Here is a 72,089-nt window from a genome sequence, read left to right on the forward strand (position 1 = left end):
CGAACCCGCCCCAAAAAGGAAGACGAGACAAGAGACAATGGGAAGGACCCCCACCTGCCATCCTTCTATCTCACCCTCCCCCCTGCCTTGCTGCAAGCAGCCTCTCAAGGCCAAATGCAGGCTGGTGGGAAAAGGCCAGCCTGCACAGCTACATGCGCCCCCTCCCCCACCCAAAACCCCAAATAAAAATCCCTACCCATTCCTCATTGGGGAGCTAGCAATTTTTGAGGCATGAGCCCTTGCTTTGCTCCCTGTGCCTGGCCTAGTAAAAACCTTTCCTCTTACACTCAAGACTCTGTTCTCCTTATTTGGATTGGCGTCGGGTTCAGAGACTGAACTTTTGGTTACAACGTGGCAAGGAACTGAGATCTCTTGCCACGATTAGTCCTGATGTACCAGTCACGTGAGTGAGTTACCTTTGAAATAAGTTATCTAGCCTAGTCCACCTCTCAAATGACAGCAGTTCCAGCCAAGAGCTTGGCTGCAACCTCTTAAGAGACTCTGAGCTGGGATTACTCAACTAAGCCACTTATGAATTCCTCACCTACAGAATCTGAGATAATAAAATTATTGTTTTATGCCAGTAAGTTTTAAGGTAGTTTATTACAGAGAAAAGAAAACGATAACTAATACAGAGACAGAGGAGCTGAGATATCGTCTTGGATCGCTGAAGCAGAGAACTCTGAAGACTGTTGAGGGGCATGACTGTCAGCTGGACTTGTTTGTAAGGGAGGGAGTTAGTGTTAGTGGTGTATGTGTGTGTGTGTATACAAGGAAGTGTGTACAAACATGTGAAGAAGCAGAGTTCCAGCAATTGTTCTGATGGGAGGATAAACAGTATTGCTGACAATAGGGTGCATTAGTTCAGAAGGCAGTCTTTCTCTGGATTCATTAGCCAGCTCCGTCACTTAAAAGCTAGGGGATCTAGTTATTTAACTTTGGTGAGCCTCAGTTTCCTCTTCTGTGAAGCAGCAATGTCAACAACAACTATTGGATGGAGTTATTGGGGAGATTAAGAACATTAATACAGATAAGATTCTGAGAATGATGCCAGGCATGTGGTCAACCGCAAACGGTTTTGGCCATTCTTATTAAGATTCATATTTGTGAGCTGCAGAAATGATAGAAACAGCCCAATTTGCAACAGATAAGTTTACTGGAGAATCAGATTACTGAATGACTAATTCACTGGGTTTCTGAGAATACTTTCTGACATTTGAGTTCTTTGTCCACCCCAACTTCTGTGATGCTGCACTGTGAGGTGAGGAAGTGAGTTTCCTATTAAGACACTTTACTATTACTTTTCTGGACTTATATCCTGACATCTGCCCCATCCTTGGCTTTGTCCATTTCTTAGGTACACTCTGCTACTCCATTTTATGGGCACACTGAATGCACTTGTGTACTTTCCCTCAAACTCACTTTACTGTTTTCTCTATTTTTGTGGGCTTATGTCTCTTTTTTCTGACAGAGAAATTGCAGTGATGAAATATCCTAGTTCTTAATGTCTTAAAGTTTTGTCAACATACTTATCTTGAATTGATTTCAGCTGATGTGCCAGAAGCAGGCACTGGCTTTAAAGCCAGCTGCTATAGTTGTCAGTCATTCCATGGCCCTAGTCACATTTGCCCAAAGCTTGACCATCCCTGTACCAGTGATTTGCAAGTGGCTTACATCTTTGAACTCGTGACCCTTGTATTACACCATGAGAATTGTACTAATGGTTAATTAATTGGTCTCTTTACAGAGTGGTGTGACCTGTGCACTCTCCATCTTACTAAAATTTGAAGGTAGTTATGCAAAATGAAGATGATTCCTTCATTCAGGCATTCATTCAAAATCACCATCCAATGATAGCACTCTTAGGCCCCAGGAATATAGAAATGAATAAATTGATGTTCCTACCCAGGAGGATCTCATAATTTAATTGGAGAGACAGAAACATAATTATTGTAGAGTCAGTGTGCCCCCAGACACACTTGCTCTGGCCTATGACAGGAGAAGTGATCTGTATTAATTTTCTAGGCCTGCCATACCAGAGCCTAACAGACTTTGTGGCCTAATCAACAGAAATTTATTGTCTAACAATTCTGGAGGCTGAAAGTCCAAAATCAAAGTACCTTCTGGGGGCTCTTTCCTTGGCTAGTAGATGGTTGGCTTCTCCCTGAGTTTTCACATAGCCTTCCCTCTGTACTTGTGTGTGTCCTAATCTCCTCTTTTTATAGGGACTCAGGTCAAATTAGATTAGGACCAACACATATAACCTCATTTAACCTTAATTACCTGTTTTAAAATATTTTACTTTCTGCATTTCAGTAATAGTCACACAACAAATATTTATGATTACTTTTACTACAGTTAATAAAATAGTTTATACTGGACACTTAATACCCTAAACAGCAGTTATCTAAGATAAATGGAAGACTAATTTGCTCCTTTTCTTCATAGCCACATCCACAGGTTATGTCCACAACAGAGTCATATGCACATTTCATGATTTTAAAACTATCGAAAAGGGAAGAACGTGGAAATTCCATCCCCAAATATTCAATGACACATTGGAAATCTTTTAATGCACATAAGTGCATATGCTTTTCTTTTGTTTTTTTTGGATTCTCTTAGAAAGGTCATTTTTAAAAATTTACTAAGTTAACGGGTTTATAACATTATACATATTTCAGATGTACGTCCTTATATTTCAACTTCTGTATAGAATGCATGGTGATCATCACCAGAAGTCTAGTTGCTATCTGTCACCATACACACGTGTGCCTTTACCCTTTCACTCTCCCCTCTTCCCCTATAGTAACCACAAATCTGTTCCCAATATCTATTTGTTTGCTTATCTTCCACATACAAGTAAAATTATACAGTACTTGTCTCTCTACATCTGACTTAATTCACTTGGTCTAATAGTCTGAAGGCCCATATATGTTGCTGCAGATGGTAAGATTTCATTTTTTATGGCTGAGTAGTATTTCACTTTGTATACCATATCTTCTTTATCCATTCATCCCTTGGTGGGCACTTAGATTGCTTCCAAGTCGTGGTTATTGTGAATAATGCTGCACTGAACCCAGTGATGCCTATATCTTCAAATTAGTGTTTTTGTGTTATTTGGATAAATACCACAAAGTGGAATACCTGGATCATATGGTATTTCAATTGTTAATTGTTTGAGGAATCTCCATACTGTTTTCCATAGCTGCTGTACCAATTTACATTTCAACCAGCAGTGTATGAGGGTCCCTTTTTCTCCACACCTCTCTAACGCTTGTTATTTCCTGTCTTTTTAACAATAACCATTCTGACAGTTATGGGATTATAGCTCATTTTAGTTTTGACTTGCATTTCCCTAATTAATGATAATGAACATCTTTTTATATGTCTGTAAGCCATCTTTATATCTTCTTTGGAAAAATGTCTGTTCAGATCCTCTGCCCATTTCTTGATTGGGCAATTTCTTGATTGTATGTGATTTTATTTTCTATAATGATAAATGAAGCTGGAGTTTAGAATGCTGGAGCTCAAACTTCAAACCCAACATTGGCCTCCTAAGGACTGAAGATAATATGTCTATGAAAATAATAGCTGACATGTATTAAGTGCTAATTGCCTGTGCCATGATCTGTGTCCTAAACACTGCACAGACGTCATCTGATTTAATTCTCACTTGAGACAGGGGCTGGCATTATCTCACTAATTTGCAGATTGGGCTTCTGAAGCACTAAGTGCGAAATACAAAGGTACTAAGCAACTTCTTCATGGTCCCACTTATAAGTGTCTGTGTTGGAGGAAGATATCAGATTCCTCTCACTGGGTTGTGCACTCATCTGCTAGTTTCTAGTAGTATTGTCTGTTTATTAACTCACAGCTGCTCCATTCTCTGGAGAATCACTTTTGATCAAACAAAGACACTTTACCTGGGAGTTTGTACTCCTGAGGGTGGGAGGGCCAGTCAATGATTGATGGGCCAAGCTATGCAAAGAGGGTGCCTTGTCTTCATTGTCCCAAAGCCACTAATTTGTCTACACTCAGCCCTGGACCAAGTTTGGGTTCAAACCTCTGGAGCTCCAGCTTCAGACTCCGTATCTCTCAATCACTGTAGGATGTGGCTTCGTATATTAAAATAATACAGGTAGGAGTGATGTCAGCAACAGGGCAGACTGAGCAGTTTTCTTTGTCTCTCCCCCTTTGAATTATAACTAATTGGACAATTCACCATCAACAAAGGATATCCACACCACGTCTCAGGACACCTGAGAGACCCACAGTGCTATACATCGGAAGGTGGACGGACTTCCCTTCCCCCTGGGAGGAGGTGGAGATAGGTGAACACTCTCTGATCCGCTGACAGCCTAGTACCTGCAAGTGACTTTCTACCAGATGACATGCTCATAGCATCACCACAGCACCAAGGGTGGGTGTGCATGTGCATTGGCAGTGCAACGGTGCAAACAGGTGACTGCAGCACTGCCTAAGCCCCCCACAATTGCTCCTTAGCCCAGTGGGAAAATCCACAGTCCCACAGCAGCAACAGGGAAAGCCTCTACTCAGCATTAGCAGAGGCCCCACTCAGCATTCAGAATGCTGGGAAGCCCTGGGGCAAAAGGATCCTGGCCAGCACAGCAACCTGCCATCCACCTCTAACACACAAAGTCTTTCTGTGGACCCGAGAGGGCAAGGGAGACCCAGAGGGACTGTGTGAGTGGGCAGTGGCAAGTTGGATCCCCAGCGAGACTGCTCCATGTTCCAGGGGGAAAATCCATGGTCCCACAGCAGACACAGGGAAAGCCTCTGTGCAGTGTTAGTGGAGAGACCCTGCCTGGCAATCACCAGTCTGGAAGTCCCTGGGGCAGAAGTAGCACAGCTGGGTGAGCTGCGTGAGCTAACCACAGACTGCAGTAGATACCCATAGCTCTGCTGCAGCCCATAGTGGACAAGTGAGATCTTGTGGGCCGTGACAGTGGCAGAGCTGCAAGTCTAGGTGAACCTGCTCCCAGCCACTGTGAAAGCCCATAACACTGCTGCAGACCCTAAGGAGGGAGCGTGTCTAGGCAGTCTGTGACAATAGGCACCAGCAACTTGAGGGCCCCTTGTGATTGTCCCCACAGCTGATGAGAGACCCCACAGGGCCACTGTGATCAAGAGGAAGGGCCCAGATCCAGTCAGCAACAGCTGACAGGGATGATGGTTGGTGCAGATTACACAGCTGTCCCCCCTCCAGTTGAAGCAAGTGGAAGCAGTAACTAAACTCTATCTCTATGTAGAGGCACAAGTCCATGGCATCAAGCAGGATGAAAAAAATATATTAAATCTCCAGAACAGAAGGAAAATGACAACTACACAGAAAACAATCCCGAAGACACTGACATCTATAACCTAAATGACAATGAATTCAAAATAGCCATCATTAAAAAACTCAATGAGTTAAAAGAGAATACAGATAGACAACTCAATGAGTTCAGGAGCTATGTCACAAAAGAGCTTGATACTATAAAGAAGAACCAATCAGAAATGTTGGAGATTAAGAACACAAAGGAGGAGATTAAGAAAAATCTGGACTCTCTGGACAGTTTGGTCAATAATACAGATGACAGAATTAGCAATTTGGAGGATAGGAATATAGAAATTCTGCAGATAGAGGAGGAGAGAAAATTAAGAATAAAAATAAATGAAGAATTTCTCCAAGAAATATCCGACTCAAGTAGGAAATGCTACACAAGGATTACAGGTATCCCAGCATGAGAAGAGAAGGAGAAGGGGCCAGAAAGCCTGTTCAAAGAAATCATGGCTGAGAATGCCCAAACCTGGGGAGAGAGATGGAACTCCATGTGATAGAAGCTAATAGATCTCCAAACTTCATCAATGTAAGACCAACCACAAGGAATATAGTAGTGAAGCTTGCAAAAGTCAATGACAAAGAGAAAATACTAAGGGCAGCAAGGCAGAAGAAAATAACTCACAAAAGAACTCCCATAAGGCTGTTACCAGATTTCTCAGCAGATACCCTACAGGCTAGAAGAGAGTGGAATGATATTTTCAAAACTCTGAAAGACAAAAACTTGCAGCCAAGAATACTCTATCCAGTGAAAATATACTTCAAATATGATGGAGAAATAAAAACTTTCCCAGATAAACAAAAGTTAAGGGAGTTCATCACCACAAAACCTCCCCTACAAGAAATGCTCAGGAAGACCCTCATGCCTGAAAAAACAAAAAAAGGAAAGGGGTTACAAAACCCAGAGCAAAGGAGATAAGTAGAAAGACAAAATCAGAAAGTTGCAGCTCTCCATCAGAACAGGTTAGCATAGGCTAAGTATAACATTAAAGATAAAAGGAAGGGAAACACTAAGAAGAAATATAATCTTGTTATTTTAACCACAAACTCACAACACAAGAAGGAAGAAAAAAAGAAAAAAAAATCTGACAATAACAACCTAGAAGGGGAAAAGGAAAGGGATGTAACAGCTTAATCTAAGAAAATAAGAAGCTATCAGAAAATGGACTATCTCATCTATGAGATGTTTTATACAAACCACGTGGTAACCACTAAACAAATAACAAGAATAAAGACACAAATTAAAAATAAGAAGAAAGCCAATATAGAAAACAACCTACCTGAATTGGTATTCCAAAAATCATGGGACGAGAAACAAAGGTAAGGCAAGAGAACCGGAAAACAAGCAATAAAATGGCAGCATTAGGCCCTCACATTTCAATAATCACTCTAAATGGAAATGGATTGATCTCTCCAATCAAAAAGACATAGAGTTGCAGGATGGATTAAAGAACAAGACCCAACAATATGCTGCCTGAAGGAAACACACCTCAGCCCCAAAGACAAACACAGACTCAGAGTGAAGGGATGGAAGATGATACTCCAAGCTAATAATGAACATAAGAAAGTAGGTGCCACCATACTTATATCAGACAAAGTAAAATTCAAAGCAAAACAGATAAAGAGGGGCAGTTTATAATGATAAAAGGGACACTCCACCAAGAAGACATAACACTTGTAAATATATACACACCCAACACAGGAGCACCAAAGTATGTAAAGCAACTATATATATATATATATATATATACACACACAAACACACACACACAATGGAATACTACTCAGCCATAAAAAAGGATAAAATTGTCCCATTCACCACAACATGGATGGTCCTTGAGAGTATTATGTTAAGTGAAATAAGCCAGATAGTGAAAGACGAACTCTGCATGACTCCACTCATAGGTGGAAGTTAAACATGTAGACAAAGAGAACTGATTGGTGGTTACCAGGGGAAAGGGGGTTGGGGGATGGGCACAAAGGGTGAAGTGGTGCACCTACAACATGACTGACAATAGTGTACAACTGAAATTTCACAAGATTGTAAACTATCATAATCTTAATAAAAAGTAAAAAAACAAAAAATAAAAATAATACAAGTAAGACAATGATGAGAGAGAGGGAGAGCTATATAAGCCAGAGGTAACTCTGTTGCCCTTCCTGTTCTGCAAATAGTCACAAACTTAAAGAAGAGTCTTCAAAGAACTACTTTCCTGAACCATCCAAGAATAAATTGCAGACCCAATATTTCATAAACCCCTGTATTTCCTATAAATGAGGACACCCTCCTACATTACCTGGATAAGACTTCAAAATTCAGGAAGGTAACACAGCTACATTACTGCCACCTAACCCTCAGATGACACTGAATCCCCTCAATTTTCCCAACAATGTCCTTTGGAGCAGAAGGACCCAAACCACGTGTTGTGTTTAGATGTCACCTCTCTTTAGTCTCCTTCAGTCTGGAAGACTTCCTCAGGATTGAGCTTTAATGACCTTGACGTTTTTGAAGATTGCATGCCATTTACAGACTAAGAGTTGAATATTCCTCAGTTTAGATCTGTCTGATTTTTTAGTAATTCTTTCAGGTTTACCTACTAGGCGGGACCATCACAGAGGTGACACCGAGTTCTTCTCACTGCATCCCGTCAGGGATGCTGGATCAGCTCATCCAAATCCTGGTGATATTCTTTATAATCACTTGATTAAAGGGGTGTCCAGCAGGGTTCCCCACTGTGAAGCTACTCTTCCCCTTGTAGTTAATGGTAATTTTGAACAACAAAACTTTTAAACTGTGTAGATATCCTCATCAAATTGCAATTTATCCATTGACTTATATCTATCTGTATGAATTCATGTTCTCCTATTTTATTAAATGGGTTATAATATCCTACTATTGTTCTTTATTACGATGCTCAAATTGTCCCTCATTTTGTCAGTGGAAGCCCCTCAGGATGACTTCTGTGTCCTTTGACATGTTCCCATTGATGTTTAGCATCCTCTTGCTTTCTAGCACAATAAGACGTTCCAGGTTCATCTTCTACTTTCCAAGTCCCAGCCCTGGAATCAGACATTTCTCTGAGGAGCCCTGGTTCTTGTCAGTAGAAAATGATGATTATAAGTCATGATCTGTGCACCATGTGTGCTCATTGATATTAGGGTGCTGCTGATTAAAAACCTTTTCAGTGAAGGGAAGTAAACATGTGTTTTTACATCTACACACACACACACACACACTTTTCTGCCTATCAAAATCTCTGTCTATCTATCTGCCTATCTAACTATATAAAATACATAAATTTATACCAATACATTTAATTCAAATCTTACCCCACAAGGTTCATTGGTTTTATCTCTTTCTGAATCAGTGACGCCCTTCTCCAACAGTGAGAAACCTGGCTTCTGTCGCCCTTAATATATTTACTTATTTGATCAATTCCCCTTTATGTGGCAAATCCCCACTCCATCCCTTTCTACTCACAGATACTCTCTTCACCCTACTTGACTTCTCCACACCCAATTTAGGCTCTAGCTGCTATTGTCATGCCACTCCTCCATGTGGATCCCCGCTCATTGCTTGGTCTCCCAAACCCATGACAGGCAGCTTCTTCATGTGGACACCCTCCCCAGTCTACCACATCTCTGACTTGTAGACACTGTGACTGCCTTCTCTGCCCCCACACATCACTGTGTGAACACCCACCTTGCTTTGCCCAACATCCTGGCTTTAGGACTGAATTATCCAAGAAGGAAAAAGGAGGGAAGAGAAGAAGAGGAAAGGGAAGTGGAGAGAAGGGGCAGAAAATGAAAAGGAAGAACGTGTGCATCTTCTAACAGCAGCTGAATCTGGTGAATAATTTTAGCCTTTCTCTCCAATCAATTGATCTATCAATCACTTTTTACTTGATTTCCATTGTGTTAACACAGTTGGGAGTTGAAAATAGAGTAGAAAGAATTATAAGAAAACATGTTTTGTGCCTTTCAGAAATATCAGGGGAGATAAGATGAAAACATTGAATCAAAGCTAATAATATAATACTAAATGCTCAGCTGAGTGGTACAAAAATATTTGTTCCCCAAAAGGAGCAAGTAAAATATGAATATACTTTTTAAGCAACACTCAAACTCACAGTGGATTAACTTTCAGCTATCTTAATATATTTACTGGGAGCTCTGAAATATTCCAACCCAACCTGTGATTGTGATGGTGAAAAACTTTTAAGTCACTGGCTCTCACTGATTCACTTCTATAGATTCCCCCTAACGTACATGAAGCCATCAAATAATACTTTTGTGAAGAGATGTTTAATGACATGCTCAGTATAATAGTTTATAGAGGATACAAAATGAACACATAAATGTCTCTACTGCAGTTAGCACAATAATTCTCATTTTCATTAAACTTTTTTAAAATAGTTGAGAAACTTTTATTCCTGATCAGTGCTCAGGGAAAGTATGTGGTACTAACTAGGGCTGGGTGTAGATCATCCTGTGAGAACCAGATAAGGTGAGTTCACATATATGGCAATTACTCAGCCTCTTCATTTATATCACACAACAAATAACACTCTACTTAGACACCGAGGAAGCTCAATGAATGTAAGGATACCCAGGCATCCATCAAGGGCAGTAGTAAGCTCATCTTTATACTGGGGTTTATTCACAAAGTAAATTGAGGTCTCTGGTGTTCTGGGACACAGCTTCCTTGAAGAACAAAATGGAAGTCCTTAGGAAAATCAGGGGCCACTCACGGTTCTGTCTCTGAATTCAACCTTTAGAACAATGGGTTTTTGTGGTTCCATTAGCCCTTGATTGCATAATTTCAGGGGGATCTGCAACAGTTAAACAAGCATATGAGAACCTATTATTGAAGCTCCATCAATGACAGAAGCAAAGCAGACAAGATACATTAAGGGCAATAATGATTTACATACATACAAAAATGAGTGTAGCATTATATAACTTTGATTCTTTTTCTTTTTTTAATACCAATTCAATGTCTTTAATAAATATAGGGAGAGTCAAGTTATCTATTCTTTTCTTTGCGTGCATTTTAACCCCCTGCATCTTTCAAGGAATTACTCTCTTTTATTTTGTTCTTAATTATATAAGCATAAAGTTGTTTCCAGTATTCCCTTATTTTACTTTTTAAATAAAAAATTACAGTATGTTGTATATTTCCAATAAATATTTGAGACAAAATTGACATATCACAGTGTGTAAGTTTAAGCTGTACAGCATAATAATTTGGCTTATATATATCATAAAATTATCATAATAAGTTTAGTTAACATTCCTCCCATCATATAGATTAAAAAAAATAAAGAGAAAAAATATTTCTCCATCATGATGAGAACCCTTAGGGTATACTCTCATAACAAAATTCATATACACCATACAGCAGTGTTACTCACAGTTAGCATGCTAGATATTACATCCCCAGTAGTTATTTGTCTTACACCTGGAAGTTTGACCTTCTTGACCATCTTTATCTATTTTCCCTTCCCTCTTTTGATTCCTTGTATTTATTCTATAAGCTGTGTCAACACTGGATAGTGAAAGCATTCGTTCACCCATTAATTGAATACAATATCTATTGAGCACTTATTCTCCACCAGGAAGGAGACAAAGTCACGTTGGGTTGTCTTCCTTGTAGATTTAAATTTTTGGTAAAACATATGAGGTTTTAAAATTTAAACCAAGTTTTTAGACATTATGGCAAACTATTTCAAACAGCTATATATAGTTAATTTTGTCTGTTGAAAATTGCAAGATAATCCTGAGTGGGTATTATACATTTTAATTGTATGAATCATCCTTGACTTCTAGTGTTCAGTCACGACTCCCAGTGGAAGCCATCCAGTTTCATGAAGGGAAGAGGTTTTTGTGAAGCATTATGTTTGTTTTCTACCATATCCTTGCTCCTACATGTAGTTCATATGGTGACCTTCTGAAGACATGTAGTGATTTGACTGATATTTTTAGCCCCATTCTCCCTAGCCACTCATTCTGTGTTGAGGGAGTGAGCAGCAGATTAACCTTCTAGACTCAGTTGACTGATGGACAAGCAAGTTGTGATGGAAGGTGAGAGGCGCCAGCCGGTGGATGACTGGGAGCTTTCAGGGAGGGTCTGTGGATCCCAGGAGTGCCAGAGACCTGCTTTCTCTCAGGGTTGAGTCCCCTGTTTGTACACTAACGGAACTCCCACACAACTTCCCCAAAGCCACAAATAAGATAAAAGCCATCGCTGTCCTCTTCTCCCCTGTGCAGAGCCTGCTAAAGGGGAGTAGCTGCATATTAAATGCATGAGTTCTAGAAATGTCTATTATGGGGCCTGGCTTAATATGAATCAATGGCTACTCTTCTTTAGGTTCTTCAGAGGAGAGAGTCCAGGTCTTCCTATAAATGCAAAATCTTATTTCATAATTTCAAGTGACATGCATATATATATGTATATATACATCCCCTGCAGACACACACACACACACACACACATGATATTAATATACACAAATGTCATTTGCTAAATTATTAAAGTTAAATTTTTTACAATTTGTATCCACAAGCTCTAAATCAAATGCAAATCACTCCATACGCACTTATTGGATGACTGAAAGACACTATTGAGAGTTTAGGAAAGGAATAAATGAGGTGCTAGCATTAAAGACAATCGTAGATACAAAGAAAACGTAGAGAACCAAACTGGATGGTATAACAAGAAAGTATTATTAGGTGGTCTGACAAATTATACCAGCCTACAGTAACCAATAAGAGAGCAGAGGAGAGAATGGTTTCTAGACTATGTGGGGAAGGCTCCATGGAGGGGCTTGGGGACAGAATGAAGGACTTGAAGGATGAGAACAGGAAGAGGATAGCGGAAAGAATATTCATAGATTAATTATTAGGATGTAAAGGGAGCTAAGCCTGACTAAGCAAGTGAAATCAAACAAGCAGGATGGCCCTGGACTGTGGAATGCTTCACATCTGGCAGAAATGCTTGAATCAGTGATTCTCAAACTTGGCTGCACATGAGAATAAAAGCGGTGCAATTTTAAAGCTATACTCTCGGTAAATTATTTTGGAATCTCTAAGAAGTCCCAGGCATGAAGGTTTTTTAAAGCTTCTTGGTGTTTTTATTATACTGAGAATGGTTGAGAACCACTGAGTAATTTCTGGTGAAGAAGAGCATCCTTCAAATGTCATGACATGGTAGTCACTGAACTTCACAACTGTGCACACTTGACCTTCCTTCGAGGACTTAAAACCAAACTTAAAACTTTGCTCAACTTCACAGGACTGGGCATAATTACCACACACTAACTGCATTGACTCTAGATGACCCTTACACTTGGGTCTTTATAAAGCCACAGACTTAGCAGTCCAGACCAAAGGACCCTTAAAGCTCACAATTGCCTCTAAATACATTCTCTGGGCTTTAGAACAAACTATACTTTTTTTTTTTTTGAGGAAGATTAGCCCTGAGCTAAGTATTGTCAGTCCTCCTCTTTTTGCTGAGGAAGCCTGGCCCTGAGCTAACATCCGTGCCCACCTTCCTCTACTTTATATGTGGGACGCCTCCCACAGCATGGTGTGCCAAGCGGTGTCATGTCTGCACCTGGGATCCAAACTGGCGAACCCCGGGCCACTGAGAAGTGGAATGTGCGCACTTAACCGCTGCACCACTGGGCTGGCCCCCAAACTATTATTTTATAAAATATATTTTATTCTATATTCTATGTATATAGATGCCTCAGATTTTAAAAAAAAAACTCCCAATAAAATATTATTTATGCAAAAAGTTAACTGTCTGACCTGTGTTTCTTCACAAGGTTTGAAGGAGAAGTTCTGCAGCAACTTGACAACAGCAAGTTTCATGTTCATGATAGCAAATCTCATGGCAATGCAGTTTCTGGGTCCAGTTCCAAAGGGCAAGTATACATAAGGATTTATTCTGTCCTTGTTCTTCTTACTGAACCTGGATCCACAGCAGTAGATGAAAACAAATTAATGAAACATAAATCCACAAGAGTTACAGTTTTGGGGTTCTCATTGAGACTCCTCAACCAGTAGTACATAGTCATTGAAATCCTGAAATGAGTATTTAGCTGTGAGAATTGTCAGCTACAGATACTTTCCATTACCCTTATCTTCAGGAGCTTTCAGTCTTGTTGGAGATGAGATAGATCTGATTTAAAGAATATATATCTTTAAGCAGGAAAACTGTATTTAGGGTGGTGAGCTGTTCACACTCTGCAAGGCAAGTAAGAAACAAGAGTGATTGAAGGAAAAGTATGTTCCTGATGACACTCATACTTACGTTGGTCATGTGCTCATGGAGGAAGGAAGCAGGAGAAAGGCCTGCCATTATTTAAATTCTTATTTTGCTTTCTTTTCCCTTCCATTCCCTTTCCTTTGCTCCCCCAATCATCTTCTCTCTCTCTCTCCTTCCCTCACACAGAATACCTTATGCAAGATAATTTACATGGGCATATGATGCTACTCCACCATAATCAGGGATTTCCTTGTCTATCTGTTCCTCTAGGCTAAACATTCCTTGAAGATTTGATGTATGTTTTATTCACATTTGATTTCTCAATATTTGATTACATAGAAGAAAAAAATGTAGATTTCAGGAAAGTGATAATATTGTGATTAAGCGTTTTGTTGGGTCCTTATATTTTGGAGAACGTTCTGGAGATTTCCAAATGATGTGCCTTAACATAGTATATGAATCAAGAGGAGAGAAGAAGTGTGTGAGATTGGGACAGATGATATGGACTGATGGCTGTTGGACAAGTGATGGACAGGTAGAGACGCATGAAAAGTATTTCATAGACATGTGTCTGTGGAATATGCTTGTGTATATGGAGATACATAGACACTTGCATATATATCAAACATTGTCCATAATATGCATTTTTTAACATTTGTATTTCTCACTACCTGGTTCACTCCCTGATACATGATAAGAACCTACTCTCTGTTTGATGACTGAGTGAATCAAAGAGAAATTCGGTGAATGGTCTCTTGTTTTATGTTTATGAAGCTACAGGAGAGGGAACTGCTGAGCTTGGAGGAACCACAGAGGTCCTCTGGTCCACAAACAGAAGACTGGGTCAACTCTGACCTCTTCTTTCAACAAGTACTATTTGTAAATGTTATGTCAGCACTAGGAACAGCATGGCTGACAAGAAAAGGCCCTACCATCAGAGAGCTTATAGTCAGGGGCTAGTAAAAGTTTAGATCCCAGCTACTGTTCGAAAAATGTTATTGCCAATTATGCTCACCAATATAATAAACGAGAAAGCATCAACTCTTTCCAGAGTTCAAGTTGGACAGAAAGCCAGACTTTTACTCTGAAATCCCAGAAAAGCCTACTCGAGACCCTCCAAAGACATGTCTCAAATATCTAGAGAGCAGATGACTTCGCTTTGGAAAGGTCATCCAATACTGAGTGTACAAGGGAGCTGGCACAGGATTGCAGCCACAGACAGCGCTGGAGGACCTGTGTTCACTTCCAACCTCAATGAGGCTGCTTAAAACATCAGAGTGGAGGACCTTTCAGCTCATAACCTGCACTCTCACAATGATGCTAGAGGAAACAACAATTTTGAAAACAATGGAATGTGGGAACATTGGTGGTAAATTCAGAGAGGTGAAGAGAACAGCACAAGACAACGTAAAGGAAACAAAAGCCTATATCCCTAAAAAAAATAGTAGCTCAGTAAATTATGGCTAATGCAACAGTCACACACACACACACACACATATAGTATCTTAGGTTGTTGTTTATAGTTTACTGTCAAAAAACTTACGCAGTTCAAAATGAAACAAAATATAATACCACTATTGTTTTTAAAAATATATGTATGCATAGAAAAATGTCCATAAAGATGTACATTACTTTGTCAATGAGGCCCATCTTAAGGTATTTGGGCTGTGGAGAAATATACTTTTCTTTTTTAGAGTATACAGTTCATAAAATTTTAGCAAGAAACAGCGATCATTCTTTTACTAAGAAAAACTTCTCAAAATAAAAAGATGTGTAAATGATTGTACAATCACACGTTTGCCATCTATAATAAGAGACATCAGAATATGCTACAACCCGTCTGATTCGGGGTGGGTTCTCTTTCCAAGGAGCCCTGTACCTTTCAGGATGGAACTCCTCAGGCTCTGGCCAGAACTCCGGGTCTCGGTGAAGGAGAAAGTTTGGCACCATCACCACTGTCCCTTTGGGAATGAACACCCCATTGATCTTCACATTTTTCTTACAGACTCTCTCAAGTCTAACAGCAATTGGGAATAATCTGAGATTTTCATTCAACACCATGTCAAGATAATCCATCTGTAACAGGGCATCATAGGTGGGAGGTGCCTGGAAAGAAACAGATTTTGAAAAATTGAGATTTGGGATCAACTTTCCACTCAGTCCCTGCAGTACTATTGAAGTGTTAGGAGTACAAAAGAATAATTTATTTTGTTAAAAGAACTTAGCATTTTTAGACGTTTTAATGCCTTCCATGACCTTTGACATGGTGAAAGGTACATTGAGATGTGTGGAGTAGTTATGACTATGGAGACTGTTGGGACTACCCCTTAAACAGATCCTGAAACCTCTCTCATTACCATGTAGTGTTTTTTCTTTCTCATGTAGATAACTCTGACTTGTAAACTATGACCATTACTCTTAAATGAAACATGCTGAAGCCATCTGTACCAAGGAAAGAGAATGTGCAAAGGAGCAAAGCCATATCGGAAAAGAAGAAGTGAAACTGTCACTCTTTGCAGAAGACATGATTTTATGTATATAAAACCCTAAATAATCCACTAAAACACTTTTGGAAATAATAAATGAATACAGTCAAGTCGCAGGACACAAAATCAACATACAAAAATTGGTTGCGTTTCCATACACTAACAATGAAGTAGCAGCAAGAGAAATTAAGAATAGAATCCAATTTACAATTGTAACGAGAAGAATAAAATATTTAGGAATAAACTTAACCAAAGAGGTGAAAGATCTGTACACTGAAAACTCTAATACATTGTTGACAGAAATCGAAGAAGATACAAAGAAATGGAAAGATATTCCGTGCTCTTGGATTGGAAGAATTAACAGAGTTAAAATGTCTATACTTCCTAAAGCAAGCTATAGATTCAATGCAATCCCTATCAAAGTTCTAAAAGTAGTTTTCACAGAAATAGAACAAAGAATCTTAAAATTTATATGGGACAACAAAAGACCTCAAATAGCCAAAGGATTCCAGAGAAAAAAGAACAAAGCTGGAGGTACCACACTCCTTGATTTCAAAATATACTACAAAGCTATAGTAACCAAAACAGCATGGTACTGGCACAAAAACAGAAACACAGATCAATGGAACAGAATTGAGAGCGCAGAAATAAACCCACACATTTATGGACAGCTAATATTGGACTAAGGGAGCCAAGAGCATGTGATGGAGAAAGGAGAGTCTCTTCAATAAATGGTGTTGGGAAAACTGGACAGCCTCATGCAAAAGAATGAAAGTAGACCATTATCTTACACCATGCTCAAAACTCAATTCAAAATGGGTTAAAGACTTGAATGTAAAACCCAAAACCATGAAACTTCTAGAAGAAAACATATGCAGTATGCTCTTTGACATCGGTCTGAGCAGCATATTTTCAAGTACCATGTCTGACCAGGCAAGGGAAAGAAAAGAAAAAGTGAACAAATGGCACCACATCAAACTGAAAAGCATCTTCTCAACAAAGGAAACTATCAACAAAACGAAAAGACAGCCTAACAATTGGAAGAAGATATTTGTAAACCATATATCAGATAAGGGGTTAATATCCAAAATATACAAAGAACTCATACATCTCAAAAATAAAAAAACAACAGCCCAATTAAAAAATGAGCAAAAAAGCTGAACAGAGATTTCTCCAACAGGCATATGAAAAGATGTTCAACATCATTAGCTATCAGGGAAATGCAAATCAAATCTACAATAAGGTGTCACCTCACCCTGGTCAGAATGGCTATGATTAACAAGACAGGAAACAACAAATGTTGGAGAGGATGTGGAGAGCAGGGAACACTTGTTCACTGCTGGTGGGAGTGCAAACTGGTACAGCCAATATGGAAAGTGGTATGGAGTATCCTCAGAAAATTAAGAATAGATCTAACATATGATCCAGCTATTCCACTGCTGGGTATTTATCCAAAGAACCTGAAAACCCAAATGCATAAAGATACATGCACCTCTATTTTCATTGCAGCATTATTCACAATAGACAAAACTTAGAAGCAACCTAGGTGGCCCTCAAGGGACGAATGGATAAAGAAGATGTGGTATATATACATAATGGAATACTACAAAGCCATAAGAAATGCTGAAATCCAGCCATTTGAGACAACATGGATGAACATTGAGGGTATTATGCTAAGTGAAATAAGTCAGAGGGAGAAAGTCAAATACTGATGATCTCACTCATAAGTAGAAGATAAAAACAACAAACACATAGCAGAGGAGATTGGATTGGTGGTTACCATAGGGGAAAGGAGCAGGGGGAGGGCAAAAGGGGTGATTAGGCTCACACGTGTTAGGGATGGACCATAATTAGTTTTTGGGTGGTGAACATGATGTAATCTACACGGAATTCAAAATATATTACGATGTACATCTGAAAGCTATACAATGTTATAATCCAATGTTACTGCAATGCAAAATAATTAATTAACTAATTAATTAATTTATAAAAAGAGCAAACCCCCTATTTGGCATAAACTTGTTTATATGAAAAATTCTGCTTGCTAACCCTTTTGATTCCATGTATAAAATTTGCACAAAAACATTATATTATAGAACAACCATATGAATAATTTGGGGAGAAACTAGTTTCATACTAATCCAAATATGGAAAAAAAAAAAGGTAAATTTGGATGCTACAAGGGCACACAATTTCAGTTCTAGGGAGAGTTATGAAGATGATCGGAACTCCACTCTCTTGCTGGAGCAGTCTCCTAGTTGTTACTTCAGGATTTGTCTCTAAGCTCTGAGAATCTAAAGAAGTCACTCCAGCCCCAGAGGCCAGTTCTCTACACACCAGGAAAAATTCTACCTTCGGCAGAAATTGGAAAACAGTGTGAACAATATGTATATGGCTATCACTTGGTGTTATATTGAAGAAGCAACACTGTAGGGGTTAAGAATTTGGTTCAGGAGCCAGACACCCAGCTATATGACTAGTCACATGGCTAGTGTATGTAAGTTACTACATTTTGCTGTAGCTCAGTTTTCTGTTATGTTACATGGAGATCATTAGAGTTGATACTTCACAGGGTTGTGTGGCAAATATGTTCACTGCTCACTCAACAGCCATGTACTCTCCTACATTTCCAAGCCCACTTGAATTTAGGGAAAACCAGCTTTCCCAATGGATTGTGAACGAAGGTCATGTATATCAGTTTGGGGACAAAATATTTAAAAAGCCAGTGACCAACACTCTAGTTCTTTATTCCTCAGACAACAGGAAAGCTTCGTGTTCCAGATAACTCATCTGCAAGAAGGTGGAGCCTCATAGCCTGCAACCCCAAGTAATCTTTTGGAGCAAAGACTATCAATCCCATCGTCCACTAACATCCATGTTGGAGATGTGAATGTGAGTTAGAAGTAAACCTATCCTCTTTAAGCCACTGAGATTTGAGGGCTAATCTGTTACTGAGGGATCACATAGCCAATCCTGATTTATAAAGAATTCTATGAAAAGTAAATTCATTGATAAATAGAAAGCATTTAGAACAGACCTATAAAGTAAGGCACAAATGTTAGCTACCAATGGTGGTGTTGTCATTGTAATTACTTTCTATAAAAGTGGAATAACACAATGCTTCAGGTAGTCTGTCTCTTAGTGATCTTTGCATTTTATTGCAATCAAAATAATCCCAGTATGGCTATACCAGAGAAGACAGATAATCTCTGATTTAGGTAGACACTAAACTCTCTTCTTATCTTATATCTTAAGGACCTATGACTCAGAAGGTCATAGGACTTGCCCAAACTACTGTTAGAAACAAAGTCATTCATCCATTTCTTGCCATATGCTCTTCTCCTAGCCTGCAAAATTTACCCAGAGTGGTAGATTGCAGTAATGATTCTAATTTTCCACCCCTTCCTGCTTCCATGCCCTTTGCTGTTTAACTTTGTAGTGCCCTCCCATTCTGACTGTAAGGTTCACCATGTAGCTTGTTTCAACCAATGGAATTTTGGCTATGTGTGATGATAGCAGAATTTTGAAAGGCACCATATTATGGGCTTATTGCTCTAGCCTTCTGTCATAGCCCTGAGAAGAGCAAACCCAGGCTAGATTTCTGGACAATGAGAGAAGTGTGAAGCATATGTGGAGCAGAGTCAGCCCATTCAGCTCCAAGGCCAGCCTAGATCAGCCAACAGTAAGACCAAAGCAAGTCCAGCCAATATCAAGAGAGATAACTACCCAGACAGTAGAGCAATAAATTCTTATTGCTAGATGCCACTGAGGTTTTGTAAATTTCATGTGGCAATATTGTGGTAAAAAATAACAGATATGCCAGTACCAGCACTTTTCCAAAGATATTATATTTATATGAGCAGCATAAACTGCCTTTGTTTTTGTCTTTTTAGATCTATCTTAAATAGAGTAGATCAAAGAATTGAAGCTTATGCTTTTTGCAAAAATTCTCGTGGGCAGTGGTGAGGAAATATTCTTGCAAAGACTTCTTCTCCCTCCCACTCCAGGTATCATCCACTCACCTTATTGGGGAAAGCCAAATCAATCTCCTCCTGCAGTTTCTCCTGGACTTCAGGGTGAGTGGCCAAGGCATACGTAAGGAAGGAAAGAGAACTGCTAGTAGTCTCATAGCCAGCAAAAATAAAGCTAATAGATTGGACCACCAGCTCCAGATCAGACAGAGCTAAAAGGAGAGGAAAGACATTTTAAGTAAAGCAGGTAAATGTAAAACAGCAAAGTTCAGAGGATGAAAAATCCAAATGAAATTCCCAAATATAGGGAAAAAAATGGAAGGGCAATTCAGTCAAACTGGGGTGGTTTGTACTCTGATTACTTTTCAGAGCCAGGTAAAGGCAGAGGTTGTCTTAATCCAGTTTTTCCAAAGGTCTATACTATTCTTGGCTAAAGTTCCTGGTTATGCCACCCTCTACACCAACATAGTTCACTAATTTCAAGAGATAGCATTTTTGTCTAATATATACAGTGTTTTCAGAATGTAACTTGAAGAATACTAAAAGTACCTTAGCCGTAAGTAATGGTGGGTAGCATTTTCCCCCACAAAAAGCTAAAATTATCCTAGATAAAAAGCTTAAATTTTTTGGAAGAGTTTTCAATATAAAGGTTTATGTAGGGAAATTTAAAAAAATGTTCCATGTAAAAGTGCCATCAAGAACTTCGAATACTATTGGACTGCAGATAATCACTTGCTACTCAAAGTGTGGTCCACGGACCAGCAGCATCAGGAGCATCTGAGAGCTCATTATAAATGCAGAATCTCAAGCCCCACCATGGAACTATCTAATCACCTCAGAACATTCATGAGATATAGTGGTTTTTGTGCACAACCTAGCTTGAGACGCATGTATTGTACCTTGAGACGCATCAGGTAATGGAAGACCTGGGGCACAAGTCTTCAAATGAATGATCTCAGATATGTGCAGAAACTACAGAGACAGACAAAATGCTAGAAGAGTGGTGATTGGCCCTAGTCTACCTAACGGCATTAAAATAGGAGAATAAAGAGGGCATTGGTCAGCAAGAAATAAAGGAAAATAGGATCCAGTGATTGGAACAGCAGTGCTCATTCAATCATGTCTGAATGTCATTGTTTTCAGCACATGCCTCCTCTCTTTGCTCTACTTTATGCTGAGCAACCTACTCTTGTGATTATAAGTTGGCATCTCATTTGATTTTCTCTTCAAAGAAACTGAGCATGCTCAGGCTATAATCTATAGGACTGAGACTAGATTAGGACATTTAGATTCTTAGAATACTGAAATAAATATGGCATCTGCCTCAATCATGTAATACACAACTAAAACCCACACAAAATGAGTGCAAGAAGGGTCTAGGGAGTTTTGATTTCACAATGATGATTTCTGTGATGCTGTTGTGGGTAAATTCAACTATAAATTATTTTCCATTGTTAGCATGATTCCCAAGATACTCAAAACTTAGAGCTATGTTGTCAAATATGGTAGCCATTAGCAACATGTGACTATTTAATTAATGAAAATTAAATACAATGTAAGATTTAGTTTTTCAATGGTGCTGGCCACATGCCAAGTGTTTCATAGCTATGTGTGCCTAGTGGTTACTTTATTAAACACGACATGTGTAAAGTATTTCTTTCATCAGAAAATACTGTATCAGACCACACAGATAGAGAGATACATAGATAGATAGATGATTGACAGATAGATAGATAGAAGTATAGACATAGATATAGATATATTTAGAGTTGTATGCTGAAGTCAACTCATTCTTACTCACTAGAATCAAGTGTTAAATACTCAGGAATTACATAAGATGGTTGTTAAACCATTGATATCTTCAAATTAATCTTGGTGGGAGTATTTATGCCTTGGAAATAAACTATAAATCAGTGTCTTTTGTTGTTATTGTTAGAGAGAGAGGACATGTTCACATCACTGATTTGGGTAGATACAGAAATATTTGTGTTTATCTGTCCTGTGTAAATGTATTTTATATTTTTATATTTATTCTTTGAGAAAATCTGGAAGCAAAGGCACTCTAGTAGAAATGAGCACTCAGATCTCCGATTTTTCTTTCTAAATACCATTTATCACTAAAAGGAACCAGAGCTCCCTGGAGATATGGCTGATTCTAGGGCTGGTCAGGAGAAATAGAAGGGAAACTTGGAATGTTTCACATAAGAAAGCAAGAAAGTGTTAAGAAAATGATAAGTGAAAAGCATTCAGGACACTTTGTATACAAAATGGTGGATATGTATCATTACATACTTATCAAAAGCCAAAGAATGTATCACAACAAGAGTGAACTCTAATGTACACTGTGGACTTTGGCTGATAATGTGTCAGTACAGGCTCATTAATTGTGACAAGTGTACCACTCTGGCAGGGATTTTGACAGTGGGGAAGGCTGTGTATAGGTGGGGGCATAGGAGTATATGGACATCTCTGTAATGTCTGCTCAATGTTGCAGTGAACATAAAATGGTCTAAAAAATAAAATCCATTACCATAATAAAATTTAAAAAAGGAAAGAAAAAAGGACACAGGAGCCCACTTGAACAGGCTTTCAGTGAACAAACCAGAGAGACTGTGAGCATCAAAATAAAGAATGATGTAAGAGAGTGAATTAGTAATCTGTGAGATCATATTGCTATACATACATAAACTAATAAAAGGATGGTAAAACTAGCAGGTGGAATTTGAATAAAACAAGATTGTTTACCTAATTTCAAAGGCTTCCCCCATGCAAGTTACCTAATAATCACAAGAGAAAAATAAAACACAAGTAGGTTAAGCTGGTGAACACAACTTTAAGCAAGTGTCCGAGTGAAGGTCACCAACACTGGGCAATGTGTCTCCTGATGTGATGAAGCCTTGATGCAATTTTCCAGGTGGAGGTTCTGATTTGGTAGGTCTGGATGAGGTCTGAGAATCGATATTGTAAACAAGCTCCCCAGAGTTTCTGAGGTGGGCGATCCACAGACCATTGACTGACTTCCGGGCAGGAAATACTTGTTTATGCTTGTCATTCAGGCCTTGAACAATGTTGTGCATTCATGCTTCTAAAAAGTATTTCTGGATACAATTTACATCTGAACATTCAGCTTTCTTCAATTTGGCAGAAATTCTTATTTGCCTGGGAAAATTCCTGCATGTGTTCAGAACCACCCCTTCCCTCTGAGCCTCCCTATCTGTGGTCCTCTGAAGAATTACTTGGTTACCTTTATATCTGCTCATTTCTTTGGAATTCTGGGAGTTAATCATCAATTGAAGAAAATCCACTCGTTGCTGGAAATAGAAAGAGACATTTCAATGACAGAAAGTCAAGTGTGAAGTCGGAAATAAATCAGGAATGCAGTATTTAACATCTTTCCTGAGAATATGGCCTCTTTAAGTCTAGGAGTCTGGCTAGTGTTGTCTGAGTCATCAGTGAAAAGAACACATTTAACTACAAATCTTGGAGAGCAGGATGATTTCCTGAGAAAAATCCAGCCATCATGTCCATCTGCTTTTTGATCCTCATTCTCTCTGATCCTTGGCTTCTCTGCTTTTGGACACAGCTCCTGGCCAAGGACTAGCCTGTTGCTTCTCTTTCATGATTGCCTACTCAGGAGGAAGTTTTTGATTTCAATCCATTGCTTTCTACAGGCTTAATTCTTAATGAATCCCCACATAGATTAATCTCCTGACATTTTTGGAGTTCTTCAGCAGCTTTTGCATAAGCATTTTCAAATGTCCCACCTTCCCCAAACGCTCCATATTCTTCAGTGACATCCTAGGGTACACAGCCCTGTCCCCCTGCCCTACAGACATTTGTGTGCTGGCTTCCAGACCTCAGAAGGTCTTCATGCAGGCAGAGCTTGGCTAGCCAGCTTGCAGCCTCAATACCCAAGAAGACTCCTGCCCACTCCAGACTATCAGAGGGCTCAAATTTAACATAGACTATGTTAAAGCTACCCAACCAGGCAGCTTGATGGGGCCTACTACTGAGGAATGTGTAAAATAAGGGGCTTGGAATTGAAATGATTCTTTACTACTCTAAGATCTGGGGAAATTATAATGCCAGTAAAATAATTTGACAGAGTAATTTTTATCCTTTGATAATTTTTTGAAGAAAATAGGTAAATTTTCGTCTCAACAGTAGTAAAGCAGTGACATACTAATTGTCATGCCTATGATTAAACTTAAACATTCCTCTTTGACTTATTTTGTTATCTCCTTGCTCTATCTCTACTTTCTTCATTCTACCCAAAATGTTAGAAGTCTCCTGCTCTAAACCCTAGACTTCTCTACCACCTGAAAAAGAAAAACACAGTGAAGCATATAAATCGTATGTATACACCACAATAAATTATCAAAAGTGAACACCTTCATGTAACCATCACCAAATTTTACCTTTTGTTTATCTTTGAGGCGACTTTCTTTTATTGTTTTTATAGACTTTGTGAAAAATTTAATAGCACTTACTGGAAACACAAGTATATTCAATACCTCCAAAACTGGGCTAAGGAATGGCAAGAGTACTGTTAGGAAAAAGAAAAAGGAAAGAACAATGAACATACTAACTTTCCTGGAGCAAATATAATTTGCTCTACTAATCAAAAAAGTAAAAGACATGGTTCCCATTCAGGAGCCAATCCCTCTGTGATCTTTGCTCAGACTTCCAAGCCACTGGCTGTGCAAGGGTGAGTCCACACATAGGGGGCATCACTGTAGCAGTTAGATCTGTGGTCCTTTCCACATGTTTGAGGTGACCAAAAACAGGATTAAATTACTTGACTTTTTAGGTTTTAGTCTATTGAACTAGTGTCACTTTGAATGAACTAGACCATAGCTTGCTTTAATTATCCATGCTGCTCAAGAAATAGTAGCTGAGACAAATAATACAGTATATGCCCTTTGATCACAATGGAATAAAATTAGAAATCAAAGAGACTGAAAATTGGGAAACTCAAAAATACTTGGATACTGAAAAATACACTCTTAAATAACCAATGGGTCCAAGAAGAAATAAAAAGAGCAATTGAAAATTGCTTTGTGATGAAAAAAAATGAAGACACAATATACAAAAAATAATTGGATATAGCAAAAGCAGTGTTTAGAGAGAAATTTATGGCCATAAGTATCTACATATAAAATGGACAAAAATATCAAATCAAAAACCTAGGTTTCTACTTTAACACTGAAAAAGAAAGCAAACTAAAGTTAAGGAAAGTAGAAGAAAGGAAAGAATAAAGATGAGGGTAGAAATTAATGAAACAGTGAATAAAAATAGAGAAAAATAAATAAAATTAAAATCTGATTATTTGAACAAGCTAAAGCTAGATTGACCAAGACAAAAAAGGGAGAAGGTTCAAATTGCAGGCTGTAGAAATGAAAGAGGAGACACTACTACTGAAATTAAAGAAAAAGATAAATAAAAAGGATTATAAATGCATACTATGAAGAATTGTATTCCAACAAATTAGAGAACTTAGATTAAATGGACAAATTCCTATAAAGACCCAAACTATAGAAACTGGTCCAAAAAGAAATAGACAATCTGAATAGACCTATAATAAATAAAAAGCCTGAATTTGTAATTTAGAAACTACCCAAACAGAAAAGCTTAAGTCCAGATTGTTTCAATGGTAAATTCTACCAAATATTTAAAGAAGAATGGACTCATGTTTTTCACAAACTCTTCCAAAAAATAGAAGGTGAGGGAACACTTTCAAAGTCATTCTACAAGGCCAGTATTGTCATGATACTAAAATCAGAGAAATATGTCACAGGAAAAGAAAACTACAAGCCGTCAATATCTTATGAACATGGATGCATAAGTCCTCAACAAAACACTAATGGCACCTAGGAACACATAAAGTAAGTACAATTGACCTTTAGTACGCACAGGTTATACATCTGCAGATTCAACTAACACCGATGGAACTGCTTACAATGGTTGCATCTGTACTAAACTTGTACAGACTTTTTTCTCCTGTCATTATCCCCTGAGCAATGCAGTATCACAACTATTTACATAGCATTTATATGGTAGTAGGTATTTTAAGTAATATAGATATGATTTGAAGTATATGGGAGGATGTGTGTAGATTATGTACACATAAGATGCCTTTTTTATATGAGGGTCTTGATAATCTGCGATTTGGTAACTATGATGGTCCTGGAACAAATTCCCTATGAATATTGAGGGATGACAGCATACACCCTAAGCAAGTGGTGTTTATTCCAGGAATGCAAAACTGTACAATACACCATATCAATAGAATTAAAAACTAACACACATGATTATCTTAATAGATGCACAAAAAGCATTTAAAAACATTTGACATTCTTTTGTGATGAAAATACATATCAAAACAGGAATAAAAGGGAATTTCCCCAACCCGATAGAAGGTGTCTGCCAAAAGCTAATAATTAACAGCATACTTATTATTGAAAATTGGATACTTTCTCCTAAGATTGAGAACAAGACAAAGATGACTCTCATCACTTTCATTCAACATTGTATTGGAGGTTTTAGCCAGACGAGTCAGACAAGAAAAGGGAATAAAAGTTATCCATTTAGGAAATGAAGGAGTAAAACTACCTCTATTATCAGATAACATGAGGTAGTACATACAATATCCTAAGTAGCCCATTAAAGATCTGTTAGTAGTAGTACACCATTTAAGCAACATTACAGGATACAGGATCAATGTACAAAAATCAATTGTAGTTCTATACACTGCAATAAACAATCCATAAGTAGAATTAAGAAAAGAACTCCATTTACAATAACATGGAAAATAGAGAACACTTAGGAATAAGTTCAACAAAAGAAGTGCAAAATTTATACTCTGAAAACTACAAAACACTGTTGAAATTATTTAAAGATCTAAGATTTACTTTTCCATTTAAGAAAAACCTCTATGTTCATGGATCACAAAACTTAATACTGTTAAGATGGTAATAACCCCCAAATTTATTTACAGATTTCACACGTTCCCTATCATAATCCTAGCTGGCTTTTTTGTAGATATTGACAATAAAATTTAAAAATTGATATCAAACTGCAAGGGATCCAGAAAAGTTAAAAACTTCTTGATAAAAAAGTAGGAGCTCTCATACTTCTCAATTACAAAACTTATCACAAAGCTATAAGAACCAAGACAATGTGGTACTGGCATAAGACTAGACATACAGGTCAATGGAATCAAATTTAGAGTCTAGAAAAAAACACATGTGTCTATGGTAAACTGAATTTTAAGAAAAATTTAAGGATCATTTAATGGGGAAAAATAGTCTTTTCAACAAATAGTGCTGGGGCAATTGGATAACCATATGCCAAGGAGTGAAACTGGATTCTTACATCATACCATATAAAAAAATGCACTCAAAATGGATCAGAGACCTAAACAAAAGAGCAAAAACTATATAACTCTTAGAAGAAAACCAAAGGGTAAATCTTCATGATCTTAGACTTGGCAATGGATTCTTAGATATGACACCAAAAAGCAAAAGCAATAAGAGAAAAACACATAACTTGCACATAATCAAAATTAAAAGTTTTGTGCTTCAAAAGACACTAGCATGAGAGTAAAAAGAAACTTCCAGAAGGAGAGAAAAAAATTGCAAATCAAATATCTGATAAGGGATTCTTCTGCAGAATATATATAAAAAAAAACTCTTACAACTCAACAACAAAAAGACAAACAATCCAACTATAAATAGGCAAAAGATTGAAGACATTTATCTAAAGATATAAAAAGGGCCAACAAGTGGGCCCAGCCTGGTGGCAGAGTGGTTAAGTTTGTACGTTCCACTTCAGTGGCCCAGAGTTTGCTGGTTCAGATGCCTGGTATGGACATGGCACTGCTTGTCAAGCCATGCTGTGGCAGGAACCCCACATATAAAGTAGAGGAAGATGGGCACGGATGTTACCTCAGGGCCAGTCTTCGTCAGCAAAAAGAAGAGGATTGGCAGCAGATGTTAGCTCAGTGTTAATCTTTCTCAAAAATACCAAATGGCCAAGGAGCATATAAAAAGTTGTTGAACATCATTAGCCATTAGGAAAATGCAAATCAAAACCACAACAAGGTATAACACTTGACACTCACTAGGATGACCATAATTAAGAAAATAGATAAGTGTTGACCAAGTGTTGGCAAAGATGTGGAGAAACTGGAACCTTCACCCATTGCTGGTGGGAATGTAAAATGGTGTAGCTATAGTGGAAAACAGTTTGGCAGTTCCTTAATAAGTTAAACACAGAGTTACTACATAACTCAGCAATTCCACCTCCGAGTACATACCCAAAATATTTGAAAACACATATTCAATGGATAAACAAAAGGCAGTATATCCATGCAATGAAATATTATCTGACCATAAAAAGAAATGAAGTACTGATACATGCTACTGCAATAATGAACCTTGAAAACATATGTTAAATGAAAGAAGCCAACTATAAAATACCACATATTATATGATTCTATTTATATGAACTGTCCAGAATAGGCAAATATGTAAGCGACCAAAAGTAGATTAGTGGTTGCATAGGAGTAAGGGGAGAGGGAGGTGATTGTTAACAGCACAGGGTATTTGTGTTGAGAAAAATGTTCTACAATTGACTATCGTGGCGCTTGCACATATCTTTGAGTGCACTAAAATTTTTTCTTCAGTTTTCTTGAGATATATTTGACATATAACACTGTATAAGTTTAAGGTGTACAGAATAACTTGAAATACATATGTTGAAACATGATTACAACAATGACTTTAGTTAACATCATCACCTAATATATTTACATTATTTTTCCTTTGTGATAAGAACTTTTAGGATTCTCTTTTAAAAATTTACAATTATACCATACAGAAGTGTTAGCTATAGTTATCATGTTGTATTTTATATCCCCAGTACTTATTTATCTCACAACTGAAAATTTGTACCTTTTGACTGCTTTCTTCCAGTTACCCCATCCCTCAACTCCCACCTCTGCAAATCAGAAATTTGAACTTGTTTCTATGAGATTTTTTTATCTTAAATTCCACACATAAGTGGAATACAGTTTTGATCTTTCTCTGTCTGACATTTCACTCATAATGCCCTCCAGGTATATCTATGTTGTAGCAAATGGCAGGATTTCTCTCTTTTTTACAACTGAATGCTATTCCACTATATATTTATACCTTGTTTTCTTTATCCATTCATCTGTTGATGGACATATAATTTGTAAAAAACATTGAAGTGTACATTTTAAATGGGTGAATTATGTGGTATATGAATTAACCATTAATAAAACTGTGAAAGAAAAAAAGAAGGAATGCAAGAAAGAAATGAAGGAAGGAAGGATAAAAAGAAAGAAGGAATAAAGGCAAGAAGGAAGGAAGCAAGGAAAAAAAGGAAAGTAGCAGTCCACATACATAATAAGATAGTGAGTGGATCGAAGAAATGAAATTTTAAGATGTTCTTGCAGTTTTCCACAAAGGGATGTTGTGGGTTGTTCAGGGAATCAATGTTCACTCCAAATGATATGCCAGTAATCACATCCATGCTGTAGGCCCCAAAGAACCTGTGTGGAGAAAGAAGCATAGAAAATTAAAATCAGCACCTCTTTAATATTTAATCCAACATATGATGCGAGAAGTGGATATAAATTCATATGTCCAGGCAAGAAAGAAAAAGAGTTACACACTTCAGAACGTTTGGCTGGATGATCTGAAGAGTCTGTGCTACCACCACACTCATTCATGAGGTGTTTATCAGGTTCCAATCATTCAGCTGGCCCCCTGTGATCGGGACACTAGTGCAAGTTAGACCAACCTCTGAGCTCAGGAGTTCAGACATAGCTGGATAGGTGCCCATAAACTGACAAATTACAGTAGAGTGCTTTGAGTATGGGCAAAAGTAGGTATATACACACTCTGAGCAGGACAGAGGGTAGAATAATTAACTCTTCCTAGAGAAGTCAAGAAAGGTGACATTAATCTGGGGCTTGACTCACCAGAGTGTCTATGCTCAGACCCGATTCCTCTTTAGCACATTACAGAACAGCAGCATCCTGTTCTGAGTTGCCAGGAACATCATCCCTCCTTCTCTACACCCCTGATAAGACTTTTGAAGGATTGGCTCTACCTTAACACCAGTGATCTCAGGTTGCCCCAATTGCAGACTCATTTCTGTAAAATGTAAGAACTGAGGATGCTCCTAGTTTATAGAATATAACGTATCACTTCACAATTGATTTGGCAGATCCCATGGTTAAGTGATCGTATGTCCCCAGTCTTCTCACTGCAATCTCAGATTACAACTGTTTCTGCATAATTAAAAAAATCCCAGTATAGACAATAAATGATATGGTAACCCTACCCATACTCTGTACAGGACTTTCTCTCTTTTGAAACTGAAGGAAGAAGAAGTGGCAGTAAGATTTATTATTTAGTGCTTTCCTGGGATCCTCAGTAAACCTGTGAAGAGGTTTAACTTGTTCCAAGTTCCACATTGGAATTTTCCTGCCCACTGATATGCACCAAGTGCCTGTCCTTCCCACCATTCCTTACCCTCTACACATAAAACATTGGTGTGATTATGTTTCTTCTTTCTAAACTTTGTATTTTTGTCTTCCAGAATATCCAAGGGGATAATTAAGCAGATAAAGTAACCCTGGCTCATGTATACAGGTGAGAAGACCCTTTCTATCCTGGCTGCCCTGCCTTCTTGAGTGAGCCACCTATTCTTGGGTAGCTCATTGAAGTTTTAACATTACACACTTACTTCTGTTTGGTCACTAAATTACCTCAAAAGTGGTAATTTGGGCTGAATGGCAGGCTGCTGGAGGGTCTCGTGACAGAGCTCAGAATCCCAGCAGGTGCACTCCTACTTACTCTTTTAAGGTGATGGGCATGCCTTTCTCTGCTTCCTTCCTCAGGTTCCTTACCAACACATCTCCATACTGACTAATGGTGGGGAACATCTAGACAGAAAAGACAGCATCACCTGAGGTTAAATGTGGATACTCAAGTCCTAAAAAGAAGTGGCTTTCACGAGCATGGAGCAGTAAGTGACACTGTGTCATGAATCTTAGAATGTCTCTTCCGAGACATAATAATAAAAGACCATTTTTAGGAAGCTCAAATTTATCAGACTACTCGTCAAAAAGAGGCTCATAAGTAAGGTATTATTTCCTGTCTGTCCTCCTATTAATTCTTTAAGAGTCTAATTAAAAGTACTCTTATTTTCTTACCTCCTTGAGCTTTCCACTGGTGAAAGTTGGAGACAGCAACGTTCGCATTCTTTTCCATTGTTCATCCTCAGATAAAGTGATGCTACTTTTCAAAATTCCCACTGGACCAACAGGCTAGAGTTGAAAGTAAAAACATTCTTCCTCAAATAAGTTTTGGTTGTCTCAACAGTTGTAGAAAATCTGTTAAACGGGTGTCTATTACTCAACAATTTTAGTGACTGTCTACTTAGTATCAGACCCTATACTAGATATTCAATAAATACTTATCCCAAATGCCTAAGTTCCTATGAGGATGGAGGAGACATCCAGACACTGATGTGGTTTCGAATCTCTATATTCCAGTCTCTTTTTAAATGCAAGTGACCCATGTGGTAGGGAAAATGTTTTTCCAGGGCCGTAAACAAGAATTAGAGCTACTACATCCTCCAGGACTGTGCAGGGATCAAAGGAATTGGTGACAGATAGTCTTGTCAAAATGTGTGTGGCCTCAGACCAATTCTGTCTTTACCTACCTAGTTCTGAAGAACTAATGAACAGCATGGTGACTATAGTTTTTAACTCTGTATTACATAATTGAAATTTTCCACAAGAGTTCATCTTAAGTGTTCTTACCACAAACACAAAAAAGTAACTATGAGAAGTGATGGATACATTAATTTGTTTGTAGTAATCATTTCACAATGCATACATATTTCAAAACATCACGTATTATGCCTTAAAAATATACTATTTGTTGGAAGTAAATGAATAAAAATTTTAAAATGGTGAGAGATTGAATGTTTCCTCCTAAGATTAGAAAGAGGGCAAAAATTCCGCTTTTGCCACTCTTATTTAAAATCATTGTGGAAGTCCTAGTCATTGTAGTAAGTGAAGAAAAAGAAATAAAAGGCATAGATAGCGGAAAGGGAAAAATATGTGTCCACATTTTGAGGTGGCATAATTGTCAATGTAGAATATCTCAAGGAATGTAAAAAGAAAACCTCTAGAAATAATAAATGAGCTCAACAAGGCTGTGGAATACAGGATCAACACACAAAAATGAACCACAAATCTATATGATAATTAAAATGTGAAAACACATTAAAAACACAATACCTTTTACAATCACTCCAAAGCAAATGAAATACTTCAGGTGTAAATTTAACAAAACATATACAGGATTTCTCTGCCAAGAACTACAAAATGTTGGTGAAATTAATCAAAGAAATCCTAAATATATGGAGACATACTGTGTTTATAGATTGAAAGCCTTCACCTAGTAAAAATATAGATTTTTTTTCTCCAAATCGATCCATAGGTTTAAATAAATTGTTATCAAAATCTAAACTTTTTTTTTGTAAATATAGATAAGCTTATTGTAAATTAGTATGGAATGGCAGAGGACTTAGAATAGCTAAAAAAATTCTGAAGAAAAAGTGGAAGGAATCATTCTAAACATTAAGACTCACTGTGTAGCTACAGTAATCAAGATTGTGTGGTACTGGTGTAAGGATAGAAACATAGATCAAGGAACAGAATAGAGAATAAGAAATAGACAAACATAAATAGGCCAAACTGATCTTTTTTCTATTTTATTTTTACTGAGGTTATGATAGTTTACAACCTTGTGAAATTTCTTCATACATTATTCTTTGTCAGTCCTATTATAGGTGCACCACTTCACCCTTTGTCCCCACTCCCATGACCCGTTTTGCCTGGTAACAACTAATCTGTTCTCTTTGCCCACATGTTTGTTTATCTTCCACATATGAGTGGAGTCATACAGAGATTGCCTTTCTCTATCCCGCTTATTTCACTTAACATAATACCCTCAAGGTCCATCCATGTTGTTGTGAATGGGATGATTTCATATTTTTTATGGCTGAATGGTATTCCGTTGTATATGTATACCACATCTTCTTCATCCAATCATCAGTCGATGGGCACTTAGGTTGCTTCCATGTCTTGGCTACTATGAGTAATGCTGCAATGAACATCGGGGTGCATGGTTCTCTTTGAATTGCTGATTTCAAGTTCTTTGGTTAGATACCCAGTAGTGGGATGGCTGGGTCATATGGTATTTCTATTTTTAATTTTATGAGAAATCTCCATACTGTTTTCCATAGTGGCTGCACCAGTTTGCATTCCCACCAGCAGTGTAGGAGAGTTCCTTTTTCTCCACAACCTCTGCAACATTTGTTATTTTTTGTTTTGGTCATTTCAGCCATTATAATGGGTGTGAGGTCATATCTTAATACACTTTTGGTTTGCATTTCCTTGATGATCAGTGATGATTAGTGTCTTTTCATGTGCCTATTGGCCATCCACATATATTCTTTGGAGAAATGTCTGTTCACTTCCTCTGCCCGTTTTTTTGATTGGGTTGTTTGAATTTTTGTTGTTGAGTTGTGTGAATTCTTTATATATTATGGAGATTAACCCCTTGTCCAATAAATGATTTGCAAATATGTTTTCGCAGTTGATGAGCTGTGTTTTTGTTTCAATTCTGTTTTCCCTTGCCGTGTAGAAGCTCTTTAGTCTGATGAAGTCCCATTTGTTTACTCTTTCTATTGTTTCCTTTATCTGAGAAGATACTGTGTCTGAAAAGAGCCTTGTAAGACTGAAGTCAAAGAGTGTACTTAGGACAAACTGATTTTTGATAATGGTTCAAAAGCTATTCAGTGGTGGAAAGACAGTCTTTTCACAAATTGTGCTGGTGCAATTAGACATGTATAGGCGAAAAAAAAAAACTGGACTTTGACCTAAACCTCACATATTATACAAAAATTAACACAAGACGGATCAAAGAATTAAATGTAAAACATAAAATAGGCGAAAGTCTTTGGGACTGAAGGTTAGGTGAAGAATGTTGAGACTTGACAACAAACGCATAGCCCATAAAAGGAAAAACTGATAAACTGCCTTCATCAAAATAAAATAAAGGTTGCTCTGTAAAGTTCCTGATAAGAAGAAAAGACAAGCTAAGTATTGTGACTTTAAAAGAATAGTAAGGGGGAGTCTTATGGTGATGGAACAATTAGGTATGTTGAGTGTGGTAGTCTTTACACATCTACATATATAATAAATTTTCATAGAGCAACATACACAGATGAGTGCACATAAAAATGATGAAATCTGATAAAAGTCTGTGGATAGTACCAATGTCAACTTCCTGCTTTCATATTATACTATAGTTATGCATGTTATTACCACTGGGGTAAACAGGATGAAGGGTAAATGTCATGGAACTGCCCTGTACTTCTTTTTGGGACAACTCCCTGTGAATCCATAATCAATTCAAAAAAAAAAACAATTAATAAATAAATTAACTTTTAAAATAAGTATAAAATGGATGCCTACCCGCCGGTTTGTGAAGAGGGAATAACATTCTTTCACTAATACTGTTTTGATCATCTCTGGATCCGTGATGGCCAACACAGGCTGTCGACCATCGTAAAACCTGTGTTGGGGAAACAGAGCTGATTAAATTTAACACGCTGGTTCCTGCAGCTGAGCTAGGCCTGAAAGTTCAGACTTTCATCCTGAAGTTACATAACCCAAATTCCTAGAGATCATGATTAGAAAAACATTAGAACACTTAAGTGTAGGTAGTGTGTACATGGGTGTTTTCTATACCACTCTTCGTAGATTTCTGTATGTTTGAAGTATTTTATCATCAAAAAGGAATTTAGGTCAGTAAAAATTGAAGGCGAATAAATTATCCAAGAATAAAAAATAATTAATTAAAGAAAATCCATCCACACAGTCATTCAAAATTATAAGTTTGAGGATACATGAAATACATAAAAAATGCACATGTATGTTAGATGAAAATTGTAGACATACTGATCACATATATGCAAAAATGTTTCTTCAAATGAAAAAGACTTGGAATACTCAAAAAGTGATAGTAGGAGTATGAATTACTTCTTTGCTCTATTTTCTAAAATTTGCTTACCATTTTACAATTTTTTAAAGGAAATATTATTTTTACCTGCAAGGGAGGACCTTGGTAGTATCATGGTTACAAAAATTTGAAAGAAAAGGACAAAGAGAATTTTAAAAAAACCAAAGAGCATGTATAATTCATTTTAAGCATATTTTCTTTTTGTTACTTTATGTTTATCCTAATATGTGGTTTTCAAGTCAGCCTTGGGCTCCATGTAGGTGACATCCCTTAGAAGCAGGGCAAGCCCACTTTGACACATGTACCACACAAACCTGACTTTTTATATGTGATCCATCCCAATTTGGCCAGACCCCCTGACTGTCAGAATACCCATCATGGGAATGGGCCGCCAGCAAGAGGTTTACTATAAGTTTAATTACAGTGTCCTCTGGCATTTATCTTTCCACTATAAATCATTCACATTTTCTGGAACAAAATGGAAGATTGTGCACAAGTCTCGCCTATTCTTTCTTTGACTTCACAGAAGAATTTCAAATGGTTTTGTGATCACATGTAAAAATGGATGAGAAACACTGCATTTAATGCTGCCCATTTCTGAAACATAGTCTTTAACTTTCAGAAGGTTTAAGTGGACACTGAGTATATCTAGTGTTGAAGCAGGGATATAAGTTATTGACTTGAAACTTAGGGCTCCTCTTCCATCAGATTGGTCATATTTCCTGGATGATTTCTCTCTCCCCATTGTATTTTTTCATAAACACCTGGGTGAAGGGCCAGTGGTGAAGTTTTGACAATAATACTGAAAAATTGCTCCCAGCACCTCCTATACCATTTTCCTCTTTGGATTGCTGTGACCCGTCCCTTTATATTCATGATCCCATAACAGCTTTAGTATTCCTTTAACAATGAGTTAGAATTCAGATTCTTGCGCCTCACCCCAGATTCTCCAGACTCCATACTGCAGGGGGATGGGCCCCCAAATCTGCATTTTTAACAAGCTCTCCCAGGTGGTTCATATCTACACCCAAGCATGACAAGCATTTCCTAAACAGAGAGAGGTCCACAAGGGAAAAACCACTTCATCCAGAGCTCACAAGTACTAAGAAGTGGAAGGGGAGTTGGAGCTGAGCCAGTGGAGATCGAGCACTGTGTGTTCTTTCCACTCAATCAAGTTGCCTTTCTGGGCCATGCAAAATCAGCAAGGCCCATGGTTTCTGAGGACTTGATGAGGGAAGATGAAGAGATATGAAGAGGCAAAGTCTTCTCCCAATTGCTTTTAGCATACAAACATGACATGTTATGTCTCGCACAGCTCTCACCAAACCTCCAGCAGCTCTGAAAGGAAACAGTTGCTAAAATAGGCCAAGGACACTCTACAAAATCATCAAATCCATCAGCCCCCTGGGAAACATTACAGTTTAGAACCCTTGTGCATCTGTTCAAGGTGAATAGTCTGGAGTAGATACAGAAGTACTTGTATACATGTCTATTGAAAAGTAAATCTTTGCTAAATTTAAAACAAACTAATGACTCCACAGCTACAGAGAAAGTTAAAAAAGCTGATCATAAATGGGCTCCCATCTTTTTCCCTAAGTCAACCAGCCCTTCTTTCAAAAGGCCATCTTTTTTTTTTATTCTAGTTGTAAGTTCTTCTGGCTCTGTTATGTGGGATGCCACCCTGAGAATGGCTTCATGAGTGGTGCTAGGTTCACGCCCAGGATGCAAACCAGCGAAACCCTGGAGTGCCAAAGCTGAGCCATGGGGCCGGCCCCCAAAACGACATCTTAAATCCAAATATTAATAAATAACTTTTGGCTTTTAGTTACAATTAAATCATGTTGGAAAAGAGTAATAACATGCATTTAAAAGCACATATTAGAACAATTTGATACAATGTACTTTTATGCGATGAAAGGTGACTTAAAGAATAAAAAATGGAGGTGAATGGGGTAGTGAGATCTTGGACAGAAAGTGATGCTAGCTATCCCTGTGCCATCAAAGTCTTGAGAAAAGCAATAACCTGCAACTTTCCAGCCTGATTCAGAATGTAGACTTTGACCCCTGGGGACATATGGGATCCCTGGGAGGACAAGGCTCCAAAAAGCTTGACAATGATGGCATCATCCCAAGAGTGGGACTAAGATTTCCTTCTAAACCACAGGGCTGCATCATAAAAACAAGTCTATGCGATGGAAATTCCAAGACTACTCACCCCCATATTTTTCCATACTTTTTAAAACATGTCTTGTCAAAATCCCAAAAACCCTGCAAGGAAAAACAAAATTAGATTATTACTCAAAATGTATTGAACCCTATCTCAAATTGGGATCAACGTGACTCGAGTCCCATGAAATCAGGCTTACTATCTTTCATTGGCAGTTAAGAGAGAAGCTCTTACTCAGAGACCTCTTAGGGCAAAGAAGAGAAAATAGAGGAGCTGTTTGAAATGGGAAATTTAAAGGCACTCAAATGTTCTCCAAGTATCATAGATACTAAATGCTTACCCTTGTCTATGAACACTCAGTAACTTCTTGCCTTACTGAAGTGTGTTTGCTCCTGCATATGTTGTCTCTAAAATCTCAGAAACCTCTCAATGATTACCTGCATGGTCACTTGAGAAAACTGAAACTGAGGGAATATGTGAGTGGCCTGCACACTCTTTGATCTCCTAGTAAGCATCCTTTTCATTTATATCATGAGCCCTCTCTAGAAATGTAGGGGAATTAGGAAGTTAAAGACAACAGTGACCTCTTTTAGTCTAGGAGATTTGAATAAGTCTAAGGCTTGTTTGTTGAGTGAGAAAGTGAGTGAATGAATGACAAAGTGAGCCCGCCTTCTAGTTTTCTAGCTCAACACAGAAAGGACCAGGAGATGCCACCACTCTACAAAAGACTAAACAAATTAAAACAGTTGTTTTGAGTTTTCACTCCTATAACTTAGAAAATATCTCCCCATTGCTAACTTTCAGCTGTAATATTTGATGATTTAAATATGCAAACCAGGATCCTAGAAATGTTTGTCTTGGTGTGCACCTTCTAAAGAACTGATTCAGGAAAGATAGAAAGGAAGTTATTGCTTTTTCAGAGGAAACAAAGTACAGGAATTTCTTAGGTGGTAATCAGGCACTGAAGGCCTCAGTTAAAAGAATCAAGATCTGAGAAACAAGCCTCAGGCCAGTGCAAAAGGGAATACAAGGCAGAGAGGAGCATGTTTGTGAGGCTCTGACTGCTTGCAATCTGGATGTGTGCTCAAACTCTCCCCAGGGGCAAGGCTCTGGGTAATGCATCAAAGGTAGATTAACCACTAAGACTTAGCCAAAATTCACAGTCCAGGTGTCACCTATTACATTCCATTTAGTTAAATTAAATTTTTAATAATTTTATCAAATATTCTCCTTTCTAGTGATTAAGTGTAAGTGGGTCTGCCTTTGTTCAAAAATAAAACACAACTCATCTAGAGGTTAAACATTTGAAGTTGATAAACAACTATCCTCCTGTCTTAGTTATACACACTCCCACTTCAGACTCACTATAGATTGCTTCCTTTAAACACAGATAAGTAAATTAAAAAGCTTTTGTTCCATCTCTCAAATCTCAAAAGACATCATGAAGAGCAAAAGTTGAAGTAGAGCCATGGAAATAACTGTGAGGAGTTAGAAGTTCTTGAGAGAATTTCAGTGTGTGCAAATTACTCAGTGGTGAATACTTGGACTGCCAGATAAACTGAAGTTTCAAAGCCTTCCAAGAGGAATAAAAAAAGAAAGGCTGCCCAGAACTTATGCTATGTACAGAAAAGTCTGACTCAATTTACACAGATGAATGAGCCACTATGGGGCGCTCATCTCATTCTTTTCTCTTAATGCTAAGTGTGATAATACCTTCCTGGCAATCTGCACCTGGCAGAAAGAGAATCTTCATAAAGCTCACAAGTTGGAACATCAAATCCTGTGCTGAATCAGCCAGCCAGAGGGCTGCTCTGTCCAACTGAGGCAAAACCTGAGGCTCACAACAGCTGAAAGTAGTATCCTGGGATAAACGTTGCCATGTACTAGGTGGGGCATATAACACCATTCTGGAAAGTGTGAAGCCTCATAACTACCTCCTGAGGAGGAGCATTTTTACTATGAAACTCAGCTGAGACTGAAAGCATAAGAAGGAAAATAGGGAGGACAAATGATACTCACCTTACGATAGCTGAGGACATTTCCCAAAAAAGGCAGAGGTGTTGGCCCAGGAATTCCTAGTTTTTTAAAAAGCCCATGTGTATAGGTCCCATATCTGTAAAGTGAAAGAGGAAGCGGAATCACGGGTATTGTGGAATAGATGCCGGGGCTGGCCAGTCACTGACTCAGAACTGGAACAGTCAAGTGAGGAGGTAACATGTAGGCGATGAATAATAACGGCAGCTCCAACAGCAGTAGTCACACTCACTTATCATCTTCTTTCCTACCGCCACTGTGAGACCCACAAAAAGTAACAATGACTAGCTAAAAGCAGCTGAATTCTCCATGGTCCCAATCCTAGAATGAATATGCATTAAATGTTCCCAAATTTGAATGCTCATGAGAGGTTCAAGCTGGAATTCTTCCAGGGAATTCGCTCATGTCTATTTACTGTGCTGCCTTTTCCATGATTTGGAGATGCTAATTGTATGTAGAAAGAGGAAATTTTTTTTCTGCTCCAATAATCAGATCTGTGTAACTGCATCCACTCAATAACATAGAGTTACTGAGAAACTGCCTTGACACTGTTCCTACACTTTGCTCAGCTTCTTTCATGCTTTTCTTTCCCTCTATGCCAAGGCTCCATTTTAGGATCTGGTTCTTCTTAAATCGATCTTCACTGAGAGGCCTTGGAGTAGCCACAGTGTTCTTATTTCTATGGAGTGAAAACTCTCTTCAAGATTCAATTTGGCCTTGTAGAAATGTAAGTTTCTTTCAGCTTCACCCAAGTCTCTGTTGTCAGGCAATTTGGTTGACTTGAGCTAAAGAAAAGGGTGATTGACCCATATGCTCCCTGAATGATACTGTATAAAGGAACCAATGACGAAAGAATCCATTTCTAGACCATTATTCCCCTCGTACCATCTGGTCATTCAACCTGTGATACTTAATTGGTAAGTACAGTGCCAGGAACACTCATTTTTCAAGACAGTCAGTCACAAAGCAGCTAGTTTTCTCTCTCTGTGCATGAATTATCTCGAAAACCCCTTAAGGTTGGTGTGCTCTCTGTCAGGCCTGTCTGCAATTCATCTTTCATGTGTCATGTGTGAAATCCCTCAACTTGGGCTTCTGGATCTTCCAAGACTTCCCACTCCAGTGTTATTCAGAGGCGGCCGAATGGAGGAAGAAAGACACTTACAGAAGAGGCTGCTTGCAAAAGTTTTAAGCAAGAAGTTCCTAGGCCTACACAGCTAACTCTATAGAGGCAAATTAGGAAAGTATGGCTGAAAAGTATGCTATGTACAAATGATTCAACATGCCCTACAAGTGCTGTCAGCTGAAAGACAGGGGACCTTATAAACTTCAGGTACCTTCCAGTTGAAAGCAAAAGATGTATCATACAACATAATTAGTAGCCATTAAATCTTCCGGAGAGTCAAATGAAGAGCTTGTCGCTTCTTCTTTGGATGTTAGCTTTTAAAAGAGTATAGGCTCCAAATATTCTATATAAATCAAGCAAACCCTAGAATATGTGATGAAATAAACTGGAAAAATTGCATGAAACTACATGTGTTCAAAGGACCCAGCAGAGGCACCTTGGTCACTCCCAGCAGGGCACTTGGATCCTTCCTCCAGAACAGTTGACAGAAGCATGTGCACTGACTGGCAAAAATGGGGGTGGCCTTGGTTAGTCCCACCCCAGTTGCTTCCCATGCCATTGCAACCATGGCAAATCAATTAAACCAATTTTTAATTCTGAACCTTCAATGTGTTTCTTAAACTCTCAATTGAGGCCAAGGAATTGACTGAAGGTGTCAGCAACATTAATCCACAAGGTCTTGTGTCTGAGCTCACATGGTTCCATATCAAGGCAGAGGGTGGGCTTGGCAAATTCTTTGGTTTCTTTCCAGCACCCTCTTTTTGGTAGAGTAATGCTGCTTTTGGTACAAATGAAGGGCCTACAATAAAGTCAGTTATTTTAATTGTGTGGTCACAAGGAGAGCACTGTCTACAGCTACTAACTCTTGCCTTCACCAGTGTCTTCTATGGCTACAAGGCTGTTTTCTCAGTGGTGACACTGTGTAGTGACAGTCCTGCTGTCAGACAGACTACACACAGTGACTTATATGGCATCCCTGTTTCCAGGCTTCAAGCAAATGAGATGCTATCCCTGCTGCCCTGTGAGGGACTCCTGTGGCCCTGTGGGACCAAGACTGAGGAGTGTCTCTGGGTCGTCTTCTCCTAGGGATGAGGAATATTATTCCACTCCACCCTGACTCTTACCTGGATGTCTTTCATAACACCACTGACTCACAGTCTTGCTTACTCACCTGAACTGAGAGAATAAAACAAAGTGCTGGGCAGGTATATTTAAAAACACATATACTATCTATATCATGTAAGTATATATTTGTACAGTAGTCTTATACTCCTGGAATTATTCTAGAAGGGTGAGGTTATTTATACACCTTTGTAGTCAAAAATAATGAAACAATAGCTCTCTTTTACCCTATAGAAAGAACATGCTGGAAAGAATCTTCTCTCAGTAAAAAGTCTGCAATTAAATAGAAGGAATTATATTGTAACAATTAATTTTAAACTGTCATTAGAAACTACAGTACCACTGTACACAAACTTCCTAATTTTTCTTTCAAAGAATTAAAACCAGATGTATATTTCCTATATTCATATCTGTGTTCAGGATTTCCTACTCTCAAAAAGCGAAATTGAGATAGACGTCAAATGTAACATGGAGGGGGTCACATCTAAAATAACTGGTCTCTCAACCTACTCCATAATGCCAGGAATCCCACCATAAAAGAAATTACTCTGCTGGATGCTTTTGATTCATCCTCCTGTACTATAACATAAAGGGCAAAAATATTTAAAATCCAAATTGGCTTTTGGGGTTCGTGCCTTGGCAGGTGGCTAACAGATATCATACCAGAGGGAAAATAGATCTGTATACTAATGCTAACCCTCCCAGAAACTGGAAGGAAAAGGTGAGAGAAAATAATGCAATTTCAAGATTTCTACCAGGTTTCCTCCACTCTAAAGATTCTTCTTTTAAGGGTAAACAGTTCTGCGTATTACAGGATGGGCTAATGGAGTGTAAGGAGGTGATTTCCAGGGGAAGGGCACAGCAAAGAAGGAAGGCAATCTGATGAAAAAGGCAGAACAATCTCCAACCCTCAGTGAACACTGAGGTTCACTCTGGTGCCTTGTGGATAGGGCGCTGGGTGGTGCAAGGCAGAGGAGAGGGAACCACCCAAATAACACAAGGGTCAGTCCTTCTATATGTACCTTGCAGTAGATGCAGCACCTGGAAGGTGAAGATAATGAGACAATAACCCAAGCCACTTCCTCCTGCCTCTGGGATTCCAGGATCTCGAGAAGGGGTTGAAGAACCCACTGTGCTAGGGCCAGTTGTTTTTAATCTTCATCTGTTGAACTTTGGCTCTACGTCCAAAGCGGTAGTCAATCAGATCATTACCAGGAGCAAATAATGTCACAAAATGATCCTACCTACAGAAATTGGGAATGGTGGTGGTTTACTCCTTCAACAGTTCCAGGTTAGATCAATAATAACCTCTTGCGTGTTTGTAGCTCCCAAAGCTTAAGCAACTTCCCCTCTCTTAACTCTTTTCATCTTCAAAGCACACAAGGGAAAGGGGAGCCAGATTATCTCTCCAAGATAAATGTAACAGGGGACATGAGCCTGGACAGTTACTCACAGATAGAGGAGCCCCAGGATAGTAGCCAGCAGAACCCAGGTGTCTGTGGAGAAGCTTGGAATCAGGTTCATAGTCACTCTCCTTCTGAGATTCTCTCCTATGAATTTTCCTTTCAGCAGTCTGTGCTACTTTTTGCAGGTCTGTAGGTACAGAACTTCCCTTTTAGACCAGTGTAGATTCACTGAGGCTGGAATATTTATGTGCTGGGAGAGGGGGCGGGGCTGAAAATGCAGCCAGTAGAAGGGCCACCTGTGCTTCACCTGCAGGTGTCCTCTCCACCTTGACAGTCAGCAAAACATCACAGACACTCCAAATTTGACCTCCTTTAAGTTCATATCCAGTGGGAAATTAATAAAAAACTCAATCAGCATGACTGGAAAGCCCAAACATTAGATAAACTCACGTAAAGCCACTGGCCTTAAATCTCCTCTAACCTTCCCTTGTTTCCACGACTGCCCACACTCCAAAATACTTGAAATCCTTCAAACAATCTAGGTTACAAATCTTTACCAATGAAGTTTCCTCTGCCTAGAAATGCCCTGTGACCCCTAGAAGGCTCTTACTGATACTTCAAAATCCATCTCAGACAGAACCCCTCCCTTTGAGTCATCAACCATTAGATATAACCATATCCTCCTCTAGGCAACTTCTATCCCTCCAAATTCTATTATTTTCCTCTCTACCCTCCAGCGCTATTGCTTGTTTCCTCCACTTGTTCTCTTATCAGACAGGAAGCTTCTCAAGGTCACAGTGGGGGTATTAATCACCATTAGGTCCCTACTACCTAGAAGAGGCCATCAAGAAGTGTCGATGGAGTTGAGTTGGTAAAGGCGAGATTGCTTGGCCCCTGCCTGTGCTTTTTCTGTGGCTCTTTGGTGATCACAGTATCTTCCTGAATTGTTAATACAAGAGGGCCTGGCTGTACCTTGGCCACCATCAGTGCACATTCAGCCTTATCCACATGGGTTCTGTTGACAAGAGGGCCCCTGAAAGAAAGGCTGGTGGTAGATGAGATATTGATGGCTGCAGCAAAGTGTATCAATACACGCTTCTTCCTGCCCAGTGCCTCAGAGGGTCCTTCAATAGACAGCCAGTTAGACAGACCCTTGACTATAGAATGGTCCTCTCTCTCTGTGAAGACCAATGTCTAAGAACAATAGGTATAAAGGGAGCAGAGGAGAACAACAGCTTGGATTGCCAATGAACTCTGTCCATCCTAATCACAAATTACATGTCAGATGTCAGTGTGGGAAGAACACAGCACCCCGGTTCCAAGAAAATGACATGAGCTTTTTCTCTGGGGCAAAGGAGATTAGATTCACCCACTTGTCCTGCTTTTTGACACGTGGGTGGATTTTTCACGTGCAATGAGAGGATGGTAAAGAAGAGACTTATGATATCAGCTGGTGTCACCTGCCACTGGAAAGTGTAATGCATGAACACAACTGTTCTTATAAGCATTGATTCAAAGCCAAATAAGTGAATGTTATGTGTTTGTATCATGCAGTCTATGGGCTAGAAGACATACCATCCCCGTCTCAAATGCCGACTCCCAGTGGAAGGAGAGACACATAACCGTGCTCAGAACATGTTCTACCTCTGGAATCTCTGGGATAATGGAGCCCTACATACAGGCAATTAATAAAGAAATGTCTGCAAGCTTGAATACCAACAAATGCAGACAGGGGAAGCTTGAAAATGATCCCCAGAAAAAGTGAGATAGAAAGTCCCAGGAGTATCAATAAGTTTCTGTCCCCTTTGGGTGCCTTCCCTGGGCAGTGTTAAAAAAGGTCATGCTATATCCCCAGTTTACAGATGTAGAAACCGAGTCTCAGTGATGGCAAATGGCTTCCCAAAAGCTATTGATCAAAAGAACATATTATAAGTAAGCTAATAGGAGGGGAGACTGAAAAGTTGGCTGCTGCCTTGAAATGCCAATATTCAAAATTTGCCATCTTCTCGAAAGGGCCAATATGAGAACTAGTGAGACCTAAGGCTGCAACAGCAAACTGGCTAAAAATTTGGCTCCTCTCTCCACAGCCACCCCCACATAAGGTCCCCAACGTGTCTTCCAGAACAAAGGACTCAACCTCATATCAGCAGGAACGAAGACAGATGCAAGTCAAGAAGATACCAAGTGTATTGTTAGCTAGGATCTCTCTTTAATGCTCCCAACCAGAGGATACACAGAAAATATCCTAACAAGAAAGTCAAGAATGTCATCTGGTAAGTATTGACAACTTAATTTTCTAACGAAACCCAAAGCCTTCCTTATTCTTCTTGGTAACAATCCCCAGTGGAAAGTAAGGTACTGTCATCCAAAATGCATACTCAGCTACGATGACTCCTACCTAAGCCAAATATGGCCATCCACCTGCCCTAGTCACCTCAGGGTCCGTCCAGCTTGTTGGACTCTATCCCAAGGGTGATATGATAATCACTGATTGGGACTAAATTTAGGCAGTACACTGTCCTAACAAACGCAATGGCTTTGTTCTGCAGGGGGGAGTAATATAAGGCTTGATCTTTGTTCCCCGTCGTTCCATAGATGGGAACACCTAACATGAAGAGACTTTCATCCTGAAAGTTGTGCTGAACGTGTGAAGGAAGACTCTGTGCATCAGAAGAACATCTCATACATACCGTGTCTCTCATATTCTCATTTATGTACTAATGAGTTCATCACGTACTTTCAAAGGTCTGTTCTAAAGGCTTAAGGTACAAATATGATTAAGACCCAGATATTATTCAGGTTGAAGATAGAGAGAGATACTTAAAGTACAGACAAGTAAAAGTATACAGGTATGATAAATAGTTTCCTTATCAACAGGGAATGACTTATCTGCTTTCTCAGGCTCCTTAGCATGTCAAAGATGAATCTCAAATAACATTCAGAGAAGCACTGGACTCAGTTTCAGTGTAAATGGACAGGTGATCAGGGACTCAGTGATGCAGGGAGTACCATCAGTTTGACATGCATGTCCTTTTGTATTGTTAGCCCAAGCAGCACCTGGCTGAGAGAATTACTCCTGGTATGGGGAGGAAGTGTTGCTCTGGAATTATTTGTGCATGAGATTCAATTCTCACAGGTCACAACCTGCAGTGTGGAACAAATGAAAGCATTATGTGTTTCTAACTCAGCTCTCAAGCTCCCACTCTTCTCAGTAGGGAAAAATTTGATCTTGCAAATTCAGGGTAACCAAGTAGTATCTGAATTTGGTGGCTGAGGAAGGGTACTAATCAACTCATCTGGGCCTCATTGTTTCACGGGTGGGGAGAGAGTGGCAGGACATTCTCTCTTGGTATTGGAGGAGGGGTCACTTCACTCCAATATTATTGTATATTGATTGGGGTCTATGACTGCTGTGTTCAGGCCACGTGCCAAGCACTAAATATAAAAAAGTCAAAATCCTTATCCTCATGCAGCGTACCCCACAGGGAGAGAGGCATTAAACAAATAACTATGCAAATCAATATTGAGTTGTAAATTGGGACACATGCTATGGAGTAAAAGAATCCCTTTCTTTAAGCTCCCATAGCATTTGATACAGTTGGCCTGTCTTTCTCTCCTTCTTTGAAAGATATGAAGACATCAGAATCAACAGGACTTGACGCATTGGAAGTGTGTAATCTTGAGCATACCTGCACCTATTTCCTCATCTGTCTGTGAGAGAAATTGACTAGAACTGACCTAGGAAGATTTAACCCAACTGCATGGCACCTTCAGGACTGCCTGCCTCTCTCAACCACTGTGTCCTTTGAGGATTTTCTTTTTCTTTTGCTGAGGAAGATTAGCCCCAAGCTAACATCTGTGCCAATCTTCCCCTATTTTATACGTGGGTCACTATCCCAGCATGGTCGACAGGTAGTGTACGTCCATGCCCAGGATCCAAACCTACGAACCTGGGATGCTGAAATGGAGCAAGCCAAACTTAACTAATAAACCATGGTGCCAGCTCCCTTTGAGGATTTTCTAAACCCTTCCCGTTCTTTCAATATCCTTCTTGTCATTTGGGGTCCTACAGATCCATCACCATATCAGGAACAAGGAGTTCCTGAGTATAACATGGAGAAGTGAAGATGAAATAGTATGGGTCCGGGAGAAGAAAACCACGCATTTAGGCCCTGAACTCAAAAATCTGGAGATGATTTTCAACTGGACTGCAGAGAAATGGGCACACAAAATACCACACAAACACACCACGCATGCACAACCTACCAACAGACACACATACACACACACACACACACACACGACATTAACACACACAACAAGACCTAACATAAGTCAATGAGAGCTAATATTTATTTTTCTGAGTAGTTGGCCTGTGTAAACTGGTTCATTCCACCCCCAAATCCTAAAAGATAGGTATTGTTATGATCCCTATTTTACCAATGATCAAACTCGGGTACAGAAGGGTTAATTGAACACCAGGTTCTCATCACTAATTACTAGTAGAATAGAGATTCAGATTTAGATCTTTATCATTAGAGACCAACCTCTTGATTTAACCAGGCTCAACCATGCCCAAGGCTACACAGAATTAGTGGGAGGACTAGTACTAGCGCCCAGGGCTTCTGCGAGGTCAGTGATCAGTGCTGTGCCCCAACATAGAGCCAAGGTGAAGCCCTCTAGGAAGCCTGGTTATGAGGTCTGGAGTGAGTTGGGGAGATGTCCTTTACAACCCACACATTGCACAATGCAGAAAGCCCCCTTGCCCTAATGTAAAATCACTTCTGTGGCCTTTACAGCAGAGAGATAGAGAAGTACTTTCTCATGGTTGCTCACATTCTACTCCATCCAGAGTGTCACTTTCCTGATAAAATAATCGCTAACACCTCTACTGCAATTTAGAGCTTATAAAGTTATTTCACGTCTCTCCTAATTGATCCTCTCAACAAACCTGTCAGGTAAGTTGGGTTGGGAATTATTGTAATGCACTCTTTACAGGGGTGAAAATAGAAGCTCAGGGTGAGGAAGAGTCTTGCCCAAGCAATTATACATGAATCCAGGGCATGGAGCAGATCTTGCGATGCCAAATTGTGCTGGTGGCTGGCTTACTTGGATTTCAAGGGGCCTCCTGAAATAATTTGGCAGGTTGTGTCAGCCTCACTTTGGATACACATTTCCTTCCACACCTGCCAGCGCACTTACACTGTGGTTGCAAAAATGCTACAAATTTGGTTGTAATCGCAAAAACGAAATAAACATCCTTCTACCCATTACGAAAATTATGTATTCGCTGAATTTGTGGTGTCAGGAGATAGGCGATGTTGAAAATATTTCTGACATGTTACAATCAGAATCAGTTGGGCTTTTAGGAAATCAGATGGTAAAAGGTGATGAAACCAGGTGATGAGTAAAAGAGGAATCAGAGAATGGCAGGCAAATTTCAGAAAACCACATGCAAGGTAACTAATGAAAAACCTGATGTAAGATGAAGGAAGAGATAAGGATTCAGGTGTATGTTGCTAAAGAGGATCGAAGAGTTGGCAGTCTCTCCTAATTGTTGCAGTAAGCTTCTAAGATGTCTGGCCTGATCTGACCTCAGCTGACCACACCCAGGGCATCTCCTACTTGGTCACTAGACACAACGTGGCAAACACAAATCTTGCAACATTCCTCCATTTCTCAAATCCCTGCAACCCTTCCCATCATTGTCAGGATAAAATCTAAATGTCTCAGGTTAGCAATGCAAGTCCACTTACCTTATGTACACATTTTTTAAGCAAATAATATGATTTACCATTCTGCAAGCTTCCCAAATGAGACATGCTTATGGCTCCATGTGTCTGTACACGTTGTTCCTCTGCCTGAAATGGGCCTAAACTTTTTTCATCTGGTGACTTCCTGGACATCCTCCAGGAGTCACCCAGGACAGCACATCCCCATGGAGGTTCATCCACTGCTCAGCAGGTAGGTGGTAAGTAAATTCTCAATTCTTCACACAAACAATTTCTACAAAGGAACACATAGTGACTTTCAGTCCTGGGTACTTATTGTAATCCACGTCCATGGAGAACTTTAAAAAATATAGATGTGTTGGTGCACAGAATATCTGAAAGAAGGAGAAAAGGATAAATATTAAAAAATAAAAGAACCACAAAAAAATTGAAAACTTTCTCCTCCAACAACAGTAACATGCAACCAGAGATAAGACTCAATGATAAGGATCAGTTACACATTGGGTGGATTCTCTTCTTGAGGGTAAGAAGTCTGTCTTGCCAAGCACATTGCTTGGCATTTCAAAGGAATTTAATAAATATTTGCTCAGTAAATGAAAGACTGACTGAATAAATAAAATAGATGAAGTTTATGAGAGTCAAGAGAATAGCAAGAAATAGCCTGGAAATCCCAAACATAAGAAACCATAGCAAGACCCACATTGTGTATCTCTTAAGTTGCTAACTGGTTAGTAAACTAGTAGCCAGGGAAATGAATTTATAAAACAGTCAAGTATTGAGAACAATGACCAAGAAGGATCTGACTGATCACGTGAAGCAGCCAACCAAGTTATAGCAAAATAAATGTAAACACTGCTTAGGAAAGATTGCTTATTTAAGAAGGTTGTTTGTTCAAGAGCTAGGAAAATAAAGCAGTTTGCAATGTAAAATAAACATCATCACTGAAATCTGACAGTCTCTGGACGTGTCTGTTGGCACTGCTCCCCACTGGACCAGACTCAAAGCCTTGTAGAGAAGGTGGAGGGCATAGCTTGTTCCAATCCTGGCCACACAGGGGAAGAAAAAAAGCAGTTATCAAGCCTCATCAAAAGGCAACTGCCTCTAGAAGTCGTGAGTCTATTTCTATGAAATACTGGTATTTTTAATTCTATTGTACCAACTACGGCATATATTACTAAATAAAATGTATAACTATTATGTATGACTTTGAATATAAAATTACATCCACAAGTACATATGTCCATGAGGAAAACAGCATAATTGGCTGTTTCTCAGTGGTTCAATTAATCTTCATTTACTGCTTGTGCATTCAATTTATCAAATGTGAGCACCTACTAGCAGTAAACTAGTAGTACATACTGGTGATTTTTTTACACTTGTGGGATGAAGACGTAAATTTAAGAAAATCTTACCAATTACCTTAATTTTTGCTAAGAATTGTGAAACGCATTAGTTTAAATATTACAAGCAATAGGCTAGGTCTCAGGAAAACATAATTGACAAAAACCAACGCAAGAATAAAAAGGAAGATAAATAGTCCAAAAACTCCCCAAAATATTAAACACAAGTCAAAATCTTCAGGCAAAGGAAGCGTTATGTCCAGAGTACGTTACAGTAAACTTCAAGGAACAAATATGGCTTAGCTTGGTTTCTCAAGTAAGGCAAGCCTGAGAAACACAGTTTTGTGCTACCATCCTTTAAATACAATCCCAAGTGAGAAAGGTTGAAGGAACACAGGAATGAAGCATGGAAGGAAGGAAAACTTACATCTTTCAACCTCACCAACATTTGATATCAAATGTAACCATTGTTTGATCAATAGAGACCATCAAGGATAGCCCATCCAGGGGAAGGAAGGAGGAAGAAAATATCTACTGGTTTCCTTCTCCCACTAGTAAAATGTTCTGCCCTTGGGACATTAACTCTCCAAAATTTCTGTATTACAGATGATTTGGAGATTGGGAGGCACTGTCAGGCTATCCCTACAAATTAAGTTGAAATCAATGCAAATGTGGACCCTGCGATGGTGGCTGGAGCCAAACAAGTGGCCAAAGACCTGGATAGGTAAATTAGTTATTACTACTGCCTAACAAATTATCCCAAATGTTAACAGAGATAACAGCTTAAAACAACAAACAGTTATGATGTCACAGTTTCATGGGTTAAGAGTCAAGTGTGGTTTAGTTGGGTACCTCTGGCTCAAGCTCTCTCATGAGGTTACAGTCCTGCTGTCAGCCTAGGCTGCAGTCTCATCCAAAGTCATGACTGAGAGAGGATCCACTTTCAAGTCCACTTTTAGTTGATCGGTGGCAGGTTTCTCACATGGTCATGGACTAGGCTTCTCATTGGCTGTTGGTCAGAGGTACCCCTCAGTTCCTTGCCCCATAAGCCTCTCCATAAGGCAGGTCACAAGATGGCAACTAGCTTCCCTCAGGGTGATTGAGTGAGAGAGGGCATACAAATTGGAAACCACAGTCTTTTTATAACCTAATATCAGATGTGGAATCCCATCTTTTTGCCATAGTCTATTCATTCTAAGCGCCTGATCCAGCCCACACCAAGGAGAAGGGATTACACAGAAGCAAAACTACCAGAAGGAAAGGAAACTTGATGGCTGTCTTAGAAGTTGTGACTACAGATATGAAGCCAAGAGAATCTGAAGTGTCACAGAAAATCAATATAGAGAATTGAAATGAACTTTACTCCTCTGTTTTCTTCTACAAGTTTAATGGTTCCAAGTCTTAAATTTAGGTATTCAATCCATTTTGAGTTAATTTTTGTGAGTGCTGCAACATATGAGTTCTGTTTCATTCTTTTACATGTGAATATCCAAGTATTCCAGTACCATAAATAAACTTTTCGAGGAACTGCTGAACTGTTTTCCACAGTGGCTTCACCATTTTACATTTCTACCAGAAACATCCATGGGTTCCAATTTCTCCACATCCTCACTAAACACTTGTCATTTTTCTTTTTCTATAGTCATCCTAAGGGTTGTGAATTAGTAAATTTCCGGGATTAGGACTTTGTGAAACCATTTGGTTAAGAATTTGTGAGAAAATGCCAGAGGTAAAGAAGGACAAGTAAAAGGTGTGGTTGGGAAGTGGCACCTGAGCTCTGTATGGACTCCAGGGACATCTATGCTTTCTGCTGAGTGGACAGTTGGCTAGTAAAGATCCACAGAATTTGACTGATATGCAAACCCTGTGTGAGTTATATAAACAGTCTCCGGCTCAGCTGCCTAATTTATAAAATGAACATTAATAATCATTTCTTTCCTTCCAAAAGAGCCCAGAACAGACTCTTTCTATCCTATGACCTGCAGGGGCTTGGGGCCTTAATCTGCAAGTCTGGTTCCTAGTGGTTTTGACTAAAGAGAACATGTGACATTGTCCAGCAAGATGCCTGACCCTCAGCAGGCTAACTAGAAATGCTAACCCAATAAAAACTCACAAACAGTTCAACTAGTTGCTGAGAGGAAACAAGTTATAGAGTAACCACAAATCGTGCAATGTCTTTTTTTTTAGCACAAAGAGCAGATATGAGTTCGAGTTTTAGTGGAAAAATAATTAAAAGATTGAGAGTTTTCTGAGTGTGGACTGTTTACTTTTTTCCTTCTTACTAATGGTGTTTACATGGTCTTTTTTATCACCTGCTGTGTAGTAGTCACTGAGGTCACAAATGTGTAGACACTTAATTTCATGGATCCTAATTGTGGCTATCAGTGTACCAGTGCCTGTCCAGCTGTGTGAGCAGAGGGAACAGAACAGGACCGTGGTACTCCCACTTGCCCCACCCTTGTAGGATCTTAAAGCTCACCCATGGTTGTAATCCATCTCACTCTCTTGCTCTTAGACAGGGGAAGAATTTGTTTTCAATAGTTTCCAAATTTCAGTGCCTTAGAGGCAGCGAAAAGGCAAATTTCAAAGGAGCCATAGAGAGGAGTGGGGAGAGCTCATTCCCTCCTTAATGACATGATGTATTTATAAAATTCAGTCAGGACTTTCAGGTAAAGCCAAGACTAGGGTGAGGAGAGAGAGGCATTCAACTTGAGTGCCCAAAATCTCAGTAAACAGGGTGAATTATACGCTTATGCAATATTTTTAAAAGAATCAATGTTAATTAAAAAAATGAGGGACACAATGTCAATATTTTAAATGAAGACAGGATGAATATGTTACCTTTATTTACATAACAAGGTTCATCTAGTTAATGACACATACTACAGTGTTTGGGGGCAAAGTGTTCTTCTTTTGTAACTTACACTGAAATAAATGTAAAAGTGGAATAGGTCAACGGATGGATAGAGAGGTAGATAGATTGGTGATAAAGGACATAAGTTGAATCTAGGGGGTGGGTACATAGGTGTTTACTATATAAATTTTTCTACCTTCCTGTTGAAATTTTCTGTATTTGAATGGTGACATATAAAAATTTTGGAAGAGAAAACTACCTCTTGACTAACCTCCTTTCAGAGGACGACCTTTGCACATCTAACAAGAGGACTCTTGAATATGACCTCTCTCACACTTGGGCGCTGCTTGTTCTTTCTCCAGGTGACAGGTGATCATGCCTGGCTGGGTTCCCTATGTCCCTCATCAGACCTCGTGCTGCTTCAGACTGGAGTCTTTGCAGGTCCCTGCACGCCCAGTGCTACTTCACAACTCTCCACCTTTGCTCATACTAACCCACCTGTTTGATTCTCTTCCAACACAGCCTCATATTTAGTGAAACTCAAACACAGTGGGTTGAACACATGCAGTTACATCAAGCCTCCTAAAGCCCAAGTAAAATGCACTAAAGAATTTTATTAAAAGAGATAAATCCACAGGAACAAAAACACCAGAGAGGCAACAAGAGTCAAATATTTGAACCTACCAGTAGACGCAGCTGAGAGTCATCATAAGCTCTTCATGCCAGATAACTTTCTAAACACTGTCCTTAGTCTTCAGAACAACCATATGCCATAGGTTTCCTTATTTTCACTCCATATTTCAAATGAGCAAATTGAGGCACAGAGAGGTAAAGTCACTTAAGGAAGATCACACTGTCACAGAGACAGGATGTAAACAAAGGTAGTCTGGCCCCAGAGTCTATGTCTGTGACTACTGTATGTTTGCCATGAAAAATCACTCAGTTGGAAGAGCAGAGAAGCTGAGGCTGAAGCCTGGAGTGCTGCAGAAACCAGAATCAACCAGAACCAGGCTTCTGGAGCCCCAGAAGACACAGAAATGGAATGCACCAGGGACCTATGAAATCAGGAGTAGTGAGACTTAAAACAGAGGATTGTTGAAAGATCTCTGTAATAAAGAGCTAGACTTAAGAATCCCTCCTGTACTGAGTTGAATAGTGTTCACCCAAAGTCCCTGTCCACAGGCAAACTCAGAATGTGACTCTACTTAGAAATAGAGTTTTTGTAGGTGTAATTAGTTAAGGTGCAGTCATACTGGAGTTGCCGGCCCTATTTCAATGACTGGTGTCCTTATAAGAAGAGACACAGAAACACACACGGTAGGAAGGCAGCTATGTGACGGTGGAGGCAGAGACTGGAGTGACACAGCCACCAGCCAAAGGAACACTAAGGATTGCTGACAACCACCAGAAACTTGGAAGAGACATCTAGAAGATTCTCCCTCAGAGTGTTTATTAGGAACTCATCCTATGACACCTTGATCTCAGACTTGTGGCCTCCAGATCAGTGAGAGAATAAATTTCCGTTGTTTTAAGCAAAATCGTTTTGGCATTTCTTAGGCCACTTCTACTACTCTACAAAAGGGGTCTCTTCTCTGCACACATTTAACTGGACATACTGTAGACTTGGGCACCCTTGGCAGAGAGGAGGGTGGGGATACTGCAGTGAAAGATGGAGGAAACATGAGATTTCCATCACCCTCTGCCTCCTGGGCAGAAGTCCAGAGACTTTCTCCATGGTAAGGTGAGCAGCCCAAAGGATTTAAGGGTCCTGATATTTAAGGGTCCTCCAACCTGATGTCTCTACACTGAAGCCCAACATTAACAAATCCAACATATTCTCAAAAGTAAGAAAACAGGTAAAGACTAGCCAACATTCAAGGGAAAGACCAAAACAATCAGAGAAATGAGCTCAAGGGAGCAGAGACAATGTGGGAGGAGGAAGGGAGCTTTGAAAAGAGTCACAGCATGCTGACAGCTGTTCCATGTGAAATTGGAAACATATATATATATATATATATATAACATTCTGTAGAAAGTTAGGAAGGTGAAGTTATTTACTCCAAGAGGAAAAATAAAAGATAGAAAAATAAAATATGGAAAAAATAAAGATGGAAAATGGTAGAGATAAACTAAGAAAATTAGCGAATCCTCCCAATAGTTCCATCATCTGTCCAATGGGGGTTTCAAAACAGAGAACAGAAAAAAACTTTAAAAGTAATTTATGAAAATTTCCCAGAACAGGAGGACAATACACTGTGTTGTTCAATACAGAAACTGCTAGACATATGTGGCTATATAAATGTAAATATGAATTTATTGAAATTAAGTAAAATCAGAAAAGCAATTTCTTGGTCACACCAGCCACCTCCCAAGTGCTCCATAGCTTCATGTGGCTGGAGGTCACCATACTGAACAAGACAGATATAAAGCATTTGCATCATAACAGAAAAGTCTATTGGATACCTCTGGCCTAGAATAATGGATGAAAGCAGATCCACAAAGGCACATCGCCATGAAATTTCAGAACACCAGGGACAACAAGAAGATCCCAAAAGCTTCCAGAAAGGGTGAGGGGAGCAAGAAACAGGTCACATACAAAGGATCAGAAACCAGAAGGGAATTAATGTTCTCAACAAAAGTACTAAAAGCAAGTCTCTGTGTCTTCAAATTCAGAAAGAAAATACTGGCCTGCCTAGAATTCTGTGCCCAAACTGCCAATCAAGCATGAAGGAAAAACAGAAATATATTAACATATGAAAATTCTTAAAAAGAAGAAAAAATGAAAAATACTCCAATGCATCATCTCTCAGAAGGGTATTAAAAGATGACCCTTACCAAAAAGAGGGAGAAAGCCAAGAAAGAGAGAACTCTGGGATCCGGGAACAGGTAATTCAGTCAGCAGAAAAGACAGGGCAATACTTGAACCTGTGACCCAGCAGAAGGCAGCAGGAATAAGCAGCCTGGATTAGAGCAAAGAGAAAGCCTCTGAGGGCTTGAATGTGCTAAGTAGGGAATTAAGCTTCTGGCATAAAATGGATGATAGTGACAGAGAAACTCATAAAATTGAAAAAAAAAGGTACTATGATTTTCACAAAACAAAGTTGTCAAGAACAGAAGTGGAATATAGATGTGCATGTGGCTAAAATGTAAATAATATCTGCTTAAGTCATACTGATGCAAACACTGAATGGGAATCCAATTGCTATCTCTGTTTTGGGAAGGCAGGAAGTAGGTATAAGGCAAGGAGGATATCAGAAACATAAACTCTCATCTTCCAGAGTAATCAAGAAACAGTTGTTTGAGAGAGTGTCATTTAATGACATGTCAGTAAACACCAGAAGAAACTACTAAACAGGTTGAAAGTGGATTCTGAAGGGACAAAACGGGGTGGAGATCAGGTAGAGTAAGGCCACCCTAGTTTTGTTTTATTTTTTATTTTATTTTTTTAAAGATTGGCACCTGGGCTAACAACTGTTGCCAATCTTTTTTTTTTCTGCTTTATCTCCCCCTGTATATGGTTGTATATCTTAGTTGCATGTCCTTCTACTGTGGGATGTGGGACACCACCTCAACGTGGCCTGACAAGCAGTGCCATGTCCACACGCAGTATCCAAACCCTGGGCCACCGCAGCTGAGCGCAAGAACTTAACCACTCGGCCACGGAGCCTGCCCCTCCTAGTTTTGTTTTAATTCTTGTAGGACAGTTTGACTTTCTCAAGTATTTATATCGACAAATTTTATTTTTAAAAAACCCTCAGATCAAGTGTCAGTTCCTCCCAACCCTCCTTGGGGACAAGTGCTCTTTCTCTGTGTTCCCAGTACACTGAGGATGACCTCCTGCCATATTGTATGGGTCTTTTCATGGGTCTGACTTTTCTCCACCAAATTGGCTGTGTCTCATTATTGACCCAGAGTGGTTCCCAGGAAATGTTAGTCGATCTATATAGAAGCCCAAACAAGAATATTCCTCCTGAACTCTCAGATATGTTTGCAGTTCACATGAACTTCCTGGTAGCAGGTGTTGGGAAATCCCCAAATGCCATAGGATGAGTGGTGCCACTGAGAGTCCATGTGGTGTTTCCAATAAAAATCCCATAAATAGCCATGAGATGTTTTTACTGAAGGCCTACTATGTTCTTGGCAGCATGCTAGGCCCTGAGAGGACACCAGTGGGGCAAACACTAGCCTCAAGTCATCTCTGGCCTTTGGGCCCTCCTGAGCTGCATCCCAGCAGTGGGACCAGTGACACTTTTTGGAAACAGCACAACATAATGTTTAAAGCTACAAGTTCGGAGGGCTCAGCCTTTTCAGGCTATCTCATCTTGGACATGTCATTAACTTCTCTGTGCCTCAAATTCCTCAGGGGGCTATTAGGTGGATTAAATGAGAAATCTGTAAAACTAAAGCCTAGGACTTGAGCACTGAGGCTCCTTCCACCTCTCTTATTCTTTTATTTCATCTTTGTTCATCATTCAATCAGTACCAATTTCAGAAATGAGAGATATAGCACTAGGAAAACGTACAAAAATGCTCAAAGAAAATGTAGCTTTTAAAATTTTCTGCTGGACTCGAGATTCATTCTCTTTGTGTTTTGAGCTTTTCAGGCTACATTTTGGATTTTTAAAAATTTTGTTTTATTTTTATGAAAGTTCTGCCTAAAGGTTTTTGTCCTTTTAGAGAGTACTCATTAGCCTCATTCTTGACTCTTTTGCAATCAGGCCATTGCTGTTGGAACTGTGCCATTTAGTCTTTGGCCTGATTCTTTTCATATCAGATTGATGAAAATGTACTGGCATTTTGGGTGACGTGTTTGGAGTCAAGCTGTTCCCATTGGAAGGGAGTTACATTAGCCTTTGCCCTGACTCTTTTGGAATTGAGCTGTTCTGTTAGATCTGTGTCGCTGTTTGGGCTGCAAGCTGTTTAGGAGTTTTTCTTTTACTGTAGAGAAAATCTCTAAAATGGGATCCCAGTCATCTAAATGCTCTGAGGTCACCACTCCTTCAAGGACCCCAATTGGCTTTATGTTCAAAAACTGTCATTCTTCATGTGCACTCTTAACTATATAGACCAACTTAGCCAAAGATAAGATAGCACTCCAAGACCATTATGGGAACTTTCAGTCTGCCCAAACTTGTTTTTCTCAGAACCAGATTGTAAAACCATAGCTCAAAAACTAAACAAACAATTTGGAGAAAAAAGAGAAAAGTTAAAATGGCTTCTGAGGCCTTTTTTTCTCTTCCTGTATTTTGCTTGTCTTGTGCTCAAGGCCCACCTCTGGTGTCATCTTCCGCCTTCCTTTCTGCACTACCTCCATCTCCTCTATGTCCTCAGTTTACTCATTCTAATTGTCTTGTTGAACTTACCGGTCTCCAAGGGACTACAGGGACTCTTCCCAATGAGAGAAACAACTTTCCAGAGTGGGAATGAAACCCCACTGCTATAATACTGCCCTGCCTTGGTGTACTAAAATGGATCAAATCACACAAATCTCTAATAAACCTAAAACGGCTTGTGCCTTTGAAACTGTCCAGTTTTGTTTATGCCTTTTGAGAAATACCCATTCTTTTCTCCTGAATTCCTTTACTCTATTCATTTATTAGACTGAAATTTTTAGAAAAGAATCATCTTGGAATTTCTTTCTCCCAAAAAGAGGGAAATACTTTTAGAATTTGACAGTAGTTATAAAAATAGTCAACCAGGTGAATTAAATGACTGCTTGATGTATTGTTTTTTTTTTTTTTATTTGCTCCATCTCTTACAGTGCAATAGCTGATTCTGGGAACACTGATCATTTGTCCCTATTACTACTCTCCTTATGGGCAAAGTTATCAACTGATATTGCCAGAATCCACAGTACAGCTCCTATTTAGATTTAAATAGGTGCCTCAAAACCTCTCCACAGAATTAATCAATAGCCTATAAATAAGGAAGCCTTTCAACGTGAATCTTTTACACTTGTGTAAAGAGATTCCTGGGAGATACTATAGGCATTTGGTAGGGCACACAACTTGGTCAATGTAGCTCAATCTTGTTCCAAATCAACAAATTCTAGGGGTTATATTAAATTCTAAGAAAATATTTTGCTTTTCTGTGAACATATTGAATTTTCATTAGAAACCTCATTTTCAGAACATTTACATTTGTTACTTATGACGTCAGTACTTGAATTCTGATTACTGCTTGACACATTATTCCCAATTGCTACTATTTTCAGTGTTTCAACATTCTTTGATACAATACATAGATAATAGTCTTCTCTACTCCTTTTTGCAAACTTCTTCACAGGACAAAAGGACTCCAAAAACAGCTCTAAAAGAATCCTTACAGAATGAAAAAAAAATTAAAATTCTGATGCTCTAAGCAGGTAAACGTAGTCTACCTGCTAAAAATACAATTTGGATGCAATAATTCCTTTGAGTCTTGTAACAGAAACATCACTGAATTTTACTAAATTCATAAGGTGTCTCTGTATGTCTATAAATTATTTATGTCTAGGCATGCATTTGATATTTTCCTACCTCCTGTGGGTATTGCCAAATTAGCTTGTAAAAGAACTCTAATTGGCTTAAGAAAAGTTAAGTGCTTGTACAAATCCTTTTCTTAAAATGTCTTAGAAATAAAATAAAGTTAACTAAAATTATTTTTAATTTCATATGATCCAGAAAAGTATTCAAAATTAAAGCCAAGTTAAGTTTGTTGATTCAATGAAACAGGTATGTCTTTAGAGTTATCAACAATAAATATAGTACCTTTATTATACATGGATCTATTGGTCAAATAAATTCATATTGTCTCTGCTGCAGAATTTGCCAGTAAGAAAGTTTGCATGAGATGATGGCTGACTTTGTCTAATGTCTCATGAAGTTTTATGTGGCTGATTTGATCATAATTGACAGGAACAAAGGATTTAGAAAGATGAAAATGAGATAAAAGTTTTTAGATGAAATAGTTATCTTTTATGGAATGTGCCATTAAGAATATCTTCTGCAAATCTTTTTGAATAACTAAAAACTTTAAGTTTTGTTAAGTTAAATTAAATGATGGAATTTCATTGAATAATTCTTTGAAAATTTCCCAGAATTGAAAGGCAATGCACTGCATTGTTCAAAATAGTAGCCCCTAGACATTTGTGGCTAGTTAAGTTTAAAATATGAATTTATTAAAAATAGATAAAATCTGAAATGCAGTTGCTCAGTCACACTAGTCACTTTTCAGTGCTCAACAGCCTCATGTGGCTGCTGGTCACCACACTGAGCAATATGGATATAATGCATTTGTATCATTACAGACAGCTCTATCAGATAGCTCTGGCATAGAATAATGGATGAAAGCAGATCCACAAGGACACATCATCATGAAACTTCAGAACAACAGGGGCAATGAGAGGCTCCCAAGAGATTCCAGAAAGGGTGAGGGTGACAAGAAAGAGATCACACGCAAAGGATTGGAAATTAGAAGGGCATCAGTCTTCTCAACAAGAATACTAAAAGCCACACTCTTTGTCTTCAAATCCAGACAGTAAATTCTGCCTCGAATTCTCTGCCCATATTATCAATCATGTATAAGGGTCAGACACAGGTATATTTACACATGCAGTCTCTTAAAAAAAAAAAAAAAAGATACTCCTATGTATCATGCCTCAGAATGCTATAAGAAGATGCCTCTGACCAAAAGGAAAGAGAAAACCAAGAAAGAGAGAACCATGGGTTTTGGGCACAAGTAATTCATCCAGCAGAGAGATGAGAGAAATGCCCAGAACTAAGGCCCTGCACAAGCTGCCAGGAGCAAGCAGCCTGGACTGAAACAAGGAGAGCCAGAGGAGGGCTTGAACATGTTGAGAAGGGAGTTATGCTTCTGGCAGAAAATGGAAGATAATGACACAGAAAACTTAAAAAAAAAATTGCAAAAAGAAACTATTGATTCAAAGAAAAACTGTCAAGAACAGAAATGGATGCATAGACATGTATATGGCAACTATTAATAACATCTACTAAGTCATATTAATGCAAACATTAAATGGGAATCCAATTTGCATCCCTGTTTTGGGAAAGTAGAATGTGGGTATGAGGCAAGGAAGATATCAGAAACCTAAATTCTCATCTTCCAGAAAGAAGAGAGTGTATTCTGAACGGAAAGACTGGAGTGGAGATTAGGTAGAGAAAGGCACCCATAGTTTTGTTATAAACATTGTAGGACAGTTTGGCTTTTTAAATCATGTACATGTGTAAATTATATTTTTTAAAACACCTTTTTAAAGGCCTCAAATCGGATGTAACTTTCCCCCAACCCACCTCTGGGACAAATGCTCCTTCTCTGTGCTCCCAAAACACCAAAGCTGATATCCTGCCATATTGAATTGGTCTGTTCACAAGTCTGACATTTTCCCATCAAACTGGTTGTGTCTCATGCCTGACCCAGAGTAGTGCTCAAGAAATGTTTGTGAATCTAAATAGAAGCCCAAACAAGATTTTCCTGATGACCTCTCAGATGTGTTTGCAGTTCAGATGAACCTCCTCATAGCAGCTGTTGGGAAATGCCCAAATGACATAAAGATGACTTGTGTCAGTGGGAGTCCCGTGTTGTTTCCAATAAACATCCCACAAACAGCCATGGGATGTTTCAGTGAGGGCCTACTATGTACTTGACAGCATTCTAGGACATCAGAATTTGCCAATGGGGCCAATCTTATCCTCAAAGCTATCTCTTCCCTTTGTGGGCCCTCCTGAGCTGCATCCCAGCACTGAGATGAATGAGGTTTCTGGAAACAGCACAGGAGAGAAGTTAAAGACATAGGTCTGGAGTGGTTAGCCTATTCAAGCTCTCTCATCTTGGTCAAGGTGTCCCTGTGCCTCAGTTCCCTCAGATGTCTGATAAGAGGATTAAATGGAAAATCCACAAAATTAAAGTCTTGGACTCAGACACTGACTCTCCTTCCATCTCTCTCATTCTTTCAATTCATCTTTTTTCATCGATCTACTGTGTTATGGTACCAATTGCAGAAATGAGAGATATAGCACTTTGAAAATATACACAGAGGCTAAAGGAAATGAGGGTTTTACACTTTCATGAATGAGATTGACACTGTGACACCTGTGAAAATCAATAAAGGGAAACTAAATTTAAAATGGAATTGAGGAGTGACATCAGCATCACCATGGAGTGAGTTGTTCCCTTTGCCTCTCCCCTCTATGTTACAAACAGATGGAAATCCATTGATCAACAAAGAACTCCCCGTACTGTGTGCCAGAACACTGGAGAGATCCATGCATCTATACATTTGAAAGTGGGTGAATTGGACCTCTGGGAGACAGTCAAACTGGGGAGCAGCTTCGTCCCCTGGAAACCGCAATCTAAAACACGAATCCTCATGCTGGCATTGTGTGCCAATGAACAGAGGCTGCAAGGAAAGAGACAGCACTCACAGCTTAGCTCTTGTCCTCCCCACAGTGGTGGCATCTGGTGTACAGGTCCTGATTAGTCAGGACACAGAGCTGAGTTTGTGACTCAGCCTACTACCCTGCCACTGGCAGTGGTACCAGTCTTTCTAGCAATGGGAATAGTATCCAAAATATGATTTTCCCACCTGGGGAGGGGTGCACTCACCTGAAGTTTCAAAGCAAACTGGCATGCGCCAATGATTAGAGGGTAAATGAACAGAAACTCATCATTTAGCCCTTGTTTCACCAGCAGTGATGGGTGGCATCTGTGACTTGAGGTTTTAGAGACCACAGGACAACCTGTGACCCAGCTCCCAGTGGCAGTACCTCCAACACTGGATCTACAAGCAGTGGGTTCTGCATACAAGACCACAGGACTCTATTAGTGCCAGCAAAATGTGCTGTAAACACAGAGCCCCAGGCATCAGCACTTACCAGCACCACAGACAAACCAGGAGCAGGAGTATAGGTAGTGTACGGAGTAACAGCACCCAAGTCTGTGGAGAGCTTGGGATGAGCCAGTGGGGGAACATGAGACCGAGCTGAACCTGGATGCAGTAGAAGTGCATGCAGTAGAAGTGCATGCAGCCTCGTGTCCTCAATGGTGACAGCAGTAACATCATAAGTGGCAAGGCATCAGCACCCTGGAGGCACGAACAGCACAAGGAGGGCACTGACAATACCTCTGGCAGAGACAATGGAGGGTAAAAAATGCAGGCTCTGAAACACAGCCAAAAGAAGCTAGGAATCAAACTAACCGAAGTATTTCTCAAATAAAAAAGGTGTTTACTACCACAAATAAAAGGCAAAAGATCAACTTATCAAGCTCCATGAAGAACTACAGTAATATGGTAGAAAAGGACAATTCTCCAGAAACAAAACTTGAAGTCACAGAAGATTGCAAACTAACTGATAGAGAATTAAAAATAGCTGTCATGAAAAAATTCAACAAATTACAAGAAAACTAATAAAGACACTTCAATGAAACATTGAACACATTGAAACACAACCAAGAGGAATAAAATTAATGAGTAGCAGGAGTAAATCACCAAAGAGATTGAAGCTCTAAAAAGAAAATAAGAAAAGAAACAGAAATTCTGCAGATGAACACAATTAATAGCATGAAAAATAAACTAGAAAACTGAACATAGACCTGACCCTATGGAGGAGAGAATTAGTGAAATCTAAAAATGATTCATGTGGAAGAGGAGAGAGAACTAAAATTTCAAAAAAAGGGGCTGGCCCCGTGGCCGAGTGGTTAAGTTTGCACGTTCTGCTGCAGGCAGCCCAGTGTTTCATTGGTTCGAATCCTGGGCACGGACATGGCACTGCTCATCAGGCCACGCTGAGGCAGCATCCCACATGCCACAACTAGAAGGACCCACAACGAAGAATATACAACTATGCACCAGGGGGCTTTGGGGAGAAAAAGGAAAAAATAAAATCTTTAAAAGTAAATAAATAAAATTTCAAAAAAAAGTGAAGAAATTCTGTGAGAAATATCAAACTCTAATTAGGAAATGGAACATGAGGATAATATGTATCCCAAAAGGAGAAAAGGAGAAGAAAGGAACAGAAAGCTTACTCAAAGAAATAATTGCTGAGCCATCCCTGAAGGCTTAGTGGTTAAAGTTCAGTGTGCTGTGCTTCTGTGGCCCAGGTTCAGTTCTCAGGTGCAGAACCATACCACCTCTCTATCAGAAGCCCTACTGTGGCAGTGGCTCAGGTAGAAGAGCTAGACAGACTTACCACCAGAATATACAACTATGCACTGGGGCTTGCAGAGGAACAACAACAAAAAAAGGAAGATTGGCAACAGATGTTAGCTCAGGGAAAATATTCCTAAGCAAAAATTAAAAAAAAAAAATCACAGTGATGCTGTTATAATTTGACAGTTTTTCAAGAGCCACACACAAGCCTCATGATATTCAAAAAAAGACAAAAACAAAAAAATAATAGCTGAGAACTTCCCAAACCTGGGAAAGGACCTGGATATACAAACACACAAAGCTAATAAAACTATTAACTATCTCAATGAAAAAGTCTTTCTCTAAGGCATACTGTGTTAAAACTGTCAAAAGTCAAGGACAAATAAAAAATATTACAGGTGGTCAGAGAGAAGAAAACAACTTACAAAAGAACTCTCATTAGGTGTCAGCAGATTTCTCATCAGAATCTCTACAGGTCTGGAGAAAGTAGAATGATATATTCAAAATATTGAAAGACAAAAACTATCAACCAAGAATGGTCTATCCAGCAAAGTTATCCTTCAGATATGAAGGAGAAATAAAAGTTGAAGGAGTTCACCATCACTAGGCCTGCCTTACAAGAGATGTTTAAAGAAAACATGAAACATAAAGACAAAAGTTTACAAACATTTGTGCAAGGTGATAAATAGACAAACAGAATAAGAAAATTGCAACTCTAATATCAGACTAGGTTAGTAAAATATTAATTATAACTTAAAAGCTAAAGGAAAAGAAAGCATCAAAAATAACTATAATCATTTCAAACAGATCACATATTCACAAAGCAAAAAAAGGATAATTTGTGACAATAAAAACATAGGAAGGGAAGAGGAAGAAGACGGAACTTTCATAGGCCAATGGAGATAAGATGCTGTCATCAGAAAGAGGACTATGTCCTCTTCAAGTTCTTTTATACAAACACCATGTTAACCTCCAAACGAAAAAACATCAGAGCGAATCATGAATAGTCACAAATCAAAAAAGTCACAAATCATAAATAAAAACTGAGAAAACTTCACAGAACACCACCAAAAAAAGAGAAGATGGACATACAAGGAAAAAGAAACAATGGAAATATAAAACAATGAGAAAACAAAAAATAAAATGGTAGTATTAAGAAGCTCCCATATATCAATAATCACTCTAAATGTAAATGGATTGAATTCATCAAAGATAAGACACAGAGCAGCTGGATGGATACAAATCAAGACTCAGCAATACACTGCTTCAAGAAGACTCAGCTCTAAAGACAAAGATAGGCTTAGAGTGAAAAGATGGAAGATTATACCCCAAGCTAATGACAACCAGAAGAAAGAGAATATAGCTCTGCTTTCACCCTTCAAAATAGACTTCAAGCCATAAAAGATAAGAAGAGACAAAGATGGACATTATATAATGATAAAAAGAAGATTCCAACAAGAAGACATAACATTTTGGCCAGCCCTGTGACCTTGTGATTAAGTTAAGCATGCTCCTCTTCAGCAGCCTGTGTTCAGTTCCTGAGCACGAGCCTACACCATTTGTCTGTCAGTGGCCATGCTGTGGCAGTAGCTCAGCTCACATACAAAAAAAAGGATGATTGGAAACACATGTTAGCTCGGGGGAATCTTCCTCAGTGAAAAAAGAAAGAAAACATAATATTTAATATATACACACAACATGGGAGCACAAAAGTATATAAAGTGACTATTAACAGATCTAAAGGGAGAAATTGACAGCAACACAATAGTAGTAGGAGATTTAACACCACACATACATCAATGGATAGACCACAGGAACAGAAAGTAAACAAGGAAACATTGGCCTTAAATGAAACACTAGTCCAGATGCACTTCACATATATAGATAGAAGATTCCATCCCAAAGCAGCAGAATACACATTCTTCTCAAGTGCACATGGAACATTCTTAAATATAGACCATAAGTATGGAAACAAAATAAGCCTCAATACACTTAAATAGACTAAAATCATATCAAACAGCTTTTCTGACCACAAACGTCTGACCTAGAAATCAATTACAAGAATAAAGCTGGAAAAGTCACAAATATGTGTAGACTAAGCAATATGCTACTAACTATGAGTCAATGAAAAAATCAAAGGTGATATAAAAAAGATAACAGGATGCAAGCGAAAATGAGAACACAGCATACCAAAACTTATGGGATAAAGCAACAGCAGTACTCAGAGAGATGATTGCAGTAATAAAGGTCTAGAGAAGGAACAAGAAAAATCTCAAATAGACAATCTAGCACTAGACCTAAAAGAATTAGCAAAATAAGAACAAAGCCCAAAGTTAGTAGAAGGCAGGAAAAAATAAAAACCAGAACACAAATAAGTGAAATGGAGACCAAAAACACAATATAAAGGATCAAAGAAACTAAGAGCTAGTTCTTTGAGAAAATAAGCAAAATGTAAATGTGGCTACATAGACAAACACTTAGAAAGGCACACTAAAAAAAAGTAGAGAGAAGCCTCAGATAAGTAAAATCAGAAATGAAAGAGAAGAGATTACAATGGACATCACTGAAATACAACTGGTTGTAAGAGAATAGCATAAAAATCTATATTACAACAAATTTTATAACCTATAAGAAATGAATGAATTCAACATTCTCCCAGAACTGAATCAAAATAAATAGAGAATCTGAATAGACCAATCACAAGTAAAGTGATTGAAATAGTAATCAAAAACTCCCCCAAAACAGAGTGATGTCAGCATCACAGCAGAGTGAGTCCTCTGGTTATCTCTCTCCTCTACCATAAAATGAAAAAGACATTCATACTCCAGCAGAGGACTTCTACACAATACAAAAGATGTCTGAGAGACCCACGCAGCCATACGATGGAAGGCAGAGAGCCTGGAGCCCCCCTTGGAGGTGAAACATGGTAAGAGAAAACTTTGCTCTCTCCACAAAAGACTGTGAGCCTGTACTGGGCCTGGCCTCCAAGAGGGAAGGAAGAGGGGAAGCGACACCTATTCATGGGAACATCAAGGATCACTGAGGTGCCTGCAGCCTCCTCCTGAAAGCTAACTGAGGTGAAAGCTAACCTTGGGGTGACCTCATCAAGACAACACACCAGGAAAGCAGATAGTCAAGACAGAGTGAGAAAACCCCAAGAGCATGAAGAAGAAAGAGCCCCTTCCCCCATCAACCCCCCGCCCCCCCCCCAACCTTCCCAGCACCAGCTGCAGTGCCTGGGATCCTTGCAGAACTCAGAGAGCTCAGAATATGTGGCTCTTGACAGCCACCCAGTGGTGGCAGGTGGTAACTGAGACCCAATAATACCAGGATGAAAAAGAACAAAGCCATGCCCTATAGCAGTATCAAAACATATATTAAATATCCAGAAGAGAGAGAAAATGACAAGTACCCAGAAATCAGCCCTGAAGAAACAGAAATACGTAATCTAAATGACAGAAAATCCAAAATAGCTATGATCAAAAAACTCAATGAGTTAAAAGAGAATGTAGAGAAACAATTCAACAAGTTCAGGAGCTACTTCACAAAAGAAAATGAAACTATCAAGAAAAGTCCATCAGAAATACTGTGGATGAAAGACACAATTGATTAGATAAAACAAAATATGGATTCCTTGAAAGCTCAAACAGACACCATAGAGGAGCAAATCAGCATATTCGAGGATAGACATATTGAAATGCTCCAGATAGAGGAGGAGAGAGAAGTAAGATTAAAAAGAAATGAAGAAAGTCTCCAAGAAATATCCAACTCAAATAGGAAATGCAACACAACAATTATATGTATTCCAGAGGAAGAAGACAAGGATAATGGAGGATAAATCTTGTCCAATGAAATAATGACAAAGAACTTACCAACCATGGGAAGGAGTTGGAAATCCGTGTGGAAGAGGCTATAAGATATCCTAAATATGTCAATGTAAAAAGACCTATTACAAGGTATATAGTAGTGAAACTGGCAAATGTTAATGACAAAGAAAAAGTACTAAGGGCAGCAAGGCAGAAGAAAGTAACTTACAAAGGAACCCCTATCAGGCTTTCAGGGGATTTCTCTGCAGAAACCTTATAGTCTAGGAGAGACTGGAATGACATATTCAAATCTCTGAATGACAAAAACTTTCAGGGAAGAATACATTATCCAGCAAAAATATCCTTCAGATACAATGGGGAAATAAAAATTTTCCCAGATAAACAAAAGCTAAGGGAGTTCATAACCACAAGACTCCTCCTACAAGACATCCTCAGGAAGGCCCTGATGCCATAAAAACAAAACAAAACAAAAAAAAACCCAGAGGAGAAAGGGATTACAAAGAATGGAGTAAGGAGACAAATAGGTAGACAAAATCAGAAAATTGTACCTATACATCAGAACAGGTTAGCAAATACTCAAGTATAAGATTAAAGATAAAGCAAAGGAAAGCAATAAAAACAAAGATAATCCTGTCATTTTAACCAAAAACTCACAACACAAGACAGAATAAGATGTGAGAGAAACAATTTAGGAGGAGAAGAGGAAAGGTACTGAATTGGTTTAGTCTAAGGAAAGAAGAGGCCAACAGAAAATGGACTATCTCTGGGTTTTGAAAACAAACCTCATGGTAACAACTGAACAAAAATGCAGATCAGAGACACAAATAATAAATAAGGAGGAAATGAAGAAACACAACATTTAAAAAAACTACATAATTCAATTGGCAGACTGAAACACACAGGACAGGAAACAAAGGAAATGGAGGAGAACTGGAAAACGAGTGATAAAATGGCAGCACTACGTCTTCATATATTGATAGTCACCCTAAATGTATATGGATTGATTTATCCAATAAAAAGACACAGAATGCCAAGATGGATTAAAGAATAAGACCCCAAAATTTGCTTCCTCCAGGAAACACAACTCAGCTCCTACGATAGACACAGGCTCAGAGTGAAGGGATGGAAGATGATGCTCCAAGCTAAGGGCAAACAAAAGAAACCACGTGTCTCAATACTTATATCAAAGTAGACTTCAAGATAAGACAGGTAAAGAGAGAAAAGAAGGGGCAGTATATAATGATCAAAGAGACACACCAACAAGAAGACGTAACACTTGTAAACATCTATGCACCCAACACAGGAGCACCAAAGGACATAAAACAACTATTAACAAACCTAAAAGGTGATATTAATAACACAATAATAGTAGGGGACCTCAACACTCCATGCACATCAATGGATAGATCATCCAGAGAGAAAATCAACAAGGAAACAGTGGAATTAAGTGAAAGGCTGGATGTGTTGGATTTAATAGACATATACAGAACACCCATCCAAAAACAGCCAAATACACATTCTTCTCAAGTGGGCACGGAACATTCTCCAGGATAGTCCATATGTTCTGAAAGAAGACAAGCCTCAATAAATTTAAGAAGAATGGAATAACAGCAAGCATCTTTTCCAATCACAATGCTATAAAGCTGGAAATTAATTATAAGAAAACAGCTGAGAAAGGGACAAACGTGGAGAATAAACAACATGCCACTGAACAACCAATGGATCACTGAATAAATTAAAGAAGAAACAAAAAAATACCTGGAGACAAATGAAAATGAAAACATACTGTACCAACTCATATGGGATGCAGTAAAAGTGGTACTAAGAGGGAAATTCAAGGCAATTCAGGCTCAACTTAACAAACAAGAAAAATCCCAAATAAGCAATCTCAAACTACACCTAACTGAATTAGAAAAAGAAGAACAAACAAAGCCCAAAGTCAGCAGAAGGAGAGGAATAATAAAAATCAGAGCAGAAATATATACAATTGAAAGAAAAAAGGCAGTAGAACGAATCAATGAAAGAGACCTGTTTCTTTGAGAAGTTTAAAAAAAAAAAAAACTGACAAACCCCTAGCCAGACTTACAAAGAAAAAAAGAGAGAAGGCTCAGATAAATACAATTTAAAATGAAAGAGGAGAAATAACAACAGATACCACAGAAATACAAAGGATTTATGAGAATGCTACGAAAAGCTATATGCCAACAAAATGGACAATCTAGAAGAAATGGATAAATTCTTAGACTCTTACAACCTCCCAAATCTGAATCAAGAAGAAATAGATAATCTGAGCAGATCAATCACAAGTAAAGAGATTGAAACAGTAATCAAAAGCATCCCAAAAAATAAAAGGGCCAGACGGCTTCCCTGGAGAATTCTACTAAACTTTTAGAGAGGTTTTAACACCTATCCTTCTCAAGCTATTCCAAAAAATCAGGGAAAATGTACCACTTCCTAACACATTCTACAAGGCCAACATCACTCTGATACTAAAGTCTGACAAGGACAATACAAAAAAGGAACGTTACAGGCCAACATTGCTCATGAACATAGATAGAAAAGTTCTCAACAAAATATTGGCAACCCAAATACAGCAATACATCAAAAGGATCATACATCATGATCAGGTGGAATTTATACCAGGGAAAAGGGGGTGGTCTGACATCTGCAAATCAATCAATGTGATACATCATAGTAACAAAAGGAGGAATAAAAACTGCATGATCCTTGCAATAGACAGAGAAAAAGCATTTGACAAGATCCAACATCCATTCATGATAAAAACTCTCAATAAAATGGGTTTAGAAGGAAAGTACCTCAACATGATAAAGGCCATATATGACAAACTCACAGCCAGCATCATACTCAGTGGGGAAAAATTGAATGCCACCCCTCTGAGAACAAGAACAAGACAAGGATGCCCACTATTACTACTCTTATTCAACATAGTACCAGAAGTTTTGGCCAGAGCAATTAGGCAAGAGAAAGGAATAAAAGGAATCCAAATATGGAGCAAAGGAGTGAAACTCTCACTCTTTGCAGAAGACATGATCTTATACATATAATATCCTAAAGAATCCATTGGAAAGCTATTAGAAATAATTAATTACTACAGTAAAGTTGCAGAAAAATTACATAAATCAGTTGCATTTCTATACTCTAATAACTAATTTACAGACAGAGAACTCAAGAATACAATTCGACTTACAATCCCAACAAAAAGAATAAAATAGCTAGGAATAAATTTATCCAAGGAGGTAAAGGACTTATGCAATGAAAACTCTAAGACATAATTGAAAGAAATAGATGATGACATAAAGAGATGAAAAGAGATTCCATGCACATGTATCAGAAGAATAAACGTAGTTAAAATGTTCATACTACCCAGAGCAGTCTACAGATTCAATGTAATCCCAATCAGAATCCCAATGATATTCTTCATGGAAATAGAACAAAGAATCATAAAATTCATATGGGGCAACCAAAGACAGTGAATTATTAAGGCAATCCTGAGACAAAAGAAGAAAGCTGAGGCATCACAATCCCTGACTTCAAAATGTACTACAAATCCATAGTAATCAAAATGACACAGTACTGGTACAAAAACTGGCACATAGATCAATAGAACAGAACTGAAAAACCAGAAATAAAACCACACATCTGTGGACAGCTAATCTTTGACAAAGTTTCCAAGAACATACAATGGAGAAAAGATAGTCTCTTCAATAAATTGTGTTGGGAAAACTGGACAGCCACATGCATAAGAATGAAAGTAGCTCATCATCTCACACCATACACAAAAAAGAAATTCAAAATGGATCAAATACTTGAAGATATGTCCTGAAACCATAAACTCCCAGGAGGTAATATAGGCAGTACACTCTTTGACATCTACTTTAAAAGGAGCTTTTCGAATATCATGTCTTCTCAGAAAAGGGAAACAAAAGAAAAAATAAACAAATGGGACTTCATCAGACTAAAGAGCATCTGCAAGCCAAAATAAACTAGGATCAAAACAAAAAGACAATCCACCAATTGGCAGAAAACATCTGCAAATCATATTTCTAACAAGGTGTTAATCTCCAAAATATATAAAGACTCAATTAAAAAACAAAACAAACAGCCAGATCGAAA

General features: G+C 38.7%; 1 protein-coding gene across 2 annotated transcripts; it reads right to left on the minus strand.

Moving 5' to 3' along the window:
• Positions 1-9,634: 9,634 nt before the first annotated feature.
• LOC106825165 (cytochrome P450 3A12-like) lies at positions 9,635-43,275 on the minus strand. Of its 2 annotated transcripts, none has more exons than XM_014831812.3 (13): positions 43,104-43,275; positions 39,391-39,484; positions 37,420-37,472; positions 34,658-34,757; positions 31,319-31,432; positions 30,960-31,048; positions 29,499-29,647; positions 24,489-24,616; positions 23,315-23,381; positions 20,122-20,282; positions 15,493-15,719; positions 13,154-13,316; positions 9,635-10,173 (listed from the first exon to the last, which is right to left on the minus strand). In XM_014831812.3, the coding sequence occupies exons 1-13, from the start codon at positions 43,172-43,174 to the stop codon at positions 10,078-10,080; spliced, it is 1,512 nt and encodes a 503-aa protein (XP_014687298.1). In that variant the 5' UTR covers positions 43,175-43,275; the 3' UTR covers positions 9,635-10,077. The 2 variants fall into 2 exon arrangements, with proteins under 2 accessions (XP_014687298.1, XP_014687299.1); XM_014831813.3 differs by having other exon boundaries at positions 9,931-10,173; positions 24,561-24,616.
• Positions 43,276-72,089: the final 28,814 nt, after the last annotated feature.

Source organism: Equus asinus, chromosome 14, assembly GCF_041296235.1.
Source record: "Equus asinus isolate D_3611 breed Donkey chromosome 14, EquAss-T2T_v2, whole genome shotgun sequence".
Taxonomy (NCBI): Eukaryota; Metazoa; Chordata; class Mammalia; order Perissodactyla; family Equidae; genus Equus; species Equus asinus.

Bases quoted from the DNA above. Each gene is read 5' to 3' on its own strand.
- LOC106825165 (XM_014831812.3), bottom strand. From the start codon at position 43,174: ATGAACCTGATTCCAAGCTTCTCCACAGACACCTGGGTTCTGCTGGCT. The intron at 31,433-34,657 runs GTAGGCATCCAT...TTTCAACTCTAG, and splicing joins CCCTCTTCACAAACCGGCGG to CCTGTTGGTCCAGTGGGAAT. The intron at 13,317-15,492 runs GTACAGGGCTCC...CTGTGGATCCAG, and splicing joins GAGGAGTTCCATCCTGAAAG to GTTCAGTAAGAAGAACAAGG.